This window comes from Cupressus sempervirens, chromosome 5 (genome assembly GCF_028749045.1).
Source record: "Cupressus sempervirens isolate cs-2001-9-10 chromosome 5, ASM2874904v1, whole genome shotgun sequence".
In the NCBI taxonomy this organism is placed as follows: domain Eukaryota; kingdom Viridiplantae; phylum Streptophyta; class Pinopsida; order Cupressales; family Cupressaceae; genus Cupressus; species Cupressus sempervirens.
The window spans coordinates 715,270,507-715,342,595 of record NC_143122.1 but is presented as its reverse complement, the minus strand read 5'-3'; the positions used below and the strand labels follow the sequence as shown (position 1 = coordinate 715,342,595).

General features: G+C 35.0%; 1 pseudogene; it reads right to left on the bottom strand.

Moving 5' to 3' along the window:
• Positions 1 to 59,615: 59,615 nt before the first annotated feature.
• On the bottom strand, positions 59,616 to 62,251 carry LOC149557994 (putative sucrose-phosphate synthase 2; annotated as a pseudogene).
• Positions 62,252 to 72,089: the final 9,838 nt, after the last annotated feature.

Below are 72,089 nucleotides of genomic sequence, written 5' to 3'. Positions count from 1 at the left end.
GCTTGTGTCTGGGGTTTCTACAACCGTAGGTACGAGTTTGAAGTCTAATACCTTCCACTGAGTACCTCGAACCAACATATCAAAACCTTTCTTTGCCTTGTTGCTACTGCTAGATGCCATTTTTCTTCAGTATCTTGAGAGAACTTCGAAAAGGTTTGTAGGAAATTTGCTCAAGTTGCTTGATTATACAGAAAATAGCACTTCGCAATAACACTTTGAAATTTCACAATGAACAAATGAATTTTCTTACATGCCTTTTGATAGAATTTTGTCATTAATGCTCAATACAAAAATGGATGAGTTACCATAGTGCTTGACAAACTATCTTTGTGACTTAGTATCCACATGAATCTTTATTACTCCCAACTATGATCAGTAAATAACGTAACTTAGTAGACATTAGTACCCTTATACTTGGTGATCCCTTTGTATCCTAAATATTGATTTGGATCTTTCATTCTGCAGACTGGAATTGATGTCAGATGCGTTATTTATTATCACAATTCTAGTGCACCTACTGATAGATCATGTACACCTAATTCTTGAGTGACTTGACCATCATTTCTTGGACCAATATCCTTGGTAGACTTAGGAATCCATTGCTATTTCATCTTCTTTTGAATGTTGTCTACTTTTTCCTTCTTTTCATTTTCAATTCTACCAATATTCATACAATTCTTGGCAATATGACCAAGTTTTGTACAAATGAAACATCTTATGGTAGTATCTCTTTTCCTCGAATGATGTTTTGTAAAATTCATTCCAATGTGACCATTTTCACCATAGTAATGAGATCTACACTAGGTATTGTAGTCCCAACCAAATATTGCTTTCACAATTTTCTCTACTGGATTCATCATCTTAGTTTTGCATTCTGATGCCTTGTGTCCATGTTTCTTGCATTTGTGACATTTGACTTCAAATCTTAGTTTTTCTTTACATTCATTGGCCCTATGACCATGCTGATTGCAGTTGTAGCATTTTCCATTGAATTTTACTTTACCATTACTCCAACATTTGTTTGATGTATGACCTAACTTACCACAATGGTTACAAGTAGGTCTTTGATTCTTTTGAGCACCTTGATTGGAGGATTCACCTTCCTCTTTGTATCCAATTACTACTTTTCCTTGTTGCTTATAGAGATTTTTCTCATTTAACTAATTCATATCTTCTTGAGATTTCACTATTCTCTCATTGACTTGTTTCTCAGAGTTTAGATCAGTCCTTAGTTTTTCATTGGTTTGTCTTTCATAATTTAGATCACTCATCATTCTTTCATTGATTTGTCTTTCAGAATTTAGATCATTCCTCATTCTTTCATTTTCAAATCTTAGGCTCCTAATATCTTCATTTGCATTGGAGATTTTATCAATAAGGTCTGCTTACTGAAGGAATTGATTTTGGATTTCATTGTTCCTTCCATCTATCTCTTCTTTCATCTTGTTCCTTTTTTCCAAGATTTCACATAACCTTACTGATTGAATTTCTTGTTATCTTTTTAGTTTTCTTACTTCTTCTTGCAGGGAACCATTCTTTTCTAGGAGTTCTTTAATTGCTTCATTTGCTTATTTTGAGCTACTTCAAGGTTCAAAATCTTCAATTCTTTCTTCAATGTAGAGATGATCATTCATTTGATTTGATAGATCCTTTCTTCTTTTGAGAGATTGAGAAAGTTGCTTCTTGGCTTTCTTGAGTTGGGCAATGGCCATTTCTAGATCTAGCTTTTCATTATCAATAGCTTTGCCAAGCCTAAATAATTCTATATCCTTGATCTTTTGCTCAAGCTATTAAACTTTATCTTGAGAACCATAATGCTTTGATACCAATTGTTGGAAATATTCAAGACTAAGCTAAGTTACTGAGAAGGGGGGGGGGGGGGTTGGTGAAGGTGAATCAGTGACTACTAAAATTTCTAAATCCAAATTCAATTCTGAATTCAATAAACCATTAACGTTTAATTTACCACATCTGATCTAATTGCATGCATGAGAAATTCAAAAGTAAAACATTCATAACACTTGAACACAATGATTTGGTGACCCAGAAACTGTCCAAATAGAAAGTAAAACTTGGGTGGGAATGATACCCACAAACTGTAGTACAACAGCATAAAGATGGCCTATTAAGACATACAATTGATCACTTCTGATTATCTACCCTGTTAGGAACAAATATGACTGCTAGGTCCACCTTGTGAAAGGACTTACAAACATACACTGAAGTATGCACTTAGTAAAGAGATTTAAGAAAGACTGCTAGGTCTACCTTGTAAAAGGATTTGAATTGAATCACCTGTTAGGATGAAGCAGTAGATCTCTAATTTACAACTAAGTTTTTTGATAGAGATTCCTTTATGTACTGATCACCTTCTATGATAGATATGTCTTTGTTGCTCCTTGTACTATTATAACCTTTGTAATTTTCTCTTTTGCTCTTCTGAATATTGCATTACATTCCAAGCATCTTACTTCTCATATCTTCACATACAACCATCATACATTGTATTTGATACAATACATTACATATATATCAATCCAAATAAGCAATTACAAAGTCAGCTACATTACAAGTTAACACAAATCTAACAAAATTGGCCCACATGAAGAAACCTGGGTTTAGACGATTGACTCGGTGAAGTTCTGATACACGGCTTCCACTATCATTACTCAGCATCATCATGCACTTGGTAGAACTAGAGGCTCAGTTCATACTAATCATCTCAAAGTAGTTTCGAACTCAGTCTGCACTAGTGACTCAGTAGATACTGTGTAACTCGGCAAACACTGCAACACTTGGTTACCACAGAGTAGCTCGGTAACCACTGCCTTTGCATCACATGAACTATGAACTCGGTAGATACTGCAATGCTTGGTTAACACTAACTTTTTATTTCATGAACTAGGAACTTGGTAGCCACTAGTAAACTTGGCATATACTAGAATCTACGATTTAAACTACTGAACTTCACATATATTGCAACTGCTCGGTAGTCACTAGAATTAGTCCAAAGGACTCAGTAGAAACTATAGAGCTCAGTGGCTATTGAATCTGAATAAGTGTGTCACTAATAAAATAATTGACTAATAATGTCAACACTAACCTCCATGTCTCAATTATCCAAAGCCTTTTAAGGCCATAGTAACATTTCCTCGGCCATTTACAACTCTAAAACTAAAACACCTTAGAAACTCAAACTTCCTAACTCCTAACATTAAGGAATGTAAAAACAACTAACAAAGGCTATTAATGTGACCTTAGTTCTAATGACTAACTCACCTAACCAAAATTGAAATAGACCTTATAAGGTCTAAACCAACCTAACCTAAGCTCTTGACTTGGCTAGAGTCAAGTACAAGCCAAAAATGAGGTTTCCTAGGTGTAATCCTACACAACCTTTACTAGTGTTTACTGCATAAATTCTTCTATATTATTCATACAGGCTTGCGCACATAGATATGTCATCATAACACTCATGATATTTTCCCTTAACTATGCATATGTCAACTGTTTCTCTATCATCTAAAATCTACAAAACTATTCATGTGCTACCAATAAAATTGTCTAATACTTAGACAATTTTTTGCATCCAACTAAGAGATCCTTATCTGTACATTATTCCTTCTCATCCTAAGATATATGATTTCATCTCAACACAACTCAACTCATATTTAAATCATGAGTTAGTATCACAATCTAGACCTTGTTTCAACTCTTTTTTTGGCAAATAGTTAGGTCCTCACTTGAACCTGTTGGGCATCCTCATTTTGACTATGTAAGTTTGAAAAGGTGGAGTAATCAAATACTTTTACTTTTCTCCCATTTTCACCATACAAAAATAGTTTACGCTATATTAGAAAAGGCAAGAAACCAAATTAATAGATCTAGTTAGTCCTAGAAAGGACACATGACATGATGTAGTCATTTGACATGATTATTACTAATCACATGTAATGTTCCTTTTTTTAGATATTAGAAATTAATTACGTAGTTAAAATTTTAAGTTGTCAAAATTTAATGACAACTTAAATTAATTATTTAATAGAATAATTAATTTGACTTTTTATATGAACCTAAATTGTAGAATAAAGTCACTTTATTTGAAATTAAAAGATATAAAAATAGAATTATAAGAGACATGATAATGGAATGATAAGAGTTTTCTAGAGAAGGATACAAAAGTACAAGGAGAGGATTATTCATAACATGTTAGGTTTATACTTGGTTTATTATTCTTTCTTGGTGAGATTGAGAGCTTTAAGATTTTAATGTTGAAACCTAAGCATGAAAACCTTCAATATTTCTTGGTGGATTAGATAGAAACCCAATTCATTTTCTTGGTGGATTCATGATACATATTTCATATTTTCTTGAAAATAAGCTTGTAATAATTTATCTTCATAATTAATTCAAAATCTTATTTCAATCTAATATTATATATTTTTCATATAATTAGTTAGATGAAGAGAAGTCAGTTTGTATATGAATGTTGTATAAATTGATATAGGACATTTGGTAAAAAATTGGAGAAACTATCCTAGGGATATATTACAATGGTAGTAGAGTTGGTTCTCCTACAACTTGTGAGGTTTTATTGGAAAAAAGATTTATTATTGTGCTTATCTGCAAAGATTATTCAAGAATAAATTTGTACACTTGTTTTCTTTATCTGAGTAGTATGTTTTAGTGACAACCCTTCACAATTTGACTAATATTATCATGGTGCATATTATTTATATGTAAATCAAAGGTTTTATTAAAATTTGATCCATAATTACAAAAATGTTTTTTAGTCAATTGCTAGGTAACAATAATTTGTGACCCAAAACAAATTTTAGAGGTATTACTAGTGTTAGGGAAATAGTTTCTAGTAGGGGAAACTTGAGTTGTACTAAATAATTCCTCATATAAGTATTCACTTGGGGGTCTATATATTGATTGATAGATACTATGTGATCAAGTTAGAAAAAATTTACATGGTTATCGGCAATATGGTTGTGTTAATATGTTGGTAGGTACACATTGGATCAACATAAGATTAAAAGCTTCATCAGATAAAGAACCTAGAGTGGTGTTAATATACATTATGGAAGTTAACTTCGTAGTTGCATTTGTATGTCAAGATGAAAACATTTTTTCCCCTTTGATTGAGAAAATAGAAAATGAGAGTATAAATCATGATGAGGGAATTTTCCAATTTGTTTATGATCCATTGTTTGATGTATATGATGAAGTTATATATGATAATCTACTCTTTGAGATGGATGATAAAGAGCCTCTTGATTAGATGACACAATTAGGATGTAGGATTAAGTATATAAGTTTGATTTCTTACCAATAGATGATAGAAAATACAATCCCAAATATGTTAAAAATTAGAATATCAATTCTAATAGTGTTGAAACCATTTGTTGAAATAAGTTTGCAAACTAATTTTTATGCAATAATAAGATTCTACATATAATTTTGACAAATTTGAGAATGAAAATCATGATGGGTATAAGTCTAATTGATGTAAACATAAATTTATAGAAATTGCTTGATTCCATTGTGAGGGCTACAAATTATTTATCTTTCATCTTGTCAGATGATGATTTCAATATGTTTATGATGATTTAAAAAAAGAGACTAAATAATTGGTACAAGGAGGGTTACACTCTATCATGTTATGAGATGTAATCTCCTTTATAAAAAGGAATATTTTTTACTTTAAAGGTTTTCAATATTTTTCAAATGGTTGTTATGATGGGTTACAAAAGTATAAAATTAAGAATAAATTGAAGTTTCTAGGTGATGGGATTGCTAGTCCTTCAAATTGTCCTTGGGTTGTGGAATTACATTATGAAGGTTTAATTTTAGCTTTGATTAATAAAACTTCCACATTATTTCTATGGTTATACTATTATAAAATTGCCCTTGTATTGGTTATCACCATTGGTGCTTGTAAATATTATTTAAAGGCACTTTGTTTGATTAAATGAAATCATCAAAATATGCATTCACTATTCTTAATTTGGTATCAGAACAAAGATAAACATTCAAATTTAGGTGTAATGTAAGGTAGGATGAAGATTAATATGCATAGATTGAAAAGACATTGTTTCTCTTGCAATTAATATATTTTACAAAGACAACAATCTAGTCTAGAAGATTTTGAAGGTTGTGTATAGGCATCACAATAAATTTAAGTCATATTAGAAATAAAAGTAGAATTGTAATGTTTTTTTATTGTGAACTATTTTTTATTTTTTTCTCAATCAATTCATAATGGTAACACTAACTGGGTGGTTTTATTCATTCAACATTGTTTAGCTTCATCTAATTGTAGTCAAATATTGAAATTATATTAAAGTTTAATATGTTTCACTATGAGATTGTTTTATTCCATATCTAAGGAGTGTCAAAATTATAAAATAAAATGCCACCAACATGTTAATTCATTAGAGAATGACAAGAAGGCTAAATATATCCCAAGAATATGAAGTTGTAGTTGGTGAAGTTTTCCTCTCTATTCCTTTTATTGTAGTATTTTTCTATTATTTATGCATTATTGTTTCCTTCATAAATAGAAGGGAAACAACTCAATCAGATTTGCATATGAGCCCTTAGAATTCTGCAAAATGTTAGGATCATATGAATAATCTTTTGATATAGTTTCAGGTAATAAGGATGATGGATAAAAAATTGCAATTACTAAATTTGAAGGGTTTGAATTCTATACATGGTAAATTGAGGTACAAATGCTTCTAATTGGAAAATATTTGTAGGACATTGTTAGTGGAACTCATAAAAAACCTTGAGATGTAGATGAAGAAACAAAGTCGATAGTTAAAGATCATAGGCCCACAACACTAATTGGACTTGGATTATCAAATGCATATTTGCATCATATTAATCTATCAAAGACTTTAAAATAAATATAGAATAGCCTTGACATCTTGTTTGGTTCACAAGCTTCTAGTGCAAAAATGATTTTTACATGTGAAGCAAGTATATGCATCCCTATATAGTTCAGACTTGATAGAGTTATCCCTAATGACAAGAGGGGATTTACTTATTTTGTCCCTAAAGAGAAATGGGGGATTGGTAACATGATTTTCCTTCCAAGGGGTGATTACTGGCAAGATTTGAATAAGATTTATTGAAAACTTGAAGAGGCATTAGACACACTGAAAGGAAATATAGATTTCAAAGAAAAGTCATCTCATGTCTAGACATATCAACAATGATTATTTATACAATAGTTGGGGTGTTAGACACACTCAGAGGGTATGTGGACTTTTTGAGGAAAGACATCTAATGCGAAGAACTTGAGGAGTTATTATACACACTAAGAAGAAATTTGGAATTTCAAATGAAATGTCTCTTATTATGCAAGGGAGGTGGGAGCACTCATATCATAGAGACAACTTCAAGATTTTTAGTTGGGAGGTCCAGTAATGTGGTAGTTTTGATATTTATTGAGTGAGCAAGGAGTATTGATGAAGGTTATTCTATATCATTATATAGGGAAGGTGGCAACTATCATTTCATCAAGTCAACTTCAATATTTTCATTTGGGAGATCCACTAATTAGACCAGTTTGATATTTATTGAGCAAGCGAGGAGGATTACTGAAGGTGCTTCATCGAAGTCTCTATAAAGTTGTGTTAAAATCATTGTAAATTCTAATCTTGTCTAGATTCATATAATAAGAGGGGGGAGGGATGTTGGATTTATTACATCACAAAATTTTATAGTTTTAGTTTTAAATAGTAACACTATTACATTGTTTCTACAATTATGCAACTACAAAGCTAGCCAATGATGAAGAATATTTTGATGATTGCAAGTTAGTCTCCACCTATGGTTTTTTACCATCTTTTCATTGTTCAATGGGAGTAACTTCTACTTTTACCTCTTCTTTGGATGTATCAACATCTTGTGGGCCTAGGCCTACAACTGAAAGTGACTGATTATTCTTGTCCTCTTCTTTCTGTTGGCCTTATGTACTGATGATGTCAATAATTTGGATCTCATCACCCGACACCTCATCATTGTTGGTTTCTTCTTCCTCAAACCGTTCATCAGGGGCTGTTTCTACCATCCACTTGTCAAACAGTGTGTCATCTGGCCAATTGAATTGCAAAATATCCTTCTATCTTTTGAGCAAAATATCCACCCATTTTGTAAAATAGTCTGTAGCAACTAGAACCCAAGAATAGCTAGTACTAGATTTGGGAGAAATTTCACCTATAAAATCCATACCCCATTGTTGAAAAGGTGCTTGGACCTCTACTAGCTTTAAGGGAGTATTACCTAAAAATTTTAGTTTTTCAGCAAATCTTTGGCAAGCATCATACTTCCTAGTCATGACTTGAGCATCCTTGAAAAGAGAGGGCCACCAAAATCCTATTCTCATCACCTTATGTGCAGTAGTCTTAGCCATATAGTGTCCTCCACAGACTCTAGCATGCATTTCATCTAAAACTTCTTTTTCCTTTTCTTGGTCAATGCATTTCAGTAACACTCCCTCAAAATTTCTCCACCACAAATTGCCTTTAACAATTATGTATTTGATGTCTTGTAATTTAGTACTCCTCTTTTCATCTTCAGTTAAATGGGAAGGAGCTTCCATGTGTTGAAGATAGTAGATAACATTAACATACCAATTACAATGATCCATGTCACATAAGTCAGATCTGAGGTCATCAACTACCACATTTATCTGATTTGCATCCAAATTAGATTCAGCCATGAGTTTAGCCAAACCTTGACCTCTTACCAACTTAGTTATCTATATTTCAATATTGAAGTCTTGGATCCTATTGATCCATCTACACCTTCTTCCTAACACCTCTTGCTGAGCAAATATGTCTTTGACAACAGCACTAGGCACAAATGCAATGATAGTAGCACCTATCAAGTAGCATCTAAAAACCTTAACAACCTTTATTATAACATATGCCTATTTTTCATTTATCTCATATTTCAATTCTATAGGCTATAGTGACTTACTAAAAAAATTAATGGGTTGTTCATATCCTTCTTCATTTTTCTGCAACAAGACTGCAGCTATAGTGTGAAAAGATACAAAAGAAAAGATGTGCATAGACTTTGTATAATCTGGGGTTCTGAGGATTGGGTCATTTTTTATGGCATTCTTAATATCTTGAAATGATTGATAAGGTTCTCCATTCCAGTCAATAGTAGCTCCTTTTTTGAGCATTTTGGAAATAGGTCTTCTAATTTCAGCAAGGTTTGTAACAAACCTTCTCAAAAAATTGACTTGCCCAAAGAAAGATTGTATTCCTTTCACATTTTTGGTCTTAGGCACCTTATCAATGGCTACCACTCTTTCAGGGTCTATCTTCAAACCACACTTAGACACTATATGTCCTAAAAATCTCCCTTCTATTACCCCAAATGTACATTTCTTTGGGTTCAATGACACTCCATATTCCAAGGCTTTGATGAAAATTTTCTCCAAATGTCTACAGTGATCCTCAGCCTTCTTGGAATAAGTTGTGAGGTCATTTTGATATACAACCATGAATTTGTTGATATAATCATGAAATGCCACATCCATAGCTCTTTGGAAAGTAGCTCCTACATTAATCAAGCCAAATGGCATCCTTACATATACATAGGTCCCCCATGTGGTTGTTAAGGCTGTCTTAAATTGTTCATTTTCCTTTACCAGAACTTGATTGTACCCAGAGAAACCATCCATCATGGACATTAGCTTAGAACCAATTACTTGCTGCAACATGGCTTCCATATTTGGTAATCCATAGTTGTCCTTCAAGGATGCAATGTTTAAATTTCTAAAATCCACACATAATCTTATGTCTCCATCTTTCTTTCTAACAGATACCAAATTTGAAACCTAGGTGGAGTGTCTAATTGGTTTGATTATCCCACCATCCCTCAACTTCATCAATTCATCTTGCATTTTGGGAGCTAGGGTAGGCTTTACTAGCCTTTGTTTCTATCTGAAAGGTTTCACATTATCCTTTAATGGTATGAAATGTTGGAACAAATCTTCCCTATAAGCCTAAAGGTCATCATATGACCATGCAAAAACATTTCTATACTTCCTAAGCAAATCAATCAATGTTTTTCTAATTTCAGTAGGCAGATTTTGGCCAATTTAAACCTTTTTAGGAGCTTCATCAGTGCCAAGGTTTATCTCTTCTAATTTTTGAGGCTTAGGGTCCTTAACTCCTGGTCTTACTCTATCCTGATTATCAAAAATAATTTCTAAAACTACTAACCCCTTAGGCACCTTGTTGGTTTTCAACTACATAATCTCCTGGCCAAAAATCATTTCCTTACCATCTATAGTTTCAATGAAATCACTGCAGTCCATTTCTTGACCATGGTATTTATCTTCATTTAACAAAAAATTTATGTCTTTGTCATCCTCAAAGACTTGCTAGTTTTCAACATTATCAGGTATTGAAGGTCTACTTTGTATCTCAATTTGAGAGATTCCTACAAATGATATCTCCTTAGGCTTGATTGCTACATTTTCCAATAAATATGCCATTTTATTTTGACTTCTGTCTCTCCATGCGATACCAAATGCATCAAAAAACTCTATCTGATCCTAAACTACATTTCTATATTATTTCAACCTTCTATTTTTAGAGGCATAAGTTTCCCTTATCTGTGAGATGACTAGTTCAGAATCACCAATAACATGCAGTTTCTTGATTACATGATGGGTAGCATCTTTTAATCCTAACAACAAGGCCTCATACTCTGCTATGTTATTTAGGCAAGAAAACTTTAATGTAAATGAGTATCTAAAAGTATTTTTCTCAGGGGAAACAAAAACTACCCCTGCCCTTGAACCTTCTTTTGAATTGGTCCCATCAAAAAAACATTGTCCATAACATTGGTGAGTCCATGTAGCACTCAACTTCATGTTCAATTATAGCAGTTAATTTCTCAACTTCTTGTATAATCAATTCTGCTCTGAATGTATTCACACCAGTGTCTAAGAAACAAGTTGAGTCTTTGTCAATTTTCTCCCCTAAAAGGTGACTGACCCTTGGCTCTCTATCCACTTTGATAGCCTTATCTCTTATATGGAAAGTTGCATAAGTCAAATCACACTGTAGGCTTCCTCCCATAGCAGCACTCCATTTTCTAGAGAGCAACATTCCATAGTGTGGAGGAATATCAACTACAAGGACTGACATAGTCAGTTCAACCTCAGGGTATGCAGCTAATCTAAATGGTAAGGCAGTGATAGTCCTTATGACTGGAACTTCCCTAGCATCCATACCTCTACATCTACCTTGCTTAGTGTCTACTTTCAGACCTAATGCTTCCATTATCTTAAAAGGCATGATGGTATTGGAGGCTCTTGAATCTATCATGCAGTTTTTTAGGGTCTTTCCATTTATGATCAGAATGAGGAAAAAAGGGCCAATATCTTCTATATATGCAACTAAGGAATCATCTAAAAAGATTTGGGGAATCTGAGATATGATACCACTATCCTCTACCACCAATGGGGTTTGCTGGATAACACTTTGTTCTACAACATTATTGTTGTTTCCTATCCCTCCCAACTAGGATAAAGCCTTGTTTTTATGTTCTTCAATTCTAAGGAGCTCAGACAAAGGCACTTTTATAGTTATTTGGGACAACATGGATATCATATTAATAGGCTCAACAATAGTGTGTTTTACAAGAATACCTAGATTTGAAGTCTTTTGAACAGCAGGCACCATTGTTTGCTTGATAGTATCAGGTCCTAATTTCTTCCCTTGCACAATTGCTTTCGTTCCTTTATTTTTTTGAAATTAAACCTTATTTTTTGGTTCCCACTTCTTTGCCTTGTTATCTTTGACTTTAGGCACATCTATATTGACCTTTTTATTTTCATCATTCATCTTATGGGTAATATATTTGATGAATACACTGGATGGCTTGCCTACATCATTATTTGCTAATCTATTTCTCAAATTATAGTTGCTATGAACTTGGAAAATCATTTCTGCTATGATTCTATCAATCTCCTCCTTGGAAGGCATTCTTAAGTATATGTGACCTACATCAAAAGATGTAACACATACCTTATCTTCATCATAACCTTCATCGTTTGAAAGTACTTGCTGATGATGTAAATGATAAAAAATTCTCTGACTGGTAATATCATTTTCAGGTTGTTCAGAATCAAAATCTATAAAATCATCACACATGCTTACTATATTGCAACTTATATCATCATGGCTTTTCTCTTCATTTTCTTCTTCAAGTTGCACACCTTGATCTGGGGCAAATGATTGAGCAATAGCACAGTAATCAAAAGAATGAGGTGATTGACATATAATGCACCATGGTACATCATTATTCATATTTTTGAGTGTTCCTTTGCAGGGGCTCTGGGGTACCCTTATCCTTCACATTTTGTGTCTGGTTAGGAAGTGGCTTACCATCTTTCCGCTGGGTGGTGTAAGGGTAATTTTGCATTCTAGGCTACCTATTGAAACTGTTGTTATTCATAGGGGTCTTTTCTCCAACATTAGGCTTGTGTGCATTGTAATTAGTTGGATTCATCTTTTTCAGCAACTCTAGCACTTGACCTATTGTAGGTTCTCCAGGTTTCTTTACTATAGGAGTTTTATCAGACTCTTTTCTATTATTATTTTTTGGATTAAATAGCTTTGGATCATCCCTTCTCCCAAGCTTGCCCGATGCCTTACTATTATTCTCAATATTTACTGCAACCTTATAGGCATCCCTCAAGGTTTTAGGATCTTTGTCTCTCAATTGATAAGCCATTTTGCTATCAAATGAATTAAAATATGTTGTAAGACAAACATCTTCATTCAATCTCATGACCTAAAATAGTTTGTACATACCTTTCTGGAATCTTACATTGAAATCAAACGTAGATTCTTTGGGTTTTTTTTTTTATGTTATTGAATTCATTCAACATGAATCCCACATTGATATTATCTCCATACTGCTCTTTAAATAATTTCTCCAAGTCACTCCATGAGGTGATACTGTCATCAGGTAACCTTCAGAACCAATCTCATGCATCCTTAGTTAGTGAATGCACAAACAATTTCATTACCATATCTTCATGTTCAACCTCATAGTCATTTAGCATATCTATGAAAATTCTCAAATGTTCTTCACCTATAACAGCATTATTCCTAGAGAACTTGACAACTTTATCTCTCAAATCAAAAGATGTGGGATGTGGGGCACCAGAGATACCTACAAATGAGATTTGTTTATACTTTTCCATGTATAAAGGTTTCTTTTGAAAACTAGCAACATTTGAGGTACTTGCTACATTGGCTTGGCTAGGGATAACATTTTGAACTTGTTGAGGTTGGACAAAGGAGACTTGAGTACTAATGTTGGATGATGAGGTAGGGGTAGATTGAGATATTCCCTGAGTTGAAATTATTGGACCACTAGCCAATGTAGAAGTTGCAGATGGGATAGACAAATTTGGCTATGAAGCCAATGCAAAATTAGATTTTATGAACTGGATTTTTCTTCTAGTCTTTGTAGCTTGAGCTTCATTCTCCACCTTCTCAAGTTCTTTTACAAGATCTTCCTTCTCCTTTCTAGCTTTTTCCAAATCTAGATCCAATTTTGACATGTAAGGGTTCACAGATTTTCTTGGTGGAGCTTGAGGTTCATTTATTTGGATTCCTACGGCTTTTCCTTTCCCTTTATCTATAGCTTTTACAATGGGTTCTACAGGGTCTACTTGAACAGGTTTATAAGTTTGGACTTGGGTAATAACAGGTTCTTGTCTTTGGCTTAAGAGCTTTTCTTGTTCTTGAACCTTAGATCTCAAAGTATCTACATCTCCAAACACATCAGCATGAAGGACTAGTCCTCTCTTCTAATTTCTTATTTTGTTCTTTCAAAACAACCATCCTTCTACACAGAGTATCTCTTTCTACTATAGCATTCAAGGTGGCTTTCTCTCTTTCTTTTTCCAAGTGAATATACTTAGCTTCTTCCTCAGCAACCCATTTCTTCAAAAATCCTATCTCAAATTGTACTTCTTTAGGGTCTGCAGAAGTAGTTTTTGAATCAGCAGGATCCTCCAAATCTATAACATTGGGGTCAATGTATGGGGTTTCTCTAGGATTAAAAGGATCATCAAATGAGCTTCTAAATCCTAGTCTTCGGTTCATATCTGCTATGAGATCTAGCCTTGTGAAGCATTCCCTATTGGTGACATATCTTTATCCTGAAAGACTCTCTCATTTGGTAATGGGGTACTAAATACCCCTCCTAAGAGTCTTGTAGTTTCTGATTCAAAGCTGAGTGAAGAAGATTCTCTCCCTAGCACTACTTGGTATTGAGAATTTACTGATACATTACTCCTTGGTTTCCAAGTAGGATTTGGATCTATCCTTTTCTTATTTAGATTATTCCTACCTCCTTGGGGTAAATCTGTATACATTGGTACATTAGGATTGGTGCTTGTGTAAGCTCGTGTGTTCTTTCTCTTGTCAACTATATTCATTTTTTCTTAAAAAAAGCGCTAGCTTCAAAACCTTGACTAAGTCACCACCCTATTCTTGGGAAAAATACAAAATGACAATTATTCTTGACTCCAAGGAAAAAAACACAAATAGATATAAAAGTATCTGATATAGATGGACCAATCACTGAGATTATAAGATTGCAATTCTTTGCTTGCTAGATAAGACACTTGGATAGGTCGGATATGTTAGTGTATCTCCGTGGCATCTAGGTTTTGCTCTCTCTCTTTTTAAATTCTCATGGTTTGTCACTAAGATACTCTCCCAAAAACCCATGAGCAATACTAAACAGTCTGACACCCACATACACAGCAGTACCAAAGAAAACTGCAATTCTTTTCACAAAAACGTAGGGTAACTCCCCAGTAGAGTCGCCATTTTGTTGGTGTTTTAAAAAAACTAAAACTATTGGACAGCAAAATGCTCAATATCAAAATGATATCATTCACATAATCTAAAGATTAGCCAATTCCTATTAACAATTATATATGCAAAACCATTTGAACCCAACTTCAAGAAAATCAAAGGTGATTTTCTACTCTTTAGGCTCTGCAAAACCAGGGCAGGCATACCCAAGGATGATTCAACACTGGAAAACACTATATGAGAATTATTCTAGTTTAATTCTAATTCTCATCTCAAATCCTCAAATAAGTGACTTATTCCTAACATTTTGATAAACACATCCCACATAATAGATCTAGCCAAAATTCTTCTATAGATTTGCACATGTTCTCAGAAATAGTGGCTAATTGAAACTAAAACACCCATGCAAACAAGTATCGACCAACTTTGAAAATCTTCAAGAAATAAAAGTGAAATTGATTTCAATTTTACATTTGAAACTCATTTATGACATATTTCTCTTCCAGCTAAATCAAATTGACCAGTGCCTAATCCATCAGGGTTCAGAGTCTACTACAAATCCACACATCTAATTTGTTGCCTTATAACAAATATTATCAGCAATTCTTATCAAAATTCATCATTCAAAACATCCTTTCTACTACTGCAGCAACCTTATCAAATTCATCGGAGCTTTTACTTAATCCATTGAATTAATAGCAGTGGTTAATAGATATACAACCTAAATGGATTGCATTCAATTGCATAAGCCTTTACTCACACAATATCAAGATAACTAAGTAACTAAAAGGAGACAAAATTTAGATAGAATTGATATGGTGACATCTCATAATTTGTATTCATTTTCTTTGAAAATTATATACACTTGCAGTAAACTCAAAATGACCTTCAGAAGAAACATAGAGATCATTCTATATTCATGTATTCTCAAGAACTAACAGAGATAATACTCATAAAACTTGCTCAAACATTGGACCGAAAACAAACTAAGTGTATCACATAAAGACAATAGAAATCAGACCATTCTCTAGCCCTGGAATCTCACTTATATAGTGTGAGATGCAACAAGCTTCAGGCTAAGAGAAATTGATAGGTTTCCTTTACAAGAAATATTTACATACACCTATCACAAAATGACAAAAATGTGGGTAACAGAAGATGTCTAAATCAAAACATTCTTTTGGCGGGTCCACTTCTATCACATCCTTTATTGTTGTTGATTTGGCTACTATTCTAATTCCTCCATGTATGCAACTGCCTAGCTAGCCAATGATGAAGTTTGTTCTGATGATTGCAAGTTAGTCTCCACCTGTGAGTTTTTACCATCTTTTCCTTGTTCAATGGGAGTAACTTCTACTTTTATCTCTTCTTTGGCTATATCAACGTCTTGTGGGCCCAGGCCTACAACTAAAAGTGACTGATTATTCTTGTCCTCTTCTTTCTGTTGGCCTTGTGTAGTGATGGTGTCAATAATTTGGATCTCATCACCTGACACCTAATCACTGTCAATTTCTTCTTCCTCAAACTGTTCATTAGGGGCTATTTTTTCCATCCACTTGTCAAATAGTGTGTCATCAAGGAAATTGAATTGCAAAATATTCTTATGTCTTTTGAGCACATACTCGGCCTGATTATTAACAGTAACAAAATCTTTTTTCAAAGAATCAAAGAATATTTGGGCTTTCACTATTTCTTCAATTTTTGTGGCCCACCATGCATGCCCTATTTCATTGATGATTTCATTCATTCTTAAACAAAATAAATCATCTAGTTTCTTAGCCCATTCATCTTTACTTTTTAGATTATTTTTCTTATCTAGGGCACAAGGAAACAATTTAAACTTTTGGCTCTTGTATTTATCTAAGTAACCAACCATTATTCTTCGCAAATGAATTCTCTTATTGTCAAAGTCAGTAAAATTAGAAACAATATCAAAAGTCTTCTCAATTTGATCACAGGAGGCTTCTATAACTGAATAACATATAAAAGTCATCTCCTTTCTTCTTCTTGCCCACTTATTCACAATAGGCTTTAAACTCTCATCATTTTCTTTCTATTCATCCCAGATACTAATCACCCTAGCCAATTGATCATAAACTAGTGGTCATTCAATTTTATCCCCCAAATATGTGAGAGATTTTCTTAATTTATCTTCATACTTCACATTCAACTCTACATGTAGGGCCCACAATTTATTATTTTATTCTTCAAAGTCCTTAGCAGAATAATACTCTGGCCTTTGGGGTGTATCTGGTACTTCTATTAGGGGAGTGGATTTAAAAGGTTCAACTGGGGGGCGAGGGTATGTTATTCCTAGCATTGTGGACCTCCCCATCAGTTTATTCTAAAGTTCAATTCTCTTTTTCACCTCCTTATTGTAGGCATCCACCACTGCCTCATATTTCCTCTGCAACTCGATCATTTCTGACTACCTCATATTTCCTCTACAACTCGATCATTTCTTTCTCCTCCCTCTCTACAATAGCTAAGGCAAATTGAGAGTAATCCACATTCATGTGGGCTACCTGTACATGTGAGGTGTCAGTAACTCTCCTTACAGTGATACTCCCTATCAAACTTGAATCATCAAGCTTTGCTGCAATAGCTCTGGATCCTCTTCTCAATGACCACATGACAAGAGCAACTTGGTCATTACTAAATGTAGTTCCCAAGAACTCCTTTTTATTTGGATCTTGCAATCCCAAATTATTTTCAACAAAATTGAAAATCAATGCATCAGCAATGTCCCAATTGGGCAATAATAAAATATTTGTAGCCTTTACCATCTGTTTCCCTTCTTCAGGGGTTATATTTTGGAACTCTTGAATCATTTTTTCCTTTGTTTTATTTTGAATGGAGGCTTCATCCATTTCTGGATGCTCTATTTTTACATTATTACTTCTTTCCACAAAATTTCCCTTGTTTTCCCTCCAAGCAAATTGGTGGAAGGCTCTAGACTTTACAAAACTATCATTAGATGAAAATTGCTAATTGGTTTGTTCCAAAATAGGATCCAATTCTCTTCCTCTAAAATCTGCAACAGTTAATTCAAAACTTGGCACAGGAGGCTCTTGGGGATTCCCTTCATCAATCTCTCCTTGGGTAACAAAAACTCCCCCTTGTGATCCAATTTGTTCAATTTTCTCATCAATGAGCTGCTCCTCCTCAATCCTCAATGGGGTTTGGGAAGGAGAGTAACCCTCATCATGAGGTTCCTCTTCCCTTATTATCTTTCTCCTCTTAGGAGAAGGTTCAGGAGGCCTCTCTTCAAAAACAACACTAGTAGACTCAGCTATCTATTTTTCTTTACCCACAATAGGCCTTTGACCCTAAATGATAGTGTATCTTGGCCTCCTTTGAACAATTAATGGACCTACCCCTATATTGGGAGTGAAACCCAATCTCCTCATTACTTCCTTGGCCTTATCTGGAAAAGAATCATTAAAATATTGCTTCTTCACATTCATTACCTCCATTATTTCGAGGAATGTATTCATAAGATTATTAATTTTATCTACAATAGTTACAACATTACTTAAGAGGATGTAATCTTTGTCAAAAAAATTAATGAAACTCAAAACTTTTGAATAGACTCTCCATTTTTCTTTCTTTGTTTCCTGCTCTTGTAGAGAGTACTCATTCCTTATTACATCTTTAGGGAAATAAAATTCATGAGCAATTGGATGAAGCTTGATCCTATGACTAAGAGCCAAATAAAAGAAACCCTCTACATCACAAAAATGAGGGTGAGACACTGCCATCTTATACTAATGCAAAAATTTGTAGAAGAAAACCCACCCTTCCTTAGTTATCACAAACTGGTGGGCTACTATACAAGTGGGAAAATTTTATCTTGTTCCCCTTTTATGCAAAAAGGCTTCTTCTACTCCTCCCAACTATCACAAAAATTCAGCTACTCCTACTTTTAAAGGCACCTGGTAGGGTAGTACATGGAGTGTTTCCTTGAATACATAGATTTTGATAATAGTTGAAACTGAATATGGGATGATGTCTCCCCAATTATGTGAAACCTTCAAATTGTGGGGTTCATCCATAGGCCTAATAAGGTGCATTAGTGCCTTAGGGATCCTGGGATTGTCTCTTAATATGAGACACCTTAGTTTGGATGAAAAGTACCTATTAAATCTAACAAAACTAGCATTCTCTTCCTCCCCATTCATATATGCACTCCATAATTGAACTAGCAGTGCTTCCCCTTCTTGTTCTCTATTCAAAACCATTTCCTTACCAAAGTATGTAGCCCCCTTAAAAAGAAACATGTGCATCAACAATGAGTATTGGCCCCAAGCCTTCTCCACCTTTCCTTTTTCAATCCCAATCAACCCATTGTGAATCTCATTAGCCAAGTAGGAAGCAAAGTCAAAAATTATTTCCACACCAAAAGAGGAGATTTGAGTAATCATATACATGAAACTCACTGGCATAAGATCTTCTTCACCCCCTCCAAAAAGTCTACACAAGGTTTTGTATATCTCTACTACCCTGGCATTTAAGTATGCTTTCTTGAAAGGTTCTTTAGGGGATGATGTTATTGATGGTAGGGTTCCAATCTTTCCAATGTGAGCCTTCAGTGAGCCTTATCTAACTATGTCCTTCTTTGACATATTTTCTTCTTTTAATTCTTCTAAATTAATGGGCACATGATACCTAGTGAGAGGTCCCAAATGGAAAACTTCTCTGATTTCTTCAGGGTTGATGGTGATTAGAGTTTCACCATCTGTTCTTCTCACTACCCTAGTGGCTTGGTCCTAAATTTTTTCCATGGCCTCAAGGAGATCATAATCCATAAAAACACTGGGAAACACTAGCTTTACTAGGTCAAAATTTCATATGTTGGCATGTGGGGCAAACAATTTCCTCTCTGCAAACCATTTCTTGAACAAATTTAAACCAGTTTGTGAGGTTTGAGCATCCTAGACCTAATTACCCTTATCATACAATCCATCTACTACCCTTAACCTAAGGTTTAATGAGGTCAACTTCTTAACTTGTACCATTTCTACAGTAGACTCAAGAAGCAACTCAAGAAACTTCTTAACTTGTACCATTTCTACTTGTATCATGTACATTTCTATACAAGTAATTTATTTGACCTAAAAATTCCTTCTTCAGAGGCATCTTTGATTATTCTTTACAGAACAAAAATACTTACAGAGATTGTAGTATGACTACTTACTTGAATTCTATTCTCATTTTTCCTTTGTATTTCTGCAATTTTTCCACAAACAAGCTGCTTCACAGTCTTGCCAAATTTAAGCATGATTTTCTTCAGTAATTGCTTTCTGCTCAGGAAAGGCTTGAAGTCTTTGTTTGTGTAAGGTGGAATTGATAAAATCTTCTTTATTATACTATTTTTATTTTTTTACATGCGAAGCTTTCATGTCTTATTAATTCACATAGTGGCACCACCTTCTATGTTCAAATCTATGTCGTCAATCTTTAAAAATGCTACGATCATGGGGTATGGAGAAAGACAACTCGACGTTCTACTTGACAAGTTGGCCAATTAGTCCAATAAGAACTAACCACATGCACAACTCCTTCTTTGATGGCATTTCCATCTGGACCCACTAGTGGCTGAGGACACATGTCAACAGGTCGCTACCTCACTATGCATATCCTCCGAGAAACTCGCCATGGTGAGATAGCGACGGTCGTTGATCTGAGATCAAATCAAAGGTAGAGGAACTGCACAGAGTATTCTGAAGAAGTGCTGCATCCCATACTCGGTATGTCGCATAGACTAAACATCACACAAATTTTCATAGCGAGATGTCGAGGATCATTAATTTAAACTTGATCTAATGATCGAGATCCCTTATATACTTTAAGAATGGGGCGTGGGTCTGGGGCATCGATGGCACAAGAAAATTTGCATTGCTAGCATTCTACAGAAACATTACTTTTAATCCTTGTCACCTTTCCACGTAGCTTGAGGACTCACCAAGTGTTCTATTTCATGATGCCTCGCTACTTCGTTGATGTTGAGATGCCTTGTTTTTCGATAGTGAGGTAGAGAGCTCCGATAACTTCACAAAACTTAGCATCGTGAAAGATAAAACCTGTCAGATCACTATCACCCTTGCTAACTGCCTACGTAAACAGTAGTTATTACTAGTCATGCCATTGGGACAGATCATGGTTACCAATAAATTTGGAGGCCATAGTGTCTTTGATTTTGTGGCGCCTCGCTACTTCGCTAACAGTGAGATGCTTACTTTTTTTGATAGCGAGGTAACGAAGTATCAGAAAAGCCTTTATTCTGATGCCACTTTTTGGCTTCTTTAGGGCATGGGAAATTAAGAAGAAAGTTGAATATTCACCTAAGTTTAAAAAAAAATTTGCGCCTGAACATTACAAAGGGGATGAGACAAGGGGTTTTAACAAATTTATTCAAAGGTTAACAAATCTGGATAACCAAGGACTATAAACCCTATTCACTTATTAATGGATACAATCTAAATTTTTTTAATCCTGGCCAAAGGAAATTTTATCATGCAAAAATTTAGACCAACAGAGTCTTAGATTTGGAAAATGTTGCCAAGAAAAATGACAACATTAAAAAATTTTGGTACAAACAAAAGAACAAAACAAAGAAGGGTGCAACAATAGCAAGGTTGAAGATGTTGAGTCTTGTTACCATGATTGTGATGCAAATTATGCACACTTGACCACTCTGAAAGAAAACATAGAGTTAAAGGAATATAGAGTTTGCAATATTTAAAAAAGAAATGTTTGTTATACTCCTTTTCCACCCTACAAAACTCATCTATGTTTTCAAGGATTGTGATACAGACTCAGAAACTACCCACTTTGTAAATCTACTAAGAATGCAACTGTATAGGTTTACTTGTCTTAAAATTCTAGGTATAGGAACCAAGAAATTTATGACATGATATTTTAGTATTAGACATACATAAATAAAAATTACATGAAAATGTAACGAAAATTACAAAGGAATAAAGCATACACAAGCAAACAAAAGAAACATAGATTTAACATCATTCATCGAGTCCCTAGGCTACGTCTACCAAAACAAGTCCAATATTATTATCCATTGATTTCATTTTGATTAAAAAATATAATCCCTTCAAACTCAATACTACCATAAGAAGCTATAAAATCATCATACATCCTAAAATTCCTAACCCTAAGACATTTTGTACAAGACTTATGGAAGTTACAAAATTAGGGCTAGAATATGTGTCCAATAGTAAAAAAACTATCGATGTTATTTATAATAATGAATTCATTTTATGCCTCTAGGCTAGTGCCCCTTGACACTTCCCTATATTGCAATAGGGAACATGCCTAGGGCAATTCCCTAGTGCCCAGCCTTGAGCACTGCCCCTTGACCCTTATCATGGGTATGTTGCCCCAAAACTCCTATAAAATAAATCTAGAGGGAAAGCATGCTGAGAGAAGTGGGAAAAAAATTGACCTATAAGGTTGATTAGGCTCTATATAAAAACGTGATATCCACTTAAGGATATAGAATTTTTTAAATGGAAAAATTCAACTTAGGTTATTAAAACCTTTTGAATTGTGATTTACAAGAATCTCCAAAATTTTGATGGTTCACATAATGTCTTCAAGAAATTTTTAGAAAGAGATGTAATCTCCTGGAATACACTTCAATGAGGTGTAGAGGTCTACTCCTCTATTCTTTAATCTTTTTCACCCAAAATCCATCAAATCACATGTGTATTATTTTCAATCCATCAAGAGAACCACCCAACCCAATCCACTCTAAGAAAGGAATGACATCCCTAATACAAAAATGAGACGTCATTCCCAAGAAATCATCCATTAATTCCCTGAAATGCTTTATCTATGAGTTATCTTCATTGAAGAGTCTCATCTTGAATGTCATTTATCCAAGAACATTACAAGTAAAGATGTTAAAAAATAATCCTACATTTATAACATGATTACCTCCCTATTTAAAGATGGAGGCAAGAACTATTGGCAAGGATATTGGGGAGACTAGGTGATATCGCTTTTATTGCAAAAGATGCCTTGATTTATGTGTATGCTAAATGTGGTAGCTTGGAAGATTTAAACCGATTATTTGATAGAGTCCATGAGGGAGATATTTTTTCTCGGACTAATATACTTGTTAGACATTGCTATAATGTATTTAGTGATAAGGCTTTCAATTAATTTACTCGGATAAATATATATTTTCTACAGTCATTGGGGCAATTTTAGATATGGAATCATTAGAGCCTCGAAGATAGCATTACATTTCAAAAAAGTTATTTATTTCAGTTTCTATTGGCTCTCAATAATAAAGGTAGGGGGAAATTGCATTTTGAAACCAAAATTACAAATATCTTTTTAAAATATCAACTACAACAATGTGCTTTCACATCACATGTGAAGTTAACCTATGCTTCCCTTTAGATCATTCTCTTATTATTTGTTTATCAAATTTGGTTTACGGTCATATATGCAACCATGCCAAATCTTTATTACAGAATTTATGTTCCCATGCTCTCCTCTTCCATATTTTTCATAACCAACATTTTGGTAAATTGGTGTTTCCATGTGATTGGAACTTTGATTTGGGTGTGAAATGATTCAAATTGTGGTAGATTAGAAGTGATAGAGACATAACAGAGTCCTAGTTGAAGCACTAGAAAAGGGGATTTTGGGAAGGTTAGAAGGAAAATAAGTTAAACTGGAGAAGGCAACCCACTAGAATCCAAAATTGGTAGACCACCTAAAATAATTGACTATGGACTCTTAGATTTGGAAAAATGTTACCAAGAACAACGAAAAAATTAACATCCTTTAGTACAAACAATAGAACAAAACAAAGAAAGGTGCAATAATATCAAGGTTGAAGATGTTGAGTCTTGTTTCCATGATTGTGATGCAAATTATTCACAATTGACCACTCCCAAAGAAAACATAGAGTTAAAGGAATATAGAGTTTGCATTATTTACAAAAGAAATATTTGTTACACTCATTTTCCACCCTACAAACCTCATCTATGTTTTCAAGGATTATGACACAAACTCAGAAACTGTCCACTTTGTAAATCTACCAAGAATGCAATTCTACAGGTTTACTTGTCTTGAACTTCTAGGTATAGGAACCAAGAGATTTATGACATGATATTTTAGCATTAGAGAGACATAAATAAAAATTACATGAAAATGTAACCAAAATTACAGATGAATAAATCATACGTAAATTAACAAAAGACATAGGTTTGATGGGGCTGATCGAATCCATAGGCTACATCCACCAAAAAAAGTCCAATATTATTATCCAGTGATTTCAACTTGATTACAATATATAATCCCTTCAAACTTGGTACTACCATAAGAAGCTATAAAATAATCATACATCATAAAATACCTAACCCTAAGACATTTTGTACAAGACTTATGGAAGTTACAAAATTAGGTCTAAAATATGTTGTCCAATAGAAAAAAAAAACTCTCAATGCCTTTTATAATAATAAATTCATTTTAGGCATCTAGTCCAATGCCCCTTGACACTATCCTATATTGCGACAGGGAACATGCCTAGGGCACTGCCCTAGGACCCTGCCTTGGGCGTAGCCCCTTGAACCTTATCATGGGTATGTTTCTCCCAAACTCCCATAAAATAAATGTAGAGGGAAACCATGCTAACGAAAGTGGGAAAAAAATTAACCTATAAGCTTGATTAGTCTCTACATTAAAACATGATATTCACTTAAGGATATAGAAATTTTTACACGGAAAAATTCATTTTAGGCTATCAAAACCTTTTGAATTTTGATTTACAAGAATCTCCAAAATTTTGATGGTTCATATAATGTATTCGAGAAATTTTTAAAAAGAGATGTAATATGGCTGATTGTTTTGCAGCAAACGAGGCTCTTGTTTTAGGAGCTAAATTGGGCATTAGAAGAGTCCATTTGGAAGGGGACTCGAATATAATCATTAACAACATTAAGAAAGGGAAACTGGATGCTTGGTACCTCAATAAATATATTCAGTAGATCAAAGAACTATTGATGGAATTTGAAGATTTCAAGGTTTCCATACCTACCTAGAAGAAAATAGGGTGGCAGACATGTTGGCTAACATGTGTGCAAATTCAGCTATGAGAACTCAGAATGAAATATTGGAGCACCTTAGACTCCTTATATTAGATTAAAGAGAGAAAATTTTATGATTTGGCCAAATTTATAAAGAATGATCTTTTTATCCTAGCCAATTTCTTGGGAAAGGCATCATGTCTCCTACCCACGATGATATTTATCATTTTATGACATGCAGAGATGGAAATCCTCTGCATGTGTTAGATTAGGAAATCATTTCTCAAGACCTCAGTGTATGCTTGTTTCTAAAGAGTTCCAAGAAAGTTAAATTCAAGTAGAAGACAAGCCAAATCTTAGAGTTTTTCATCAAAGGTGACAAAAATGGAGGCAAATATTGTGTTGGGCTCTAAGAATTAGACACAAATTTATGAGGTTAAGATCATTGTTCAGTGCCTCAAGAACGTATTCGTGTTTAATGTTCTGGATTTCTTGGAGGGCATCCAATAGATGTTTGGGCCAGAGAACCTAGATGCATATTAGAAGTGACAATTGAACCTGAATGTGGCATCTCCATTTCTAGTGTTGGCACTAACTGTGGGTGAAATGAAGGAGGAAGTTCATCATTTAGCTACAACTTGTGTAGATACATAGTGGCTTTTGGGGTTGGAAGATATAATTGAATGAGTTGTCTTGGGAGTGAGCATAGAGATGAGAGAGGAGCCTTGCATGAGTCAATTGTTTAGCCCCTACTAGTATGGTCCTTTGCAAATCCACAAGGAGTGCATATCCCAAAGGCAAAGCAGGGCTGGAGAAGGATTGTGGACTTTCTACTTGGGAGAATTTGGGTGTCGACTAAGAGCAAGTGACATTTCATGAAGGCTACATCACACAAGAGCACACTTGCTCAAGGGCAGTCCCTGTATCATTAGCTCATGAAGAAGAACCAATAGGAGGGGGGAGTATCCACAAGAAAAGGTGTTTGAGTGGATGCTTCATTGCTTGAAGAGGTGGGAGAAAGTTGTAGTAAGCATCATCAGATTAGGTAGGGGATTTCTGTGCTGGACAATCACTCTATGCCAACATTCACACATGAGGAGGTGGCTTGCTAGTTCAATGATTAGCTACATGCAGATAGTGGTGACAATTGGTTGTAGCATGTGGGCACATTTTTATTTAGTCTCTGGTGTTTTTGTTTGATTTGGGTGGTCTATACTTATGGTAGGGTATTAATACTCTACACTTTTTGTAATGTAAAAATGTATGGCCTTTGGCTGGGTAGATATACAATAGTAAGGCATATGGCCATAATTCAAATATTGTAATCTCTCTCTTTAATATCAATAATGTTACCTATCAAAAAAAATTTGTTAAACTTGTATATATGATCAAATTGAAAAGTAAACATAACCTTAACACAATGCAACTCATAACAACATTATTTGTTAACTAGGGAAACCTCGACCAAGGGAAAAACCTAGTGGAAATGGTACCCACAAAATGATCTACTAATCAAAAGTATCTTGTAAAAGATATTGACCTTATTAAGAGTTTATTACATCCATATAGTGTATTTTTCCTTGTTAGGGGACTAGGCCTTGTTAGAAGCATCAACCCTCTTAGGAGTTGGTATTACAATACAAATGTATGCAAGAAAAGCTCACTACTCAAATAAGAAAATACAACTTTATAATGCTATTAATAGAGATAGATACAAAAACCTTTATATAGTGTTGATATCTTCAATATCTAATCATGCAACCATAAAACTCTAAACTAGCATCAAATTCACATCTATAACATCCATATAAATTGCAAATTATACCATTACAACACAATGCCACACTTCACTAAACAAAAAGTCTTATTCCTTTATATCAAATTCTTTCATCCTATTGGCCTCATTGCTTGATACTTTGCCAAATATTTTGAATTATCTTTTTCCATGTGTAGGTTAAGACATCATCCTAACATTTTCAAGTATTTATTTTGGTGAACTAAAACAATTCTCTAACCAAAATGCCTTTATTCTGCCTTTAACTCTATTATGTAATGCTAACCTTTACCTTGAAAAAATATAATAACTTTACCTATACATAGAAAATTGTATGCTCTTTACCCACATGTCATATACATAATGTCCTTCCTATATGTAAGTACGCATAAGACCAAGTGCCCCAGTGAACTACACTAAAAAAAATAGACTAACTGTACATTTTTCTATTGATATGTACTTAGAAATTTTTTTGAACTATTATGCTTCAAACTTATCCTTTCATTTTTCCTTCTCAAAGTAAGCTATACATTGCCAAAAAGGAAAACCCTAATATATAACATAACTGGAAACATGTGGAAAAAATTGCTAAGTCTCCATATTTGTAAAAATTCAAAATTTGTGAAATACTTCACATGTCCATCAAATTTTCAAAAGTGGACCATTTGTATATTCATTTACAATCTTTTACATATATTCTCTCCTTTAGATTATACCTCTAACTTATATCCCCCTCTATATTTCTTTATAATTTGCAAGCTATGCCTCTATATTTGCAAAATTCTTTTTCAGACTGGTAAATTCTTTGTCCCAATTGTCCTTGACTACTTCTAAAATGCTTGTAAGACCACAAAGTCCATAGGATGCTACCTCTGCTATATCTAGGCTTGAATAAGAAAATTTTCCATATGATTCTTTTTTTTCTAAACAAGCATCCAATTGCTCTAAACAAAATCAATCTCTAGTGTGAGATGATCTCTTAGTAGTGAGAATCTTATTAGGATTCTTTCTTTATTCAAGTCAAGAATTCTCAACTCCTCATTGATTTAACTGATTTTCTATTCAATCTCAAGGATATTTGCCTTTTGGTTCTTCAACTCTTCTGCAAGTTTATCCAACTCATCAAATTTATCCAATGTGCTTGATAGTCAAAATTTGTTCCCACTGAACTAGGTGCTAATTATATTAATTTGGGTGATTCCTGACTATGCACAATGTTTTGGTCCTACTGACTCTTCTTTGTATCACCTTCATCATGTTTTAAAGTAGAGTAGTCAGCAATGTTTCCAATAACAAAATTTCCAACATTGAAATCATACTGATTTGTAAATGGATTCTTTGGTGTGCTTGCAAAGGGGTCCTCACTAGTGTCAATCATAATTCTAGCTCCTCCTATGATCACACTATCATCTTATTCATCTTGTGAATTCTCCTTAGTTTCCCTAACAATATTATCTTGTGGCTGATCCATTGTTAAAAGCTAATTTATTACTTCTGCAACTACTTCTTATGTTTATTTTATTACCTCGTCATATAGGCCTCCCATTATCTATACTTTTCTTTCCTTCTTTCTGACAAAAAAAAAAATTCATAAATTCTAGCTCTCTTTTCATAAGCAAATCAATGCCTTCTTTGATCTTCATGTATTATTTAGATCTAGACCTATCTTTACTTGTGCTTTTATTCTTTTGTATGCAACAAAAGATTATGGATTTGGAAACTCAATGATCTTTTCTTTACACAAATTTGATAGCTCACCAAGAATCTCCATCTATTGTGAGACAAAATTTCCTCTATATGTCTTAGGACTATCCTTTCTAAAAAGATTCACCATTGATCTCCCAAAGTTGTTAAGCTTATCCTTCAAGGACTTGATGCCCAAATACCAATTGTTAGAATATATGGTCCACCAATATAACTGAGCTGGGGGGGATGAATCAGTTATATAACTATTATCAAAATAATCAACCTTAATAAACTTTAACCATGTGAGCAATATAATCAAAAACCATAACAAGATACTCATGCACAATTAACATAAGATATGTTAACTAGGAAAACCCTTGATTAGAGAGAAAACCCTAGAGGGGATGGTACCCACAAGATGATGAACTAATATAAATATTCCTTGTTAAAGGATGGACCCTATTAGGAGTCTATAATAACATTTAGTACATATCAGTCCCTCTTAGAAGACTTTGAATCGTTGTTAGGAGTTGTGCCAACCCTAATAGGAGTTGTAGAAGATAGTTGGACCCATTGTCCAAATAGCTTCAAGGGCAAGACCAATGAACCCACTGTCCAAATGATCTTTGTATCATTCCTTGTAGAATAATATAAATGAATAGTAATGTTCCTTCCTCTTTCTCTATCTTGTCAACTGGACTTCTGCTCCTAATCTTGTAACCAGATTACAAATCTCGCATCCAATAATCCCTTGGATCGCTTACACACATTCACTAAACATTCTGCTTCTTTTAACACTTGAAACAAATTCAATCATGTTACAAACAAGGAAAATATATTTCCTTTATACCCTATCTACAAAATAATTCCTTGAGTCGGTCTTGAGGCTTTCCCAATTAGTTATAATAAGATAATTAATTAATTCTCAGTTACAATAGCATTGTCGGCTCGTAGTCTATAAAACTTATCACATGTGTGACACTAGGGCTTGTGCACTCATTGACATCATCATAAGACTATCATATGTCATTGGCCGACTGTGAATCACCAGATTATATCTCTATTACAAGATATAATGCAAACACTAGTAACGACTTTTAAGGTACTCTATCTCTATACTACTCTCTATAAATTAGGTACCACTTCCATACATCTTTGACATACTTGATGCACATTGAATCACATCATTAGGACACAATGTAGAACATGCCCATGACCACACATCACCTGACAATCAAAACCTTGTCTATACAACAAAGATCTATGTCTTCTACATTGTCAGTCTTTACAAAAACCATACTATGTTGTCATCAATGACAAACATAGTCATGAATGCAACTTGTCAATCATGCTAACAATATCCACATGCTCTGGCAATGCTTAGGATACTCCCCCAATAGGAATACCATCAACATTCATGTTAACACTCTCTTTTATTTTTTCATATCCATTATGATTGCTCACATAGCTTGTCATATCCATAATGACTCACTTCATAGATAATTTTTTATCAACTACCCTTCACACTTCTCTGCCTCTGGTGGCATAGCAGATATATGCATACCAGTTTACTCTTCGACTAGTGACCATGTTACCTTGTAACTTCTCCTTCCTTTGATAAGTTTCCAATCAATGACAACACCATTTCACAAGCTTCATGCTAATGAGACTTGTGGAATCAACACAACCTATACTTCCATTATTCTTCCTACTTGTCATATTTAACACACTGGTAATTAATTAAACACACACAAATTATTAATTAATTATTCACATGTACAAATTATATTTGCTCTGTATTGCTTATAGGATTTTCTTCTAGGATTTTAGACCCTATTTAAGATCTTGCAAAAAATCTCCTCTAAGTAGATCCTTAGGCTCTAATTTCTTTCCACCTCCCTGAGCAGATACCTAAGCTTCTTCCAATGACTCCTCCCAAGACCTTCAGATAAACTCCCAATCTCCCTCCAAATTTTATACAATAGTTTTCCTTACAACATTATACATATCAAGCATAAGTGGCTTATTTATATAGGTGTCATTTTTGTTCTCAAGCATCTTGATCCTTTTGAGCTATAGTAAATTCATGAAGTCTCTTAAGAACTATAGGAACAAAAAAAAGTGTTAAATTTGGCATTACTATTCTCTCAAAGTGTGGAACCTAGGAATATCTCACTTGAATCTACAAGTGAGGTTTAGGTCTATCTATAAAAATAAACATTACCTTTCATTAAAATTCATATTCATTGTAAAATATTTTAGGTTTTTTAAGTGAGAGGGTGATAGAAGCGACATTTTGTACTCCATACATTGCAACATTGAATTACTAAGATGAACATCGAGCTAGATTGGTGAGTTGGCACCATTATAGTTTTTTTTGTAGTTGTTGAAACTTTCAGTCCTTCCAACCTACAATGAACCAATTAAGTATCATAAGAGCCCTACAAAAACAAAAAGGTGTTAAACTTTTGGATGACCATACTATCAAACTATGACACCTAGGATAAACAAATCGATAAATGTTAGATCTAGTTTAAAATACCTCTTAATTTTTATCAACAAAAAAATCATTCTCTTGTAATGGTGAAAAAACTAATTTTGAGAATTGCTTTAATATTGTTCAATGAAGGGTTGGACTAACAGTGATATTTTGTATCATGCACTTGATGCCCAAGACATTCTAGTGGATGTGTTACTATTACTAGAGGTGGCTTCCACTACCCAAGCATCCTAATTCTTTCAAGCTATATTACACAAAAAATATGTATTAAGAGGCCCCCATAGTGGTGACAAACACATTATAGTAAAAAGTCCAATTTAATTTATTGAAATGGTGCTTGGATTGATATTATGCATTCCACCCTTCATGGCATTGAATTGACAAACCAACACATTAGTTTGGTAGGCTACTATTACATGAGGTGTCATTTCAAGGTAGTGGCTATCTAGCCAGGGAAACCATTTGCATTACATAACATTTTATAACATTTTGAAAATAAACAAAGTGTTTCCACTTGGTATGCTCAATAGTTGTAGTGCCTACATAGCCATTGCCTCATTTCAACACCTAAGACCTGAAAAAATGTGCTTCAAATGATATTTTACATTTTGATCCTCACACAAGCTCTATTACACATACAAGCAAAACTCAATCTCTAAATGCATAAAAGAAACAAGAGCTTTGATAGAGCTTGAGTCCCTGCCTTTTGTCTAGAATAATAGATAGATTTGGCTAAATATTTAAATTATAAATGGAATTAAGGGAACAACTCTAAGCCTTGAATAAGAAAATGTAAGGTCATTAAACAAGGATAGAACAATTGTAATTTACAAATCCATGTTTGAGCATATTTATAAAATTGAAAGAAATCAATTATAATATTTATTTTTAATTTTATGTGACGAACTATAATGCTAGATTTATGATGAAGGGTGCTCCCCTTAATACCATAAACACATAACAGAAACAAAGAAACAAAACCAAATGTGAGAACAAAATATGGACTTCTTATTTGTGCTGCAAATGCAAAATTACAGAATTCACAAGTATAATATGCTAACCCACATGGGTGCCTTCATTATAGTAATCTGCAAGACTAAGCTGTGAACTACCACCTAGAGTTGTTCTAGACAATGTTTGGGCCTTTCATAAATAGGCAGTTTTATGCCGCCTAGGAAGGTTCTAGATGCTCAAACTTAATACCTAGGGTTGATAGACACTAACAATACATATAGAGTCAGCCAAATACATCTTTGACAATTATTCTGAATATTTTGGGTAGCCCAACTTTGAAAGACCATAAGTCACAAACCATTGCTCTGATTGGCTATTATAACCACTTTTTAGAAATGCAAGCTCTTGATCTATAGGCTCAGAATGGTGCTAGTGTCCTTCCATCAAGTTTTTGGACCTCATTCGGGCACTCTGCCTAAAGATTTTTTTGCAAATATTTCCACCGTAAATTTGCAATAACTTCTATGAAACTTAAGTTGGAGCAATGAGATTTTAATAGTAGGCTTATAACCCTATAATGAACCCTCATATAGGAAATGAGAACATTCTAAGCTTATATGACAAACTTACTAAAAATAGCAAGTTTCCATAAATAGTAACCACCCAATCTACTAGTCCTTATTAAAATAGAAAAGACTAAAAAGAAATTTTTTTGGGTGATGCAAGATTGCTCTTATACCTAGGATGCTCTTGCATCAAACACTTGGGGTAATGTGAGAAGTGACCCCATGACATCTTAGGTGTTTAGAGGAAAACCAAGAAGATTAACCTCCTCCCTTGCTAGCCATGATGAATCCTCTACTGGCCTCCCTTTCCATTTGACCAGGTATTCCTCATAAGTTTTTTTCCCTGTACTTTTGCCAACACGACTGTCCAGTATCTTTTCAATCTTCTTTCTAGCCAAACTAGCTGCTAGAATACTCCATTACGCTTCTATAACTTCATAATACTCTATCAAATCTGAAATATTATTTATACGTGTGAAATATTCAATTCAACAAACAACTCCACTTCATAAGCATTTCTAGAATCATGCCTTTTCACTATCTTGCATGGTCCAAACTTCTTTGTCTTGAGCTTATTATATATACCCACTAGAAAATGTTCCTTTCTCAAATGAACCATGACTTCATTTCCAATCTGAAAATCCTTATAGCTAATTTTAAAATCTTCCTTAGCCTTATATTTTCTATTCATGTTTATGATTTTTTTCCTCACCTCCTCATGGATGTTCTTCAAATGTTTAGCAAATTCTTTTGCTTCAGCACTACTTATCTCCCCTTTATCCAACTACCTCAATTCAAAAGCATTTATGGGACTACTCCCATATACAATCTAGAATGGTGATTTACTAGTACTACTATTGATAGAATTATTATATGCAAGTTACTCCTATGGTAAAATCATATCCCATCATTTTGGCCTATCTCCAACCAAATATCTTAGCAAGTTTCCCAAATTGTGATTCACAAATTTTGTCTATACATCAGTCTGTGGTTGATCTGATGAACTGAACTTCAACTTCTTCCACAATATATGCCAGAAATACCAAACAAAATTGATATTTCAATCTGAAACTATACTCTTTGGCAGACCATGTAGTCTCACCACTTCTCTGAAAAATAACTCTGCCACATGAATAACATCACTAGTCTTCTTGCAAGGAATAAAATGTGTCATCTTTGAAAACTTGTCAACCACCACAAAAATAGAATCATGCCGACGTTGCACCCTCGGTAATCCCAGAACAAAATTCATGTTGACATCCTCCCACGGCTTCTCTAGTACAGGTAATGGCTGATACAACCTTGTATTCTACTTCACTCCTTTCACCATCTGACATACTCTACAACTCTATACAAACTTGTTTAAATCTTGTTGCAACTGTGTCTAATAATAATTCTCAACAACCAAAGCTATGGTTTTATCTCTACCAAAATGTCCAGCTAATCCTCCACTATGCTTCTCCTTGATGAGATTCTCTCTCGTAGAACTTCTAGGAATGCACAGCTGGGTTCCTTTGAACAACATACTATCCTGGATCATGAAATCCAACCACTTTGTCTTGTCAAGTGTAACAGGTTCTCTACAAGCTTTCCACACTTCACCAAAATTAGGATCATCTCGATATAAAAGTATTGAGTTCCTTGAACCCAACCACCTCTATCTACATTTATGTTAGCAAAATTTGTCTCCTACTGAGAGCATCTGCAACTCTGCTAGACTTCCCACTCTTGTGTTTCAAAACAAATGTATAACTACGTAAAACCTTAACCCACTTCAAATGCCTTTGGTACAATTTTCCTTCACTATTTAAATATTACAAAGCTTGATGATTAGTATACAAAACAAACTCCTTTCGAAGAAGATAATGTCTCCACTTCTTCAATGCTTGAACTATAGCATAAAATTCCAGATCATAAACAACATATTTTTCTTTTTGCATCATTCAACTTCTCAGTAAAATAAGCAACAAGTCTACCTTCTTGTATCATAATAGCTCCTATTGCAATACCACTAGCATCATAATATACTTGAAAAACCTTGTTAAAATCAGGAAGTGCTAAAAGAAGTTGCTCAGTAACTTTCTATTTCAACAAATTAAAACTCCTATCTACTCCTACGGTCCACTTAGATTCTTTCCTATCCCCTCTCATTGTTTTAGCCAAGGGTCCACAAATACTATTATCACCTCTTATGAACTTTTTGTAAAAACTAGCTAGTCCATGAAAAGATCTTGCCTCAGTCGCACTCTTTGGAGTAGGCCATTCAAAGACAGCCTTCACTTTCATTGGGTCTGTTGGTGTTTTTTTTTACTATTAAGCAACCAAATACTTAATATCAAGATAATAAAGAATACAATAGCCTAAGGCTCAACTTCTTCTAATAAATAGTTACTTTTTCTTCAAATCGAAACCCAATTTCAACAAAATCATAAGAGATTTTCTACTCTTTAGGCTCTACAAAACCAAGGTGGGTGCACTTGAGGGATGAAAGATTTTTTCAAACTGATATTACATACATATTTTATTCATTTCAAGACATTTCACAACAACACACATCCCTTACAGTAGATTTTTTCATAGTTCTTCTTAGATTTACAAATAATTTTGTGCAAATGCAACTAACTATAACACAAGAATTAGATGCAAAAAAAGTGTTGATCAGCATTGATTTTCTTCAAATAGTAAAGTAAAATTGATTTCAAATTTAACCTTGATGCTTGTTCATGATATTTCCATCTATAGACTAAATCAATAGATTAGTGTCTTATCCATTGGGATTCAGAGTCCATTCAATTTCTAGATCTAATTGACTACATTACAATCAATACTATTAACAATTCTCACTGAAAATCATTCTTACAAACATCCTTCCTATTACCATGGAAACCCTATCAACCTTACTAAAGCATTTACTTAATTCATTGAATTAAAAGCAATAGTGAATTGACATACAACTTGATCTAATTGCATTCAATTGAACAAGCTTTGCTCATACAATTTCAAAATGATCGGGTAATAAAAATGGAGACAAGATTTAGCAAGAACAGATATGGGGACAGTTCATCTTTGTATTAATTTCCTTTGAAAAATGTATACAATTGAGACTAAACTCAAAATGACTCGAGATAAAACATCAAGATCCTTCAAGATTAATGTATTCTCAAATATTTTCAAAGAAACACATCATAAATTTTACACCAAAGAATGGACTGAACCAACTTAGTAAAACTAAAGTTATGTAAATAACTCAAAACCCTTCTCTAGCCCTGGAATCTCACTTATATAGGGTGAGATGCAACAAGCTTAAGGCATAGAGAACTGACAGATGTCCTTTGGAAAATAGATATTTACTGTTGGCATTATGATACATTTTTGTCATTAGTTACAACACTTATTGGATTCTGAATGCTTACCGAGCTCTCACCGGAAGCCAAGCTTTACCTAGTTATCAGAGTTTACCGAGTGATCAAGGTGAACAAAGAAGTCAGTGTTTACCGAGTGATCAAGGTGAACAAATCAGCCAGTGCTTATCGAGTGTTCGAGGTAAAGAAAGGAATCAATTTTACCGAGTGAAGATGTACTTGGTATTGACCGAGAACTTCGTGATAGCCGAGCTCCTGAGGTTATCAAGGAAATTAATTTTACCGAGCTCAGACGGTTATCAAGGAAATTAATTTTACCGAGCTCAGATGGTCATCAAGGAAATTAATTTTACCGAGCTCAGACGGTTATCAAGGAAACCAACTATCACCGAGTCACAAGGTTCCATCGAGTGTTTCCTTTGATCACCGAGCTACAGTTCAGATAGAAGTATTCACCGAGTGACATCTCTTCTATTGAGTCTCCAGTGGTTACCAAGTTCAGAACTACTCAAAGTGTTTAGTATGAACCATTCCTTCACTTCTACCGAGTGCATGATGATGCCGAGTAACGCAGTGGATGCCGAGTATTGGAAGGACATCGAGTCAGTTCAGTGAACCTGAGTTTTTACCTTGGGCCGACTTTGTATAGAGATTTGCACTTGTTGTTTTGGAAGACCTTGCATGTATTGTTTATTTGGATGGTATATATATGTAATGTATTGTATCATTCAGATGTAAGGAAGTAAGTAAAAAAAAGGGAGAAAGCAAGTAAGAAGAAAAGTAGAGTAATGAAAATGCGAAAGTATGTGTGCTGAGTTGTGAAGGTATTCAGCAAAGTCGAGTTTTGGAGAAGAAAAGTTTTATCTATCACATCAAGGTGAATTAGAGCATAGCGGATCTTATCAGCAATTAGTTGTAATCAGATCCACTATTTCATTCTAACAGGTGAATCAGTTTTTGTAAATCCTTTAACAAGGTAGACTTAACAGTCTTTTGTAAATCTCCTAACAGAGTGCATACTTTATTGTATGTTTGGAAATCCTCTAACAAGGTGGATCTAGCAATCCTTTGTGCTCCTAACAGGGAAGATCACCAGAAGTGGTCATTGTAAGCCTTAACCGGCCAACTTCATACTGCAGTAACGAAGCTTTGTGGGTTTCATCCCCACCCCAGTTTTACTTTCTATTTGGAAGGTTTCTGGGTCACCAAATCTGTGTGTTCAAGTGTTGCAAATGATTTTGTTTCATGCTTACAGTAGGTTACTTGGATGAATGGTGAATATATCAGTATGCAATTTTATTGTTTGAAATTTTAGAAGTTACTAATTCACCCCTCCCCTCTCAGTAACTTGTCATATCTTGAATATTTCCAACAATTGGTATCAGAGATATAAGGTTCTCAAGATAAAAGTTTCACAGCTTGAGCAAAGATCAAGGACAATGGAGATATTCAGACTTGACAAAACTATTGAGAATGAAAAGCTAGATCTGAAAATGGCCATGGCTCAAGTCAATGAAGCAAAAGAGCATCTTTCACAATCTTTGAAAAGAAGAAAAGAACTTGCAAAGCAAATGAATGACCATCAGTATGTTGAAGAAAAGATTGAAGATCTCTCATCATCAGGTAGTTCAGATGAAGCTGACAAAGCAATCAAAGAACTTTTAGAAAAGAATGGATCTCTGTAGGAAGAAGTAAGAAAGCTCAAAAGGGAACAAGGAATCCAGTCCATCAGGCTATGCGAAATCTTGGAGCAAAGGAACAAGGTAGCTGAAGACTTAGAGGTAAGGAATAATCAATCCTCTCAGCTTGAAAATCTTGTAACTCAATTATCCAATGCAAATGAAGAAATTATGAATCTGAGATCTGAAAATGAGAATTTGAGAAATGACTTAATTACTGAAAGGCAAATCAATGCAAGCTTACAAAGTGATCTAATCTCTGAAAAACAAGTCAATGAGAGAATGGTAAAATCTCAAAAGGACATGGATCAATTGAATCTGCAAAATGAAGAAAACTTTCATAAACAAAATGGTAAAGCAGGCCTTGGATACAAGGAAGAAGGTGAATCCTCCAAACAGGGTACTCAAAAGAATCAAAAACCTACTTGCAACCACTATGGTAAGTTAGGTCATACATCTAACAGATGTTGGAGCAATGGAAAAGGCAAATTTAATGGAAAGTGCTACAATTGCAATCAGCATGGACACAAAGCCAATGAATGCAAAAAGAAACCAAAATTTGAAGGTAAATGTCACAAATGCCAAAAGCAAGGTCATAAGGCATCACAATGCAAATCCAAATCATTTAATCCAGCTTAACAACTTTTCAAAGCAATATTTGGTTGGGACTACAACACTTGGTGCAGATGTCATTATTGTGGAGAATATGGTCATACTGGCATAAACTGTGCAAGGCATCACCTAAGAAAAAGGGATACCACTATAAGATGTTATACATGTACAGAACTTGGTCATATATCTAAAAACTGCATGAACATAAAGAAAGTCGAGGATGAGAAGAAAATCAAAGTAGAGAATATTCAGAAGCAAATGAAGCAGCAATGGATTCCAAAGTCTACCGAGCCAGATAATTCAAGTAATGGAATGGTCACTCAAGAAGTGAGTGACTCTACCATTTCCAATTAAGACTCATCAGGATAAGACCAGGACTGTATCTACAAAGCAATATCCTAAGCAGTCCTAGAATGAAAATATGATCAAATCAGTATTTCAGATACATCTGGATCATGGTCGGTACATGACCTTACCGAGCTCAGTCGGGTGCAATAAGGCTTCTTTCACCAAGTTGCACTTACCGAGCATGGCTGGTTCTTCTCTTACCAAGTTAAGGGCGGTTTAACCTATTTTCTTTTGGTCACCGAGTTGCGAAGTTTAAGCCGAACTAGTGGATGACAGTCTGTCGATCGCAGCTACCTCCGTACTAAACATTAATGGCAAATTTTTCATCAAAAGGGCAGATTTTGACCTCATTTTTCACCACGAATTTGAGATTTACAAAAAAAAAGGGGCTTTCAAGCGAGTTCAAGCGATTTGAAAAGATTTTCCAGCAAAGTATTCTTACGAAACCTTTTCACTCACCGAGCAGCAATGGCATCCGCAAGCACCAGCAGCAGCAAGGCGAAGAGAGGTTATGAAATGCTTGTGAAGGGAGTCGAATGGAAGGCGCCCAATTTCAAAATTGTTCCTGCCATCGCTGAATCACTCGACCCGCATGGAGCTCAATCGCAGATCCCTCCAAAGGTACTTCTAATCAATGATATTCGTACTCATTTCAAGTGTACTGTGCAAGAAATAGGGACACTAGATATGGATAGTACCCTAGCCGAGTTATGCATGGATGGAACCCTAAAACCTGAGTTCAAACATTTGGAAACAAAAGGCTTAACTCATATCCCGCATCTGCCAAGGAGTTTCCAAGTGAAATGGGTGAGGTATATCTTAAGCCATGTGCATAATGGTCAGTTGTGGTTGGAACAACCCGTTTTGATAACCAAAAAGATGATTCACAAAATCATGAGTCTCTGATGCTCAGCAAAGCCAAAACCACCAAAACCCTAGGACAGGATGAGTTACAGAGGAAAACCCAAGCTGAATGGGATGGCAGAGGTTTAAAGCTCAACAATGTTTCAGATATAGAACTGAAATTTGGTATTTGTGTTATTGCATACAGACTGTATAGTTCCAGCAGGCTGAATAGTGTACCCTGCGAGGCTGTAGATTTGGCATATAAAATTGTAAAGAAAAATATGGAGTTTGACCTAGCTGATGTGCTATTAAAACAATTCAATAAAAACATAGAAAGCATAAGGACTGCAAAGACAAACCCTTGTAAATTTGGTTCTTTGCTAGTTTGTTTATTTTTCTATGTACAGAAATTCTTTCCATCTAAGGGTGCAATTGTATGGAGGAAAGATAATCCAATTTTGTATCAAATAAATGAATTCATAGTAGAAATGGGTATGAATTTTGACAAAGTAATGGATAATTATTTTGAAGATTTCAAGGAAAGGATGAACAACAGATTCAGAATACCTCCAAAACTTGTTGAAGAGTATAAGGATGATGTTTGTTTCATGGTTGACTGTGACAAGGTGTACATACAGGCAGTTAGACCCCGAGTTGCATGGGTGAAACCTCTTCCATATGAGGTAAATATTGATGAAACAAGGGATATCATTGAAGCACTGGTAAATGAGCCAGTAGACCCAAGGCAACGGATTTTTGGTACTTATAATGAAGCAAAGGCCAGAATTGAACTGGAAATCAAAATTCCACAGGCCATCAGCAAAGGTAAGAGGAAAGTGGCTAGAATGAAAACTGCAATAGGTCCTCTTATGCTCACCGAGGGACAAGGTGAAGATAAAGAAAGTGAAGGAGAATAAGAAGGAGAAAAAGAATCAGAAGAAGAGCAACCGGCAAAGAAGAAAGGCAAGGTAATCATTACCAAGCCCAAGAAGCAGCCTACTGCAATATTTACTCAGAGGACAAGAAAAGGTATTCAGGAACCTGTATTGGTCAAGCCTGCACCTACATTCGAGCAAAGGCTCAAATCATTGGAAGAAGGAACTGGCATCGCAAATTTCAAGGCATTAAAATTTGAGACAAGGACTGATGCAGAGAAAATGCAGATTGAGGAATTGGTACTTAACAAAATGGGAAAATGGAAATACTCCCCGGATCAGATTGCTCCTCATATCTCTAAAGAATTACTGGAGAGAGTACAGTCAAGATGGGAGTTAGCCACCAAGACGGTAAAAGATATATATGAGCAATCCCTGAAGAATCTTCGGCCTAGTCTCACTGGAGCAGAGGTAAAATCTGAATTGAAAACCCATGAAGGTAAAATAATGATCAGATTTCATACTTGTTTGATTTTGATCAAAGATATAGAGCATGTTGTAAATGATGCTACAAACATGTGGAAAAACATCTATCATCTACATAAGCCCAGTGTAGACCCAGTAGAAATAAAGGATGATGACAGCAGCAGCAGCAGTGATGAATCAGATAGCGCTCCATCCATCACAGTTACACTAGGAGAGTTGCATGCAATGATGGAAGAGAAAGAGGAAGAAGAAAAAGAGGAAGAAGCTGAAGAGGAAGATAAGGAGGATGATACGGTAAAAATTGCAGCAGCAGTTATTGCATCCCTTCCTCACTCCCCAGCTAAACCTGTGACATCATCAAGGTTGGAGTCAGCTTCAGCAGGTTCATCTACACCAGATTTACTATCTACACCTATCATATCTCAGCTCCAGGTATCATCAGTGGAAGTGACTACCACTTCATCTATCAAGCTGCATCTCTCTTCGTCTACCGAGCTGCACCCCTCTTCATCTACCGAGTTGGCCTCCTTGACTCCATCATCATCAGTTGGTATTGCTGTGAGTTCTCCAATTTTGACTACTCAAATTTGTTCTACAATTTTGTTGCCATCTACTTCAGGCACAGTGAGCTTAGATACTATATTACCGAGTGTATCACCATTTTTCGCCAGCACTCAAATTTTTGACCCTGTACATACTCCTATTGGCACTCAAACCTCAAGCATCCTAGTTTGTACTGCTAGTCCTTCTGTCTCTACTATTGTGTCTATTCCAAAGGTCAAACCAGTCATCTCAGAAGTCAAACAAAAGCAACCATTAAGACTTATGATCATTGGAAAGGAAATTCCTGAAGACATTGACTTGGACACAGAGATAATAATTCCAAAGATTGACTTTGATAATGCTACCATTGAAGAAATGAGGTATGCTAGTCAACTTATTGAGAAAAAGGCTACTCAGATGTAGTTAAGATCGGAAAGGGATAAGGAATACAGGATAATTGAGGATGCCTGGAACATAATTACTGAGGCTATAGGTGTTGATGTTAATACTTCTCAACACATTTTGATTCAATTGGAAGAGGCAGTTAATAAATTCAATGAAGATGCCTCCGGACAAGAAAAGCTGATTGAGCGTGCAACAAAGAAATTTGATAATAAGGTGTTGGGGCACATTGCCCAGAACATTGCAATAAATCAGGTTGCATTAACCTCAGTTTTGGCAGATATGGAAAATTCTTTTAATAATGTAACATCTCTTTTTGCTAAGCTTTGTGATGTTACCGAGTACACTAAGAGAATAAGAGAAAAACTAAATAAAATTGATGAAGATCTGAAGGTGAGCGCACAGAACTTGGAACTTGACCCCAGTTCAAGCTCATCTCATCACCTCAGGATCAAATTTTTGTCAGAAAAGCAGGCAGAGCTGTTGAGAGAAGAGGCAAGGATCCGATCTACATTGATAGATATCCAAAACATGATCCTTCCCATCATGGATTCAATGCAGAAGCACATTGCACATTCAAAGACATTAATCCATGATGATAACTTCTCCATTGCAGACCATGTGATTGAACTTTCGGCTGAAGTTCAAGTAGCTCTTTCCACCTGCAAAATTTTGCAAGAGAATTGGGATAAGACTCTCCAGCTTATTCTCCAGGTACATTCAGAGTTCATCTCTCATTTTGGTGTTTCTATATAAGTATATATATTCTTTTATTCTTTGGCATTATTGTCAAAAAGGGGGAGATTATTGTTGGATATGTATACTATGGGTGAATAAGTGTTTTTGAACAATTGTACAAAGGAAGAGATATACAGCTCATGTAAATACTGTATGTACATTCTATGGGGGAGTTGTATATAACGAAGCTATGTATATTCAGAATCAGTCATCAGCATGTCAGATAAATTTTGTCTCATAAGTGTTTTTGTCACTAATGCCAAAGGGGGAGATTGTTGGCATTATGATACATTTTTGTCATTAGTTACAACACTTATTGGATTCTGAATGCTTACCAAGCTCTCACCGGAAGCCAAGCTTTACCTAGTTATCAGAGTTTACCGAGTGATCAAGGTGAACAAAGAAGTCAGTGTTTACCGAGTGATCAAGGTGAACAAAGTAGCCAGTGCTTACCGAGTGTTCGAGGTAAAGAAAGGAATCAATTTTACCGAGTGAAGATGTACTTGGTATTGACCGAGAACTTCGTGATAACTGAGCTCCTGAGGTTATCAAGGAAATTAATTTTACCGAGCTCAGACGGTTATCAAAGAAATTAATTTTACCGAGCTCAGATGGTCATCAAGGAAATTAATTTTACCGAGCTCAGACGGTTATCAAGGAAACCAACTATCACCGAGTCACAAGGTTCCATCGAGTGTTTCCTTTGATCACCGAGCTACAGTTCAGATAGAAGTATTCACCGAGTGACATCCCTTCTACCGAGTCTCCAGTGGTTACCGAGTTCAGAACTACTCGAAGTGTTTAGTATGAACCGTGCCTTCACTTCTACCGAGTGCATGACGATGCCGAGTAACGCAGTGGACACCGAGTATCAGAAGGACACCGAGTCAGTTCAGTGAACCCGAGTTTTTACCTTGGGCCGACTTTGTATAGAGATTTTCACTTGTTGTTTTGGCCGACCTTGCATGTATTTTTTATTTGGATGGTATATATATGTAATGTATTGTATCATTCAGATGTAAGGAAGTAAGTAAAAAAAAGGGAGAAAGCAAGTAAGAAGAAAAGTAGAGTAATGAAAATGTGAAAGTATGTGTGCTGAGTTGTGAAGGTATTCAGCAAAGTCGAGTTTTGGAGAAGAAAAGTTTTATCTATCACATCAAGGTGAATCAGAGCATAGCGGATCTTATCAGCAATCAGTTGTAATCAGATCCACTGTTTCATTCTAACAGGTGAATCAGTTTTTGTAAATCCTTTAACAAGGTAGACTTAACAGTCTTTTGTAAATCTCCTAACAGAGTGCATACTTTATTGTATGTTTGGAAATCCTCTAACAAGGTGGATCTAGCAATCCTTTGTGCTCCTAACAGGGCAGATCACTAGAAGTGGTCATTGTAAGCCTTAACCGGCCAACTTCATACTGCAGTAACGAAGCTTTGTGGGTTTCATCCCCACCCCAGTTTTACTTTCTATTTGGAAGGTTTCTGGGTCACCAAATCTGTGTGTTCAAGTGTTGCAAATGATTTTGTTTCATGCTTACAGTAGGTTACTTGGATGAATGGTGAATATATCAGTATGCAGTTTTATTGTTTGAAATTTTAGAAGTTACTACTTCACCCCTCCCCTCTCAGTAACTTGTCATATCTTGAATATTTCCAACAATTTACATTTGTTACTGCCATAAAAGACAAAATTTTGTGCAACAAAAAAACTTTACATCATAATATTCCTTTTGGTGGGTTTATTTTTTGTTACACTTTCAAAAGTTATAGATTCCATGATTGACTTTTTTTACTATTCTAAATCCTTAGAATATGTAGCCATCAGGTTTGCCAATGATGGGTCTTGCTTTGATCTCTGCAAGTTCACTTCAACTCGAGGATCTCCACTTGCATCATCATGTATTGTCAAAATAATAGTTATTTCTAAGTTTACTTCTACCACATCATTAGTTGGGACCACCATGCTTTCCACTTGGGCTGGTTGTTCTTCTTTGTCTTCTTCCTGTACTAATGTGTCACCTGCTTGGTCCTCATCCTGGTCCACATCATCTTCTACTATTTCCATTTGTTTTGAATGGACAAAATCATCCATCCATTTGTTGAACACTGTATCGTTAGGCTAATCAAAGCTCAAGATTTCTCATTGTTTTTTAACCACCCAATCCCCTAATTCATTTATTCTAACAAATTCCTTTTTGAGGGAATTGAAAAATAGTTTCACTTTAACAAACTCTTCATTTGTCCTTGCCCATTGCGCATGTCCTTCTTCATTTCTAACTTCATTTATTCTTTTGCACAATAAATCATTTAATTATTTTCCCAACTCCCTTTTCTCTTTTATTATGTCAATCTTTTTGAGTGCCTAGGGAAAGAGATCAAAATTCTCACCTAAATATTTTGAGAAACAAATTATTATTCTTTTTTTCACTGCTACCCTCTAATTTTCAAAATTAGATAGATTACTAGTTATATCAAAAGTTTTTTTCTATCTATTCACAAGATAAGTTAATAACTGAAATGCATAAATGGGTGACATCCTTAACTCTTCCATCCCATTTACTTATTATAGGTTTTAAAACCTCCTCAGCATCTTTGATTTCTCTCCACATATCCAATATGTTCACTAATTGTTCATAGAATGCTAGCCCATCAATCTTATCTACCAAATATAAGATTGCTTTTCTAAGTTTTTCTTTATACTAATAAGTTAATTCATCTTATAAGGCCCTCATCTTATCCTTTTCTTCCTCCAACTCCTCAATAGTATAAAATTATGGCCTTTGTGGAGTATCAAGGATCTTAATGAAGGGAGTGGATCTAGAAGATTCCATTGATGGACGAGGATAAGTGATTTGTGGCCTAGTTGATTGTCCCATCACTTTATTGACAAGATCAATTCTTCTTTGAACTTCTTTATTGTATGCAACCAAAAGTTTCTCATATCTATCTTGTAACTCCAACTTTTCTTTTTCATCTCTTTCAGCAGTGGCTAAAGTAAAGTGGGTTGTTCCAACACCCATATGTGTAGCTTCTACACTAGTGGTTTCTTCCACTCTTTTCACAATTAGGTTACCTATCAACTTGGTATCATCATGTGGAGAAGAGCCAGTCCTACACTAGTACATTTGACCTCATTTTTTGACCAATATTGGTTGAAATTTTTGTTAGGAATAAAGTGTCTCAACCTTGGATAATTCCTATTCTTATTATTTGTTTTGTAAAATGTATTTCTTGCGAATAATGTTGATGTGTCGGCATCTTGAATTGTGTATAAGGAGATCATCACTAAAACGGTTATGATGGATTCCTATGACACATAAGAGCTATGTTAGGAAGATTCAATGACAGGTGAAGACATGCGGCAACTGATAAATTTGAGTACTGCACACTCTACCCCAATAGTGGGGTTTCAAAAAAAAATTTGGGGTTCCTATTTTCTCAGAGAATGGTAAAACCTTAATACGGTTACCTTTGGGAGTAGCCCTAAAAGTGAAGCGCATGTTATAAGCATTTTTAGAGTTGCGAAGAGGCAGATGCGAAAAAGTGTATTGTTGATACTGTGAGTTGCTACTGAAGTCTTCTGTTGTCGCTGTTGAACTTGCATTGCAAGTGTATTGTAACCTTGTGTTGAAGATAATACATTGTACAGGTTCTTGAGGGGTGGGGTTGTTTTACCGAAAGGTTTTTCCCCAGCAACAAATCTTTGTGTTATGTGTTTCTTTCTCTGTCTATTTTCTTTATGCTTGCTTGGCTAAAATATTGTTATTTGCATGATATTAAATCTGTAAGTGTAAAATATTTTAATAGGATTTGCACCATACTTCTCTTAAGAGATTAGTGTAGGAAGTTGTTTCTACACCTGAGTTTCCTTACAATTTTGACCCAGGTTGGTTGAAATTTGGACCAACCAATTGGTCAAACTTTTTCTCGTCAAAATTTTAACCAACGTACTAGTTGGTTGAAATTTTGACCAATCTGTTGGTCAAAAACTTTCCAAAGCCCTAGTGCAATTTCTACTAGGCATTGGTCAAAATTTTGACCAATGCTTGGTCAAAAACTACCATCCTGATGATGGATTATAGAGAGTGATTTGAAATGATGATTCTAAAAAACACACAATCTAATCCAAAATGAACTTGCATTACAAATGGATTGTGAAAATCTGATATTGTTAATTTTGTATACATGTCTACCAAGACAATTACAACTTAAACATATATATAATAGATTTGATGAGATTATATATATGTTTAAGTTGTGATTGTCCTGGTAGACATGCATGCAAAATTAACAATATCAGATTTCCACAATCCATTTGTAATGCAAGTTCATTTTGGATTTGATTGTGTGTGTTTTTTAGCATCATCATTTCAGATCACTCTCTATAATCCATCATCAAGATGAGAGAGTGTAGGATGCATGCAAAATGTCAAATCATAGGTAAGGCATGTGAATTATTTTATAGAATGCCTCAAAGAAATGTGGTCTCTTTGCAAGCCATGATTGTAGGATACACAAAAAATAGATTAAGAACTCCTCCTCACTGATTAACTTCCACCACAAACTGATAGTCTTCATCTTTGTTGTGGGCTTATATCCCCTATGTGAGTGCTGATGTAGAAGCCGAGCAACTTGTGTAAAAGTGTTGAGAAACTTTTGTTAGAAAGCAAGTTAACTTGTTTAAGTGGCTAAAAATGCCCTAACTCAACCCATACACCAAGGAGGAGCCTATTTAAGGGTTGTGGAACATTAACCAAGGGTTGGTAATCATTTCCTTGTACAACATAGTGCTATAACAGTAGACTGTGCATGATTTTGCATTAGGAAATACTGGTTTTTGTCTTATGTATGTGTGTGTGTGTGTGTGTGTTGTCCAAATTTGAAACCTCGATCTATCTAGGAAATGATATCTAACTATCATATATGGTGAGAAAACACCCAAAAACTTCTAAAAGGAATATTTTATCATATGGACATGACTAAAGATTATCGGGAGCTAATTATTGAAATAAGAGAGATGGTGGGAAAGAGTTGCTTTAAGAAAACCCACAAGAGATAAGAACGATATTGCAATCTCTTGTTGCAAATTTCCAAAAGACACATCCCAGAGCTCTTGCATTTTTGTGGGACAAATGTATTGCCTTGTCGAAAACCATCTCAAGCTATTGGATCTCTCATAGGTCTCATTAGTACATAAGGTAACAGGATCCTGTAGATGCTCCAGAGATATAGGACAAATAAACACAGAAGGCACATCCAAGTCTCCAGCTCTTCAAACATTTTCTTTGACGAAGCACCCATTTTTCTTTCCTTGTACTTTCTAGTCACAACCCAAATCCGTAAAAGCATCATTCTTCTCCTACTCTACCTTTTTCCCAGCCTAATATCTTAAAAGATAGCATCTAAGATGCAATAACAGAGGGGGTCTTATTATGTGAGAGGGTGGTAGCTTTGCATTTGTCTAAGAACTTCAAATATTTTGCATCAAATTCCTTTGCATGGTAGTCTTTCTAGCCCATTACATCAATCCATATTTTTCATGCACATCTGTATGAGAGCATTTTAAAAAAAATTTGATAAAAACCTGGCCAAAATGGCTTTATGAACATCAACTATCATTTTAATATTTATGTGCTTAGACATACTATCAAATAGTTTGTGTGCTTCACCTAAGCTTTCATACTGTGCATGCATATTTCTGAATTTGAAAGGTATGTGTTCTTTTCAAGTTGGTAAGTGCATGATATTTTGCAAGATAGCTTCTATGTTGACCTTATCACTCCAACTTGGCCAGTTGCAACAAAAGATACAGACCTGTGGGAAATAGCAATGGTATTCGACCTTCCCTATCCAATCAGCAACATTAAACCATAGAGAAAATGGATTTCTAACAAGATCTTAAAAGAAAAGAAAAAGTTGTTTCCTTTCTGTAAAGACACCCCCATCTACATAAAAGTCATTATATTTTGTGATTTTCACTGTCAACAAATATTGTTCCTATCTATACATAAGAGCACCCCCTCTCCCATAACAGATAAAAGTCCATCCATTTTTTCATCACTCACCGCTTGTCCCTTCCCATGGCAGGAGCTATACAAATATTATTAGGGATTGAACTAAAAGTCACTGTTCATTGGACATATCATATACATTTTTTGAGAGATTAAGGTGACATTTTCTTTGTATTTTTTATAGTCCATTAGATATAGTTCAGCATAACCTCTCATACATGCTAGATGTAAGGCATTTTGGCCCTCAGCATTGCGGCCCTCTAGAAGAGCTCCAATTGAGCTTCCACTCTTTCCAGGGGAAGCTCTTGCTAATAAATCTCTAAAATATAAAGGGTGTTATAACTTAACAGATAGATTGAAGATGAAATATAATATTTAAATAAGTATTTTGCAATAATTTTAATCACCTAACCCCTTCAACATTCCCTTTTGAGACCATGTGATGAAGAGCATTTGGGGTATCTTGTGCAAAGTCAAGGACAGATGAAGGAGATGGCTCTATACCAGTAGCCTAAGAATACTTAGATGGATCACTACCACAAACAACCATGCTCCCTCTTAGTTAGGAATGCCCGATAACATACTCTCCATATTTCAAGAATAACCATAAACCATACATAGACATTTTCACTAACAAATGACAAAATCTACTTCCAACTTAAATCTTTGCACACATAAAAGATGAAAATACAAAAACCTTAATGACTTAAGATTTTTAATGATCATATTAATGGAAGAGATATCTACATTATGCTATCTATATTATATAAAGGTATAGTTGATCCAACTTCATTTTGACAAAGCTACCATAAATGATTGTATTCATTTCATGTGATAATGTTATTTTGCAAATTTTATTTCTACTCTTAAAGCAGAAGAGGCAAATAGCAATAAGTGGAACTTAGTACCATGTTCAAGAAATAAGCACCTTAAGCATACAAAATAATTTCATTATGCAACCATTACCAAAGGAAAATTATAATAATTAAATCCAAAGAATTTTGTTGCAAAGTTAAAATGAAAACTTATCTTACTTCTCTAAGCTTGCAGGAGAAGTAAGGGGGATCTCCTACAGATAACATAGAAAAATAGATAACATAGCATTAAATGTAGGTCTTTTTGAAGGTTTGAACTGTAGACATTCACCAATCATCTTCCACAACTCTCTTGGGATGCCCACACCAACTACACTAGCATATTGTGGCGGTTGCCTCCGTGCCTTGATAACAACCCTATAGATCTCTTCTGAACTTAATCCTGCCTGCCTGCAAAAAGAACCCAATCAATCGTGTAGCACAATTCTCCAAACTCAAGGCCACTGTGGTCAATATGAAAAATAGTTCAAAATTAAGACCTAAAACAAACAATGACTAAAATAATAATGCAATGGCTTATAGAATTGTTGTGGTGCACATTTCAACCAATGTGCAATCAAAACTCCAGGCATCAGACTCTGCAAAAATCCCACTTCCATCATCCCAAAAGATGTTCAAAGATGATTTTTTCAGTGGTTCCGATGCTTCAGGGGTTGTATAGTGAGGATCCAATATAGTACACACAACACATGAATGTGTCCTTGCAGTTTCATCCTCTGGCAATGAACAAGCCTTTCTACATTGAGGTTTCTTAAGAATTTTTGGTAGACCAAAATTAGAAACAACTGCCTATCCTTTTGCATCCAAAAGAAGATTAGATGGTTTCAAATTCATGCATGCCACACCAGCTGCATAAAGTTCTGTGACACCATGAGAAATATCTTCATAAGAGTAAATAAGATTAATAAATTAATATTAACCAAAGGAAAAAGTAAAAGATCAGTTTACAAAGCAATCTGTAAAACCATCTTTCTCACTTTCACAACCACCTTATTAGACAAATTCATCCATGAAATTTTACTAAAACTACAGTTTAAATGACCAATCACTAAAAGGTTATAAACAAACTTAAAGTATCAGAACATTTCAAGCTATCAATGAAAAGTAGGGCAAAAGAAGCAATCAAAGGATTTTATTCCTCTTTAACATATTCTATTTTCTAAATATTGTCAACTGAGAGAAGTAAGATGACAGTGCCCCAGCAAAAGATGTAGTTTGCAATATTTCCTAATAAAAGCAAGTATAATTGTCAATCGAGAGTTTATTTCCTAATTATTTGGCCAGTCATTTCTTATGCATTGTAATTGGTAATTTCTCATCGGTTGCCATCTAGTATATACCAACAAATTGTCATCTTAACTACCATTGGCCTACTATGTATTGAATCATTGATTCATAGTTGAGGACTCATGGCTAACTAGTAGACTAAAAAATTAATATTGTAATCATTGCATATCAATTAATAATAAAGAATGTCAAAGACTAATAATGGTGTATCTGTCAAGTACTACTGTAAACGTATAATTGAATTGTTTTTGTAATTCCATTTGCTTCAGTAGTTGGTAGAGTTAGGCAATAAAAATTTGGTGCCCTTACTGATATGAATCCTAGGAAATATCAAAAACATGAAGCATGGAGATGTAATGGGCTGACCTTTATAAGAATCGGAAGGAACTGAAACCAAATAAAACCAATACACAACTAGATAAAAAATCCTATGTCATTGCACTACTCTTGGTAGGCCCACAGTGGCAACCTAGCACCAAAGGCTCCACCATATCTAGGAGACCAATTTTAGTTTAACTCTACATAACCAAAACTATTTGATATGTCAAGCCTTTTGTCCATTTTTCTAGTTCAGACATTAATTTTGTGCATATAAGGTTGTACATATGAATGATGATTGCATAGAAGACTCATTTTCTAACACAAACTTAGATAATTCTACTGTAGTGATCATTTTCTAACACACACTTGGATAATACTCATGCTCTTGGGTACTCTATCAACAATATAGTTGGTTCAGTCTTTGTAATGAGAACCATGAAGCTCACTTGAAAAAAAAAAATCAATCAAGAAATGCTTCGAATTAGTAATATTTTGAAGCCACTTTTGGCAACTTTTTAAAGCTAATTCAACAGAGATTATTGTCATAAAGAATTGGTGCTACCTTAAATTGGTCGTAGTTATGAGATAGAAAATTCAATTAACTAGCTAGACATAACTATGTATTGTATGAAATTTAATAGACTTGTTTTTATATGTATGGAACAAATTTGCACAATTACATTTACTTCATTGTGAGTAGAATGTGATGATGGCCATGTTCATGATATTATTTGCATTCCATCAACTAGAAATGTGCACCAAAATCCTTTTCAATTGACATGGCAATAGCCACAATCATGGTGATGATACATGTTCAAGTCGTGTAACAATATTTTTAAGGCTAGCAACATACAAGAAATTGGTGCATTAATCATTGGGTAAGACAACATGGGTATATTGATCATTCAAGATATAGTAATAAAAAATATTCAAGATGATATCCATGAAAAGCACATTTATAATCAAGCCCTAGAAGAATTCTAACAAGATCTTAGGACAACACTTCAACATTGATGATCGTTGATCGCTTATCTCATTTCATGATAGCACTTTGGAGTTAAATGTAGGTTATCCAATGTCATTGCTGGAAGATTGGATGTTGAAGAGGTCCGTGAAATAGTTAGAAAATATCAAAGGCATTAAATTTCATGGTGCAATTTTTCCTAATGGTACTATTGCTACTTTGATGGAAGTTACTAATGTCTCAGAGAATGAATTTTTTAATGGAGTTTTGATGGATTAGAACACCTCTTGGTATAGGTCTCTAAATGGTTCAAATTTTTGGGTTGTGCTCCTGTGCAGCATGCTGCTTCATGAGTTGTGGGTACTATCTGTTAAGGTAGGCTTCCTATTTTCTCTATGGTTTCTTTGAGTTTGCTAGATTTTTTGACAAAATTACATTTTTTTTCATGGAGATTGTACATCTATTCATATTTTGGTATGGTTGTCTGTAGTATTGCATAGAGTGGGAGCTATGGGTTATATGGTATTTCTTTAGTATGTAAAGCTTTGGTGGTATGGTTGTAGTGTTAATTGCTTTGAGTGACTTTGCTACTAGCATATTTTCTACTATAATACTATATTTTTTTCAAATTTTGTTGGGCTAGGGGCACATATGTATTCACATTAATATAATTTTAAGGAAAAACAATGTGAAGTACACATAATACAAGAAAAACGGCATATACATTATTAATGCAACCTGATCAGTTACTATTAGTCTTCAAAATATAATCAGGAACACTTAAATTTCCTCTCCATCGAACATTTAAAAGCCTCAAAATCCTTGAATTAATCATGATGTATTGGACAACATCCACTAATGCCATAAGAAAGAAATTGCAACTAGAGAGAAATAGATTACCTCCAATAAAAATTTATTCATCATACTACCATCACAATTGACAAAATCCACATCTTCAAGAGGCAATCCACATTGATGAATAAGCCTTAGCATTTGATCCATCACAATGCTAACTTGGAATAGAAAAAGGCATTCAAATTAATAGAAATGCAAAATTATTTCCTTTTTTCTTGCATACATTGACAATTTTGATTCTGATATTAACATACATCGTTAGACAATATGTAAGATCCTTTAAAAGTGTTAATTAGCACCATTATAAATTTATCAAAACAAATGTGAATTCTAAATTAAAGATATGGAAGATCATACACACTACTATAAAATCATTGCTAGAGCTACACGTGGATCAATAAAAAGTGTAGGATTTCGTATATGAAAAATAAAAAAATGAAAATGGAATTATAGAATCCTACAATTTTGAGTAAATAGTAAATATGTACCTACAAATGGCTGGTGAAAATAAACATCCCATGTATGCACAGGTTTAAAAGATATACTACAGGATTTTTTGATATAAGGATGATATATTTATTTAAACCTTCAACACTATGATGAGCTTTAATGTATGTCACATAGCAGGAATTAAATCCACCTATCAACATCTTATGTTCTAGCAGGAAATTCACTATTTGTTTGAAAAGCCTATCCCTCAAAAATTGATGCTATCAAATACCAAAAAGATTCAGTGCTACATTCGAAACAAGAAAATATTTAGAAGACAACACATAATCTTACAACCGCAAAATTGCATGCACTAAAATTTAAATGTCGATGCTCATACTTATGGCATACTCTTGGGAAAGTTGTTGAAGCATTAGCCAAACACAAAGAACTTAAAGCATCACCACTTTGATGAAACCGATCATCATAAAGGCCAAGAACTATATTTGTTGTATGCTAGCAATAAAATATTAATCTTGCTTTGGTTAAAATCAAAGAAAACTGTAAGAATCCTTCTTTACACCTATGGTTCTTAAGGCACACAGAATCAGGATGTTATTGTACACTATTAAATCAACCATATACAAAAATAAGTTGAAGGAAAACCAAAATAAATAGTTTTATAGATGTTTTCAATTTCCTCCCCTACTCCCTTACGATCAGAACTAGTAGAAACCTGAACACTAAACTCTTTAAAAGAGTTTTTTAAAACCGCAAATCAAACCATCTTTTGAAATAACAGGAAGAATTAACAAAATTGGAAATTTCCAACACACATTATAGAGAAATACCAGTAGTCCATCTACATCCATTGCAAGATCTCAACCCAAAAAAACTAGTTCTATTTTAGAATAAACCAGTTAAATCTCCATGCACAAGGTTATGAGTTCCCCCACCAAGATTTTAGTTGGTTACTCTGCCATGCCTATACAATCTTCATTTGAACTGTCAAATAAAATAATTACTCTATTGTTCCCATACTACCTTCATTTAAACTATCATATAAAATAATATTTTCTATAGAAAGGAAAACTACTTTTAAGACCCACTCTTGACAGCCAGATGATGAATGTAAGCATTAAGTTTATCCTCAAAATTAATAAAAATGAAAGCACTTATTCTGAGAGTGTCCATACTTTCACTACCATCCTACCCTAGTATTACTATAAGCTTAATAATCTTTTAGGCATCAACATCAAGAATCATAATGGTATTTTGAAGCCTATCAATCTGAAACATCTCCACAGATGGCAGAATCCCAAGATGAAGAGCCATGTTCCATCATTTCTAAGAGAGCCAAAGCTTGAGAGCACACCACAACTATCTCAACAAAACATATCCTACAAAGCACAACATGATAGGGGAAAAACTTATCTTCCACCATAGATATCCCATCTACACATGCCAATCAGTAGGAGCACATACCATGCACTGGAATCATTGGCACATCTTAAATAGAGCCATGTGGGACAAAGTCAACCTTACTAAATAATGATGATCCATACATTTACATGATACACTCCTTGAGCTCAGGAAAAATGCATTAGGAAAGGTAATGTGAAGTTGAACAGTTAACCTAGAATTAGGAACGAAAAACTAATTAACCATTAAAATGACTTGATTGTCTATGAGCATATAGTAACTGTAATTCTAATTCATCTAATATCTCTAATCTTTTAAATGAAAAAAAATGCCCATCATAAAGAACATGTTATCTGACTAATGTCTGGCTTTTTTTTTACTTCATGCAACAATATTCCCTAGTCCAACCAAGGTTTCCATGAGATCTAAGATGTTATTTGGAACACTTTCAACAAGTCTAAACTTATGGTAAGGATGGGTTCATACCTGATTGCATAGTTTCTTCACAAATAGGGAATAGGGCTACTAGAAGAGCCCCAATTAGGCCTCCTTCTAGATTTGTAGGGCTAATAATGCCTTATCCTCAAAGATTCAACTCACCTACTCTAAAGAACATCTGCTAAATTAGATCCATTCTCAAGGATTTTTGAGGTCTCAAGTCTTCAAATGACCGTACAACAGAGTTGTTAAAAATGAGGGTTCTTAAGGGTTTGGGAAATATCCATATTGTCCCCACTTTTTCACCACATTCCATAGCTTGTTAAAACTCCTCCTTCACAACATAGCATCTATTTACACTCCCCTTTAATCCCTCAAAAGGGCAAGTCATGAAATTTCTTCTTTTTCTCTTGAGAGCACTTTTACTGTTGACTGTAGTTTTGGAGAATTTTAGTAAACACCTCCTAGTTTTCCTATGCTATTGGCGAGAGTCTATTACATGGACCACATGGCTTGGGTTTAGATCTAAGTCACTGTAGCATCTTTCATTAACCTATTTGGATATGAATGGCAATAATTGTTGTTGGCAAGAATTAAAAAACCTTATTCTGGTTACTAGATGATGATGCTAGAGGATGATGATTTTTTGCATCATTTCCATCATGCTCTTCTTGAGTTGGATGTAGAAGAAGGAGCCCTTATTTGTCTAGAAACTGGGAAGAGATTTCCAGTCACAAGAGTATTCCAAACATGTTGCTCAATGAAGACAAGGTGTAAATTTTGTGTATAAAACAAGTGAGGTAAAAACTAGTGTAAAGATTAACATAATTTCAATTAGGGAATGGTTGCATGTTTGTAACCTCTTCTATTTTGTACAGTTTGTTAAGTTGGAGTGAGGTAAAATTTGAAGGGAAATATTACATAAGAAATATGTATAACCATCAATATATTTAAATCCCTTTTACTTTAGTAATTATTAAACTATAGCAACGACCCCATATTAGAGAAGGCTACAAATTTTTATTTAGGGAACTTCTTGTCCTTTAACCATTTCATGTGAAATTCACACATTATTTAAGTTGTCTTAATTCACAATTAACATCATCGAAGGAAAGATTTAAGTACAGCCTAGATAAGTAGCCACATAGGAGGACACTATAATAGAGCATGTAGTATACTATTATGTGCGGCCAAAACCTAGTTATCAAAGCTAGATAAGAAACTATATAGGACCACCCATAAAGTACTCTCGTATTACTGATCAGGGGCTATATAAATGTGATGATATTCTAATAAAGATTTCACTAGAACCCTATTATTTACAATTTTTTTTCAATAGTTGTGAACGGACTCTGATTTGTTTTTCAATTTTTGGAAATACATACAGAATATAGCAAGCCATAGATACACACTTCTCAATTATTTCAGCTAAAAAGTTATACACTGTCTATTTCGCATAATAGTTGGTAATTGTTCTTTATGTTGAAAGGCATGACACTGTTCTTGTGCCCAGACCAACATAAGCATGACACGTTGAATTTAATGGCAAGCAATCTCTAGTTATCAACATATGCTTCTCCCTATGGAGAGGAAAGTTATTTAATACTACTACCTAAAGCAAATATAATAGTATAGATATCTAAACATTGTCATATTTATTGACAATGCGATTGTGCTTATTTTCTCCAAGATGTTTAGCTTTCTAATGCTTGCTACTCAAGGTGAGTAATGAATTCTTGATGTTATTTCAAGTCAATTCTTGAAGAATATCTACTATGCTCTTTGTCTATATTTGACATTTCTAATTGGAATCACCACATTAACTTCACAAAAATGCTTCATCTAGCCTACAATTGCCTAGGTGTGCATGTCAATGATTCCAAATAATTCCAACCACAAAGGACATGCCCCACTTGATGTCATAATTAATTCGTACCAAAATGCAACTCTTACCCAAATTCCAAATCCAACTCTTTTACCAAAACCACGGGCATTTCATTCCCCAATTTCATCCAATTCTATAACTAGAAAGATAGGCACTGCCATGTCCCCATTCTGGCACATCCCTAAAACTATCAGAAAATAAATAAGATGATATGATTTTTTGGGAAACTGGTCCATATGTAGAATCTTACAACAGAACTCTGTGAGCAATCCCAATCATTATGGAATGAAAATGGGCAGATATATTCAAGTTAAAAAATAATGATCGATTATATAATCGCTAGTAGAATGAAAGTGATTAGTACCACTATAAAGATAAACTATCAAACAAGTAAGAGTTAGCAAACATCAATCAAGATCTAAGATAATACTAATAATCAAAACCATACCAATGAGCAATCAGGGAAAATAATGATTAAAGAAAAATGGACAATAATATAGTTGTTAACCTAAATGAAGGGTTGTGAACAAAAATAGATAATAAAATTATAAGGAGCATGTCTCCTCTCAAGGGACACCACTGGTCAAAGGAATAATTAAGTATAAACAAAGAAGGGTTGCGATGGAAAAGGAGGGGGCCAACAAATATACAAATAGTAGTTATATTTAGCAATCTGGAAGATACAGCTACATCTCATGAATAGCAGAAAGGATATACATAGTATTGGCATTGAATAAGAGCATGATAGAAGAAATATAGATTAGTATTGTATCTACAATGAACCATAAGTATATACTAGTTTTAAAAGGATCAGACTATCAGTATTCCCCAACACCAACACAAATAAACATCTAGACACCGACAACATTTAGTAAGAGACTATATTACAAAACTTCACAAACTAATCAGTGCATTTATGCTGATGATTCATCAAGATTATTAAATACAATTTGTATATATCAACATACATAATGCTTAATGCTTCAACTATGTGATTATTATTAATATGGATAGCTCAATAGCTTATTATGAAGGACATGTAAATGTGTGCAACTGTTTGAATCTCATCTTGAATCCTAGAATGGACCAAAGGGTCTTTATGTTGGATTGCCAAGGAACCCACTTACAACCTCCTCCCAACTACACAAGATGGTGTGTGTTTTTAGGAAGATGAAGCAAATGTTAAAAGCGAGTACAAGTTGCAAAGTGAGAAAGTTGTGGTAGACATCCCTCTTGGACTTAGTGTAGAATGACTAATCATTAATCACTCGCTATTTCTATTTAAATGGGTAGTTTGGTATTTTTAGGGAGAGACGGAATAATTCCTTAGAAGATAGGTGAATCCCAAAAGGGAATAAGGATACATTCCTAAAGCCGTGAAGAAGTATGATTGTAAATAGGTTTCCATCTACCCTAACACAGGTAATTCCCCATCCTCCTTAGGGATAGTGATTAGGACAGAAGTAAGGAATTGGGGCTTAAATATATTAACTATGAAACGTATTATGAACCATTAACTGTTTCATAATTTAATACGAACCATTAACTATTTTTGATCTATTGAGCTATACCCGATTGAATCCAAAGCCTTTTCTAACAAAAAGAAAATGGGTACCTAATGTTGAGCATGAATAGAGGTCTCCTAGTTGTTGATTTATAGTGAAAACATTAAAATATTGGGTGCACCTCCAATTTCATTTGCTTCAGCTTCAACTTCAATGGGATCACTATTCCACCACTCCCCTTTTCATTTATGTAAATGTAAAGTTTAAGCAGTTAGAGTGACTACTAAATGTAATGACTATCTAATAGAATGCACAAGGAAAAGTCTAAGAGATTGAAAGATACAAATCATTGGCATAGAAATTCCTTATTGGAAATTACCCACTCTTTATACATACAGCATTAACTTATATTAATCTTGTAAAAATAAAAAATGAAGAAGTATTTCACAAATGGAGATACAGTATACCTTATCATCAGACGTTGGAACTTGTTTTTTTATTGCTGCACCATTATCTTTTGTTTAGAAGGGGTCCAGATCAACCCACATTTGCCTAACCAATGAAATTATCTTCTAATCAAAAGCTATTGCATAGTCAAATAGACCCAAGCATGGACTACACACTTCCGACTAAAAATATAGCATTATGCAAATGAACCCGATATAATTGAACCATCAAAACAAATAAAAGTTATGCTAAAGCAACCGATATAATTGAACCATGCTACACTACAAATCAAATAAAAAATGAATGGTTAACAAGGTGACATGAAAATTAAATAAGACTAACCTTAGAAGGAATTAATTTTCCATAGCACATAAAACTAGATCACTCTTTTTGAGTTATACTGTGTATGCTTTTTAAGCTCAAAAAAAGTGTTCAGACTTAACGTTGCCTCAGAGATCTTCACTAAGCAATAGACCAAGATGACATGTTTGCTAAGAAGAGAGGAATTCCTAGTATTACCATTTCTCAAAAAGAAAAAATGACTTATTTTTTAAGAAAGTAAAAACCACTCCTAAGGGTTCATACACAGCTTTATGGTTTCACAATAAAGTAACCCTAAAACAAGGGTCTTACAATCAGCTGGTAAAAGTCCCCCACCCCTCGATCCAGCTACTTCATCAAACCTCACCCATGCCATGCATGGACCCATTCCCCTAATTTTTGCACCAAACTGTTTATCTTTTGATGTTACAAATTTAGTAGGTTTATTGTGCTACTTTGATTGATATAAAGTTGCATATTTTTCCTTCTAAGTTACCAAGGCATTACAAACATTTTCCATCAGTTTCTTCTTTCTTATGTCAAACAAATCTTTTTATAGAAGTTATCAACTCTTCACTTTTAAAGCCTTCATAGTCTTCACTTACAATAATTGTCATTATATTTGGGCTTTCTGGAGGAACAACATCCTCTCTTCCATAACTGCTGGGAGTCCTCCCCATCTTTTCACTTCCACTCTTAACAACATTAATTAGTATTATCATCTTATGCATACCTAGAATCAGCTCTTCATAGTCCATGTCACCTCTTTCTCCCATTAACACACACATGTTAGCTATATCCAGACCCCATCTGACATATAAGTACCTACCATCACCAGATCTAGAAATGTTAAGCGATATTAATAATAGGTTTATATATCATCAATGCTTGCTGAGAATAATAAATCTGTTTGAATTGGATAAGGAATGCATGCAAATCTTTTGATCCTGATTACCTCAAAGCTTGAGACCTGGAAGCATGGAAAGGAAATATCTGCAATCGAGAACAATTTTGATAGTAAATGACATGGCACCATGCACCTCTTATTTTCAGTTGCTTCAACAAATCATCTGCTCTAGGAGCCTACAAAAATCTAGAGGATAAATCTTATAATATCAGCTAATGTCAGTCAAGAACTAAGATACTCTCTTAATAGTCAAGTTTTTCCTTGGGAATCTGGAGTACTTTCTAACAAAACAAATTGTGCCTACTATTTCATCAGATGGATTCAATTTTTATGTTAGGTAATCAACACAAAAAATTGTTAGTTGGAACAATACTAAGAAACTATTTTGAAAAGCAAGAATACATTGAAAACTATAAATAGCATAACCTTGCAAAAACTTAGTCATGGTAACCATAGATTTGGAATTCACATTGGATATGTTCTTCACTTTATAGGCCAAACAATGAGAATTAGATGTTGATGCATCTTGTTCAAAGAATGGAGAATCCTTTGGTCCACTCAATTTTAACATATGTTTTCGCAGTGCTACTACATTCTCCCAATGGTAATCTATATGAGAATCATAGTTTAGATCTAGAAATATGCATGAATCTACATTATCACCAGAGACATAGAAGAGCTCACTTCCACTGCTACAAATTAGGGCATCAAAAGAAGACAAGTTGATTGAACCATACTAGAGCAAAGAAAGTGTTTTTATAACTATCAATGAAGTTTACAAAACAAATCCAAAGGATGTAGAGGTGTGTATAGAGTGAATTGCATTGATAATCTCCTGCATCATATTCACTAGTTTCTAAGCACAAGGTTCTTCATTGGAATCATAGAAATCCACTGCAATCACATATAGATGCTTTCTTCTCCTCAGAAGAAATTTTGTTGGTGAGTTTAAGATATTACCATGTTCAAGATTTTGTTTTTCCCATCCATTCTCATCATGCCTTTCTTTTTCATTGGATGATCTTCCCTTAGATCTCTCTATAGCTTTCCTAATGTGCTCAAGAATGCCTTCATTACAAGAACCGTCCTCTTGCACAAGTCTATCTAAACTATTGAATGAACTAGAGTGATAATCTTGGTCCAGAGAAAGTCTGAGAGATGTATCTTGTACATCCTTAAGTGAATCAGTCTCTAATTCTAATTCTACATTTTCAACAAGACCACTCTATCACTATGGGTGTCTCATCCTACATTGTGAAATTCTTAACAAATATACTTTGCAATGTTGAGGCCAAGAATAGAGGTGAATGTTCCTCAAGCCATTTTGTCTGCACTCAAACAAGAGATTCTTATTGGCTACAAGTCTGTAGAGAGTAGATGCAATAGACTTGTCATCATGGGGATCTATCAACAACCTATTTTGTAATGTCTACACATGAAGTGATTGAAATTCATCAAACACTAATATATTAAATGAAAACTCTATTACAAATTCTTGAGCTGAAATTCTTAGATATAGACTATTCCATTTTCCAAGTTAAATTATCGAATGAGAAAGAGAAAGCAATTGAATCCCTACCTTATGCATTCGGCCTTGTTGTTTCCAAATCTAAACTTCCAAAAGACCAATCACCTCATCTTCAGAATATCAAGTTTCCCACTCCAACCATGAGCAAGTTAGGGTAGAACCAGGGCAATGGGTGTTTTGTCTGGTGATGGGGCATCAAGTTTCCAACTCCAACAAAATGCAAATGATCCCGTGCACACAAAAAGAAGCAAGCAAGAAAGGTTTTTAATTTTTAACATCTAAGCCCCATGTTGGTCAAAATTTTGACCAACACGGGGCTTAGATGTAAAATAAATAATTTTTTTCCTTCTACATTCCGACCAACCTAAACTTTTTTAGTTGATGGTGAAAAATTTTGGTAGAAAAATGAGGTCAAATAGAGTAGTGCTAGATCCTTTCCTTAATGACCAAATGACTAATGCAGCCTGGTCCTCACTAAATTTGGCACCTTTTATTTCCTTCTTCCCCTGATCCTCTATACTAATTTTATTTGAAATAGAATTAAAAACTAAAGCATCTATTATATCCCAATTGGATAGCAACAAAACATCGGATGCCTTTACCATTTGTCTCCCCTCTTCAGGGGTCATGCTTTGGAATTCTCACATCATTTTCTCTTTTACCTGATTTTGCATGTCTACATTCTCCATTCCTGGATGCTCTACTTTCAGCTTATTACATCTTTCCTCAAACTTTCCCATATTTACTCTCTAGGAAAATTGGTAGAAGGCTCTAGTTTTAATAAAATTATCATTAGATATAAACTCGTGACTAGCATGTTCAATCACAAGATCCAGCTCCTTTCCTCTGTAATCTACCATTGTTAACTCAAGGCTTGGCATTGGTGGTTCTTGGCGATTTCCCTCTTCTAACGCTACTTGTGTAATGAATACTCCCCCTTGGGACCCTAACTGCTCCATCTGCACCTTGGTGAGTTCTTCATCTCCTATCTATAATAGGGACTCTATAGGTGAATATTCCTCAATGTAAGGTGTCTACTCCCTTGTTATTTTCTGCCTCTTGGGCAAGGGCTCCTTAGGTCTTTCTTCTAGGACAACACTGGTTGATCCTACTATCTATTTTCCTTTATCCATAGTGGCCCTTTTATTCTGAATCACATTATAACCAAGTCTCTTCTAGATAACCAACTACCATGTTCCTACAATAGGAGTAAATGCCAATCTCCTCATGACCTCTCTGGCATTTTCTGGAAATGAATTAATATAAAAAAAATTATTTTCATTCATAGCCTCCATGATTTCAAGAAAAGTAATCATGAATTTATTTATTCTGTCTACCTCTATTTTTGCATCATCTAGAGGCTTGTAATCTTTATCAAAACAATGAATACATTTCAGAACTCTAGAAAAAAACTCTCCATTTTTCTTTCTTGATCTCTTGCTCTTGCAAAGAGAACTCATTCCTTATTATATCCTCGGGGAAATAAGGTTCATGTTTTTTGGAACCAACTTTAGCCCTTAATCTAAAAATATCAAAAAATCCCTCAAAATCGCAAAAGCGGGTTTGAGACACAACTATCTTATACTAATCCAAGAATTTATACAAAAACAACCATCCACCTTTTGTAATCATGAAATGGTGGGCTATAATACAAGTGGGGAAAATTGAGCCTCTATTTCTTCTAACCAAATATGTTTCCTCCAATTCTCTTAGCTGCCACAATATCTCAGCTATCCCTACTTTCAAAGGCACCTAGTAGGGTAGTACATCGGGAGTCCCTTGGAAACCATAAACCCTAAAAATTGTTGAAATAGTGTATGGTATAATATCAACCCAATTATGTGACAATTTTAAATCAGATGGATTATCCATTGGTCTAATAAAATTCATTAACGCCCTAGGGATTTTGGGATTGTCCCTTAATAGGAGCCTTCTCAATCTAGAGGCAAAATATCGATCAAACCTAACAAAACTGGCCTTTTGTGCATCCCCAGTCATATCTGCACTCCATAACTAGACTGGTAGAGCCTCTCCCTCATGTTCTCTATTCAAAACCATCTCCTTCACAAAATATGTTACCCCCTTAAACAAGAACATATGCATCAATAATGAGTAACGGCCAAAAGTCTTTTCTACCATACTTTTGGCAATTCCAACTAGCCCTATATGGATTTCTTCTGCTATATAGTGTTGGGACTCAAAATTTCCTTCCCAGTTTTGAGTACCATTGAGAAAATCAAGCCCCATAAATGCTTTTGATGAGTTTTTACCCAGCTATACCATTGAGCCCCAAGAGATGTTTAATGTTTCTGACACCTTCCATTCAGCCTATCCACTTGTTCCATGATGATAAATTGACATTTTGAGCTATTCTGTGAAGTCTTGTTTTGAGCATTTGTCAAATCTACATTTTCACCTGTGTCAAATAGTGATAGGAGGTTGTGTTTGCATCTAAATATCTCACACCTTGAAATTTTCATGACTCATCACTTTGGGAATGTCTAGTGTCCATACCAAAGAGCCTATGTTTCAGATTTTGAGTCATTTTGAATCTGTTTGACTAGGTTTTGAATCCCTCAAAGTTGGTTGTTTATTAATGTCATGCTAATGCACTTTGCACATAATTATGGAAGGCCCTATTTGACGAGTTATAACTGTTACCTATTTTTGCCTCCTGCCAAAGATTTGAATTTAAATGCAAACCCTCTTGATGGCTACTTCCCATTCTTTAGTATTATTTTAATGCCGCTAGAAATACAAAAAATAAACAATTTAAACCTTGTTATATTTCTTTATTTTCTAATTTGTTTCCACCGGCCTGCAACTTTTCGTGTCATCGGATCTTTCATGATCTACGGTGGGTGCTTTCTCGCATTTTTAAAATGCATGACCTTTACGTAATGCTGGGAAGCCCCGTTGTGATGTGTGGATCAATGGGTCCTTTCATCTTTTGTGGGATGGAGATAGGGTGGACCGGTAGCAGAGGTGAGCTAGCAATTTGATTGGCACCTGCTTTCTCGCATTTTGTGTTTTGTCAGACTTCCTGACAATGCAGGCAAGCACTATGTCGCCACATGTCCTCGCGTGCCCAAAGGAATAAAAGCAAAAGTTGCAATGATGTCACATCTTCTCAGTTGTACCTTCCACTATTAGATCTCCCAAGATTAATGGCTGGCGCATTCTCGTAATTTGAAGTTGCAAGGAAATTAAACAATGTGGGCATGCACCTTTATGACATGTGGCATTGTGTGACATCATGGGCCCACCTTTCTCAGAAGGTAATGACGGCTCATCTTCTGTGGCAGTTGCCAGGTGAGTTAGAGTACAATGAAAGCATCTCATTGGTCCATCCAGCTAACTAGGTATACAGTCATGTAAGATTTTTTATCACCGTAGATTCAAATAGATTAATGGTTAGCGCATGCCCGCAATGTGAAGTTGCAAGGAAATTAAGTAATGTGGGCAAGTGCCTTGCTGCAACGTGTCCTAGTGGGTCAAGTTTATTTCACAAGCTGCAAGGTGGTGCCAATTGGATGTTGAGTCAGATGTTGAATGGCTTGTGGGCCCAGAAGTATTAAGAGGCAAGCGTGGAATATGGAGGATCTTTCACAATTGTTGATCTTGCAGAGATCAATGATCGGTGCTTTCCTACATTATGAAGATGCGAGAAAATTAGACAATGCAGGTAAGCACTTAAAGGACACATGCCCTTGTGGGCCTGGCTAAAGTATTAACAGTTAAGGTAGCGCAAATGGGGCTAGTAGTTACATTGTAGTCGTGGTTAAGTTAGGAGGTTGCATAGTTAGTCAGATAGATGTGGTCAACTGCATGGAGACTTTTGGGGTGGTGAAATAAAATGAAATAATTGGTCCACATGGCCCATTTTGGTTGTAGTATCCTGTTGACTACTGATTTTTGCTGATTCATGAGCCAAAAATAGAGGAAATCAAGTTTTCTTGCATGATCTGATCCTTGTGATCAATTCCAACCACTTTTGAATAAATGTTGAACCCAGTGAATGGCAGGAGAATGCTCCAACACCCCATTTTATCTATCTACTTGGTTAGATGGCTTAATGGTGCCATTTTTGTCTTCTCAAGGCCTTGTTTCACAAAATATCAGATTTCATTAAATCTGAACCTGTGCCCAAATCAAATTTTCTCCAGATCTTTTAGAGACGTAATGGTAGTGGTTGTGGAGTAACTTCAACTGGAAAATATTTCAGTTATGCCTGAGCTATAAAGGCATTTTTTGTAAATTTTGTCAGGTCTATCGACTCTTCTCTATTTTCTCTGATATTGCTCTGCAATTTCATGTGTAAATTCCCTTTGCCTCTTAATTACATGACATTTTGTCTTATCTCCTTTAGCCATTGATGTAAAGTGCAAGAACTATTTGCCTCTCATTGGTGTATTGTGGATATCTGCAATCTTGCATGACTGTATCTCTTTTGGCCTATAAATGATATATAAGTGAATCTTCTCTTTCCTTTTGTCATTCATTCGGGTTTTCTTATATGCATGTGATTGTTAGATTAAAGCAAGTTTGAATGTGTATATTTTTTGGTGTCATGATGGTTCAATAGTGCATGTATCGGTAGAGATTAGTTTGAACACTCTATTTTGGTGCATCACCTCCATAGGTTAAAGTAGGTAGATTTTCTTTCATGCATTCCTTCTCCCTTTTCCTCTCCAAGAGTAGTTAGGTGCACCCTGATACTAAAGGAAGCCAGCCTTCTCTAGAGACTCAACCTCATAGTTCAAGTCCCATAGCTTGGAGGTTGTTTCCATGTTTTAGAAGGTTGTCCTTAGGTAAAAACTTTGGACAAGGGTGCAAACCTTTGTGATAACAGTTTTTGGTACACCTAGTGGGACTCATATTTAGAAAATTTCAAGTCTACTGGGGTTAAAAGGAAGATTTCAAGATCAATACCAAGGAGATAGTATTGGCTTCGATGTTCAAGCCTTCAAGAGGCTCATTCTTCAAGTACTTCACGACTTTGAACTTCAAATACATCTGGTTCCAGACCAAAGTTGTAGTAGCTCATGCCCAAAGCTAAAACAAGGGCATCTTCTAAAGGTAAATTTCAGTACCAAGAGCTTTCATTTTCAAATCCTAGAAGAAGGAAGACTGGAATATCTTTATCACCAGTTAGGAGTGCAATACCAACAAATACACTTGTAAGATCTATTTCTACTCCTCCTACTATAAGATCTCAGTCTAGATTGCCATCAGCACATATTAATAGACCTCTTGTCTATATGGAACAGCCTAGAGGCCATGCTTTTTCCACCTTTAATGGTGGGAGTCCTCTTTTATTGGCCCAAAGACATGACATACCAATAGCTGCACTCAAAAGTATACCAAAATTTACTAGTGAAACTTCTATCTCTCCCTCAGAACACATTCAAGAAGTTGCAAATGTTTCTAATATCCATGGTATTATAGAGGATGATGTTATAATTAGGCTTTTAGCCTCATCCTTGAAAGGAAAAGCACTACAATGGTATAGAGGTTTGGCTCATGGTTCTATAGCAAATTGGGATGGATTAGGAGTAGGATTGTGCAAACACTTTGAGGACAAAAGTGACCATTTGTCACTTTTAGAATAGTTGACTACTATAAAAAGATTCCCCCCATGAATGTATGACTGATTTCAATTATAGATTTCAAAAGACATGGGATAGAATACCTACTTCAGTAAAACCTACCCCTGGTAATGCCTTCTTGCATTACCTTAGAGCTTTTAACAGTGACATTGCCACTACGATCCAAACTATGGGAGGAGATACCTTGCCTAATGCCTATGACATAGCAATAAGGTCAGAAAACATCCTAATACAAGGAGGTAAGCTAGCTCCAAGGCCTCTTATGCCCTTCTTCCCTAATGTTCCAAATCACCAACCAGTAATGGCTCCTCTTCCCATAACTTCCACATCACAATCCCTTGCTCTAGTCCATCAACCTTCCACATCTTCAAATGGAATAGATGAAATCAAGGGGATGATGCAATCTATGATGTTGAACGTAGGGAACATAGAGAAAAGATTATAGGGCCATGAGAAGAACATAGATAAAAGATTGCAAGGCCAAGAGAAGAAGCTAGAGGATAGCTTCTCTATGATGCAGAAAGTGAGCAACAAGGTGGTGACTTTAGAGAGACAGCAAGCTCAAGGTAGTAAGGTTCATCAATTGCAATATCAAACTCCAAACAGTGGTAGGCCTCCAAATCATAATCATGGGAACCATTCTTTTGATCAGAAAAGGTAGAATAGCCATGCCTCAACCTCAAATGTAAACCAAAGTAGGGTCATCGTTCCTCAGAACAACATGGCCCAAGATCAAGATTTTTGTCCCTCCTATAACTACTCTTATGCCCGTTGCATGTGTCAAAAGGCTAAATATTTTTTGGCTTTGACCATCCAAGAGCTTGCAACAGGACAACCATAAAAGGAAGATCAATTTAGAGAGGCCTCATATATGCAAGGACAGGGTGATTGCTCCTTTATGAATCATCAGGTGGAGGAACATTGTAATGTAAACCAGGATTCCATTGCCCACAATACTAGGAGCAAAAGAAGAGCTATGGAAGATGCTTACCCTCCTCCTCCCAATCAGGCCTCAGCTTCAAATACACCACCTCATGAACAAGTAGTAAATGATCAATCAAATACCCTTTAGCAAAAAAGGTGAAATAGTGGCAAAAAGGATGTAAGTGATCCTCATATTGTTCCATCTCAACCTCCTACAAATGCAGCTCCCAAGGCCTCTACCAAATCATCTACTACACCATTCAGTGTGGTAGAACAAGTGAAGAAGAAAAATATGAATATTTCCATGTGGGATGTTGTTGCTACTATACCCATGCAAAAGAGGTTGCTACAACAAGAATTGGAAGTACTAAACAAGAGGATCAGCCACCCAACATGGAAAGTGCCACAAGCCTAGTACAGTCATCAGGGGAGGAAGAAAAAATTAAAAAAGTTATACCCCCTCCATTTTATGTTTCTCTAATTATAGGGGATAAACTAGTCCACAATTGCATGATTGATTCAGGGGCTAGTAGTTTAGTGATGCCTAGGTGTGTTGCTGATGCCTTGGAAATGAAATATGAGCCCATTATTTGGGATGTATTACAGTTGGATGGTAGTATTGTCAAGACTATAGGGATTCTTAGGAATGTGGATATGGCCCTACATGCATGCCCTGGTTGTACTGTAACTCAAGATATATTTGTTGCTAAAGTCAAGCCACATTTTGCTATTTGTTTGTCAAGAGACTTCACTACCCAAATAGGTGGTTATATATCTTCTTATTGGTCATAAATGTCTATAAGACAAGATATGGGGCAAAAGCTTCAATCAGAGCAAAGCCTCAAGCTCTCCATCATACTAAACCCTACACCCCTAATCTCATCAACATGAATTGCACTATCCTAGAAATGGATGAGAATGATATAATAAATGAGCCTACTACTTCCCTAGTAGAGATACTTGATTTTCTCTTAGATGAATGGGCTAATGCATATCAATTTGATCCTATTTTAGAAACCCTTGATATAGGCCTCAGTACATATTGTATATGAGAGAAGGATGTTCTAGTTCCCAATCTTGTGGAGACTAAAGAAGATATGAGTGGGATATGGAGTATTTACTTTGATGGATCAAGGAATAAGAATGGATCAAGGGCTAGTGTGATGTCGGTTTCTCCTTGATGAGGAGATAACAAAAACAAAGCCTATAATGGGCTCAATATTGGATGGAAAGAAGAAACTGAAAAAACTACAGGGAAAACACAAAATATGAACAACACCTTACAGGTTACATGTGTTCATTCATGGCAAGCACATAGGGATGTTGCTTTACCAAACACATTTTTCTTCAAACTGTAGCCCATTCCTACAAATGACCACGAACAAAGTAATATACATTCCTCCTACCTGCTCTCTACCACACTCAAGCCACTTCACATGGTGATTATGCAAGCAAGAGGCATTACTACCAAATTTAATTTCTAGAGATTCTAGTGTGAGTCTGGCTTCCTGCAACAATAACTTCTACAAAAGACAAAAATGCTACTACTACTATTTTATTCAAAAAACAATAGATATGATATGCATCCCTAATCAATTTGCAATGTGAACAACAAAAAAAACCAAGTAGCAAGAAAGCACTACAATATTATTTATTTCATCTGTTCAGGGCCGGGTAATAATCTTCACAATATCTCAGTCCTTCTTCACACAGAAAAGAAATTTAAAATTGATTCCCTCCCCCACGATCAATTTGGAGAGAACATATAAACAAAGATAAATAGTTAAGACTATTTTTGGCAACCACCAATCCCGTACATGTTTTGTTCAATTCTTTAACAAAACATCAAACTATGCCTTAAAATATTAAAATGTTCCCTAAACATCAATTATTTCCTAAGCGATAGAAACTATTAATTATACCCTAAAACATATAAGTACCCCCCATAAACAATATAGAAATATTATTTATATAGTTGCTCCTACAGCATACTCCCGGGGGTGAATTTTGTCCCAAGTCCTCTTGGAGACCAACTGTTGTATATCCCCACCTTGCCTTAGAATTTATGTTTCTAGCAACCAAGTAGCTTTGGAATTTAGAAGGCCCTTCCACTTAACCAAATACTCCATGTGTACTTTGTGTCTTGTCCTCATTGTTTCCCTGCTATTGATGACACTTTCCATCTGGAGTGTCTCTTTAGAAGGCAATTCTTGAATCCAGTCATTTGATTCATGTGTTATTGCTTCTGTACCAACTTCTTTGTTTGAACCTTTATACAATGTGAGATCCAAGACATTAAATATAGGTGAAATAGCTACATCTGGAGGCAATGCCACTTTGTAAGCATTTTCTCCATACTTTTCTAAAATTTCACAGGGTCCAATCTTCTTACTCATCAATTTTGTATGGCTGCCCCAAGTTAACCGATCTTTGTTCAAGTGAACCATAACCATGTTTCCAACTTGGAACTATACATTTCTTCTTTTCAAATCTGCTTTATCCTTCATCTTTAGGTTATTCTGTTATAGATATTTCCTCATGTGCTCATGCACTTCCACCATTGCTTCAGCAAAGTCTTCTGCATGTCCACTCCTTTTCTATAAACCATCCATATTTCTGAGTTCCAAAACTCCCCTTGGATGTCTCCCATAAAAAACTTCAAAAGGACTCATGCCTGTGCTACGATTCACTGAGTCATTGTATGCAAACTCTGCTTGAGGTATGATGGCATCCCAGCTACCTCCATGTTCCCGTATCAAACATCTCAAAAGGTTTCCCAAGGATTTATTAACCACCTCAGTTTGCCCATCCGTTTGAGGATGATAGGCTGAACTAAAAGACAAATTGGTACTACTTATCCTTTAGGCTCCAATTCAGTTGCACTAATAATGTGGCCGAGTATGAATCCTTGATTCAAGATCTCCTACTTGCTTAGAAAAGAGGAATTCAAGCCTTAAGTGTATATGGAGGTAGTGAATTGGTGGCTAATCAAGTGAAAAATTAGAATATCACCAAGAACAGTTTCATCAAGTCTTATAAACATAGAGTATGGGATTTTCTTTAGGGTTTCAATGCATTTAATATTCAAAGCATCCCTAGAAGAGAAAATAGACATCCTGATAGACTTGCAACAATAGATGCATCTCATGATGTGCCAGGGAGCCTTGAGGAGAGGAAGAAGCAACAAATAAAAATTGTTGAAAGGCCTGCCATCCCTAACAACAACATCCATTGGCAAGTTTTTGAATTTGATGAACAAATTCTAAGCTTCTTGCAGAATGAAGCAGAATTTTCAGATAGAACCAGTCGAGGCTGCAGGATCAATATGGTGATCAGATCATTAATCTTAGTTCCAACAAATTGCCTAAGGGTCTCATTACCTTAGTGAGTTTTTTTAACCCTAATGACCAAGCAAGAGGTAGAGTCATGAACCTAGCTGCTGACGAGGATGATCACACCCTACTCATGGTTGCTGATGGGAAATCCTTAAACATGGGGAAGGTATGTTCTAAGATTCAGCAAGAAAGTTTTATTCATCTATGTCAAGAATTTAATGATGTATTTGCTTGGACGTATGATGATTTAAAGGGTTTTGACCCAAGGTTATTTCAGCATACCATAGATTTACTTGATAATGTCAAACTAATAAGACAAAAACAGAGGCCAGTGAATCCCAAAATTGAACCCTTAATGAGAAAAGAGCTATCCAAATTGATTGAAGCCAATATAATTTTCCCCATCAAGCACTCATCATGGACCAAGCTTCCCTTAAAGATCACCATCCTCTCCCTTCCATGGAGCAATTTTTTTCCAAGGTCAATGGTTCAAAGAAGTTCTCATTTCTTGATAGATTTTCTGGCTACAATCAAGTACTCGTCAAAGAGTTTGATAGGTATAAGACTGCATTCACTACCAAATGCGGTACCTATGCTTATTGTAAGATGCCATTTGGGCTAACCAATGCAGGTGCTACATTTCAGAAGGCAATGGAGATGGCCTTCAAAAACATGATTAAAAAGTTTGTATTAGTTTACCTTGACAATAA